This window comes from Plasmodium brasilianum, chromosome 8 (genome assembly GCF_023973825.1).
Source record: "Plasmodium brasilianum strain Bolivian I chromosome 8, whole genome shotgun sequence".
In the NCBI taxonomy this organism is placed as follows: Eukaryota; Apicomplexa; class Aconoidasida; order Haemosporida; family Plasmodiidae; genus Plasmodium; species Plasmodium brasilianum.
Genome location: NC_090121.1, coordinates 2,325,663 through 2,388,870, shown reverse-complemented (window position 1 = coordinate 2,388,870; position 63,208 = coordinate 2,325,663). Strand labels below are relative to the sequence as shown.

The following is a 63,208-nucleotide window of genomic DNA, read 5'->3' as shown; positions in this document are numbered from 1 at the left end:
ATTACTTTTTATAAGCAACTCATCCATATTATATGTATAAATGGAAATCTAAGAGAAAAGACGAATTAATAATTATAAAATATGAACGTTAATAATAGCTGTAACACACTTACAGATTAATCATTAAATTAACTAACTTTTCTTAATAATAAATATAACTTGTCCTTTTATATATAATTGAACTTAAGTAATAACATTTGTACTTATTTAATTAAATAGTGTGAATGTAATAAATTATTGAACACCAATTTTAAATTATCTTTGTTAAAATCATAGAATTTTATATTAAATGAATTGAAAATATTGCAATTATATGTAAATCAAAAGGAGTAAACATATTATTTAAAACATAATTATATTATCAAATATTTTACATTAAGAAAACAAAGACAAATAAAATTTATATCATATTTGTTGAAATCATATATATATGAGTTACTTTTATAGAGTGTTTCGATTCTATATTTATATCTACAACTAAAATAACGTATGTAAAATTAAAATATATCATAAAATAAATTATTTCATATACATTATTTTTAAGGATGTATTCATTATTAGAGGGTATTAATTATTATATATATGTATGTCATATAATATGAACTATAAATTTTAATACGTAAATTCTATTTATAGTAACATATATCACAGTTACTGCGTTGTTCTTTTATACATAATTAATAAGAAAAAAATATGTTGTATTATTTAAAGTTACTAAAAAATGTAACATTGTATTAGCTGTATATATATTTCATCTTCATCCTCTACTTCGTCATATATATCCATTGATATTCTGTTAGTATAATTTATGTGAAAAATTTACCTATCATTATATATATTTTATTGTTAAATATTTTTTAAATAAATAATATATTCGTGGCATTATGAAGGAATATTTAATAACTAATATGAATATTTATTAATTTTTGCATTACTTTGAATAAAATCTAAAGGGTGAACTACATTAATATATAATAAATTTGTTCATATATTACAACAAAATAACGAGAAATATATTTTAAAAAAAAATTTCTATATATATATTTATAAAACAATAAAAAAACAAAATATACATATATTTATTAGATTATAAAAAATAAAATAAAGAAGAAAAAAAAAATATATTGTTATATAAATATTTAAAGCAATTAACCTGAATTTCTTCCAGTAGGTTTTCATATATTTAAGAAAATAATATATTGTTTTATGTGACCTTATATACATCTAATATCATATGTTATTTATGTAGTATGCGTATCACACATATAATATATTCAAACATAAAGATTTAAAAATATAATTTCTAGAAAAAAAATAAAATATTTTTACGTATATTCCCACATGTAGGCTTATTAATCAAAATATATTTAAAATAAATGAGATATAAAGTAAGGAAATAAAACAAAAAAATATATAAAACAAAAAATTTGTATAAATATAAATTCGGAAATTAGAAATGAATAAAATCTATTATCCTTTAATGTAATAGACTCATTAAACATTAACATAATAACTTAATTTTGTATGGGAAGTAATTATTTACAAAAATTTATAATTAATATGCATTTATTTATTAACGTACTCACTATTCTATAACTCTTGTGTACTAGTTTCAAAAGAAAAATTAAAATTAGTAACTGTATTTTTAAATTATGGTTCATTAACCTATGATATTCTCAATACATTTAAAATTTTATGTAATTCCATATAGTGACTCATATATTAAAATGTATTATAAAATAATATATTAACTTTTTCATTTTTTATGGTAAAACATATTTGTCATTGTTGTTTAAATGATATTCTCATATAGTTATGCAAAATAAAAACAAAAAATAAAGGTTATTTTTTTGATATATTCATTAGAATATATCTCTAAATAATTGCAAAAACAAAATTAGGGGGTTCAATATTTTTTATATAATTTAATATAGTATAATAATTCATTTACATGGAAATATAATATTATTATTATTATTCATTAAAAAATTATAATATAATTTACTACTTTTTTAAATGTATAGAATAATTAATTTTGTTAAAAAAATATCCAGAAAATTATACTTATTTCGAATAAATAGATGACTTTTCTTTCATTATTTAATATATCTAAATATTCATTTTATTAATTAAAATATTGCCAATATGAATTCATTCATAAATAAAAGAAGTAATACGCATGTACAGAATATATATATATGAAATATATTACTCTATTTTAAAATTTCTTAATGGAATTATATATATACCTCAAATAGTTCAATTTTAGATAAGTGATATATATATATATATATTAGGTGTCAGTTACAATTTAATTATGTGGTTTCTAGTATCATAGCGAAAATTTAGTATAATTTATATATTATCAATTCTCATCTTTAGATACATAGTAAATACGTAAAAGCATTAACAAAATAATTATGGAAAAATTATAACTAATATTAAAAATAAATAACAAAAATAATATAATAAAAAAAAAACATACTAACAGTATTAATAATTATTTGTTTTTTAGATTATATATTTTCGGACAAACATAATAATACGGTGTATTATTTGTATTAATACATACAATTTTATTTATATTTTTTGGTCTTCATTAAAAAAAAAGGAAAAAATACAGTATATTAATACTGTTTTCTTTGATAATAAATTATATATTACATGATGCATCTTATATGTAGGTTTATATTGTTAGCAACTTGACTTTCTCTTCATATAGAAAACATGAAATTGTTCATAAAAATATTTACTTAACATTTATTAAATATTAAAATAAGTTTAGGTATATATCTAGTTTTTATATATTTAAGGTTAATGAATATATGTAGATTATAAAAAAAAATAGTAATGCATTCATTATTAAATATATCATATAAAAAGTCTTATGTAGATGATAATTTTATAATTTCTTTTAGTTAAGAAATATTAATTTAAATTACGTTATTGAAAAACAAAAAGACATAAATTTTTTATTTTTCTTTCAGATTGTTATTTGCAACCCACAATAATATTATAGTCATGGAAAAATGTTTTAACTCGGTAATATTCATTATTTTTTAAGATGCATAATTTTAATTATAAATTGCATATATATTATAAAATTATAACATATCTACTATAAAAAATAATTCCTATATAATTCATAATGATTCTAAATATAGTACCCAGTTGTTCAGGGTTTTACAGCAATAAATTTGTATTTACAACAAGAATTTAAACAAGTTGGTGCTAATATTATATCTCAAGTCTCTTCTTTAAAAAGTGAAAATAAAAAAGAAAAATTTAGAGAAAAATGCAAGAATCTGGCTGATTATTTAATTAATTCGAAAGATCCATATAGGCATTATCAAGAATATATTTGGAAAGGAGCATTAAGAACATGGTATAGTAAGTACTTTACAGGGATAACACAACATGGTGGATGTTTTATGATCTTTAACAATGAAGAAAAAGAACTTTTAGAATTATTCTATGATGCAGATGATTTCTGCGAAAAAAAAGAAGAATATATGGAAATACTAAATAATTATAAAACAAATAATAGTAATATATATAATTGCAATGGTGATGCGAATTGTATAAATGAATTTACGGAATATAATGTGTGGATTAAAGGCAGGGAGGATCATTTTAATAATAAGAAGGGTCTCTTACATTCCAAATGCAAAAACAAAATAGCTTTATCCCAATATCCAACAAACAATTGTGGCATAATGAATTCTCAAACATTTAAAACAATTAATAACTTCATATATTCTGATATGAATATACCTGAAGAAAAAGTTAAAGCTCCAGAAAAATCACAAAGAGATAATAAAGATCCAGAAAATTCTATACCTCAAAATCAAACTTTATCACCAGTGGAAAATTTTCCAAGTGTGCAACATTCACCTACAGAGATACCCCCTCAACAAGGAGCATCTGAGCAATCAGTTAACCAAGATAAAACGAAAGAAAATGTAGTAGCAGCATCTTCAGAATTTGAATCATCAGAGCAAACTACAGATTCTAAATCTCTCCATACACAACAAGAAGACTCTATATTGCCACCGTCAATTCCTAATGATTCTGGAGCATTTTCTAATCCTGAAATTATTTCTCCATCTACTGATTCATTAAGTTTTACCTCACTTTCTCCAGCTCCTTCTACTCATCCTATATCTTCAGGTACCACTAATGCTATTTATTTTTCTAATTTCAAAATAAATACATGTATTAATATATATATATTTAAAAATATATTACAGATAAAGTGGTAAAGAAGCCTAACAATTATATATCATCTATTTTAATAAGTATTCTTACTATCGTTTTATTTTCTTTTTTTATTAAAGTAAAATAAAAATATAAACTAAATATATAATAAACATTTGATTACCATAATAATTTATTATATAAATCTTTTTTTTTTTTTTTTTCTTTGTAGTTCTTATTAATGGTGATGTTTAAAAAAAAAAAAAAGATAAAAAGAAAACAAATAAAATTCCTGAAATTGCTAGTACCTTCATTTTCTAACAAAAAAAATAAGCTTGTAAAAGATGAGCATTTAGGATACTCAATAGATGAAGATAAAGAAATCATAAAAAAAATAAAAATAAATGAACTTACAAATAATGTAAACGTGTCAAAGCGAAAAAAAGACAGATCAAAAACCATAATAGAAGTACATATCGAAGTACTAGAAAAATGTATAAATGAAGATTTGGAAAACAACAAAGAAGAATTATTAGAAATATGTATAGATGCGTTAGTAAAAAAGGATTATAGAACCTGTGCTAATTTAACGGATGATCATCTAATAACAGAAAATATTCTAAATAACAACGATATAAAAAACCTCAATATTCTATGGAATAAATGGATAGAAAAACATAGAAATGCTTCTGAAATATTAAAAAAAGAGCATTGGTTTCATAATTTGAAGAATGAATGGAAGCAAGAACTAGCTTATATACATGAAATGGAAGAAATAAAAAAGAAATCTGGAGAAAAACCCAAAGTTCCATTTTTTGAAATAGAAAAAAATCTATGGAAACAGTGGATATCAAAAAATGGTACTATTATAGAACAGTATTTGGAACAGGATTGGTTTAAGGGATTAGCAGAGCAGTTGCAGAATATGTCAGAAGAATGTGAAAACGAAGATAATAAAAATTATTTATCACCACTAAATATAGAAGAATTTTAGCAAAAAGGAAATTATGAAGAATTATATAAATATATAAAAAAAAAATTATTAACAAATTTGTGTGTTCTCGCGCTTATGACGGTATTAGAAGAATGTAAAAAAGAGGTGTACTTTGAAAATAGGGAATCATTTTTGGATATATCCATAAATGAATGGAAGACACAAAAATATTCAGGTAACAAACAAGAAATTACAGAAAATACAATTGAATATATCAACAGTGATATAGAAAATAAAAGAAATAAGGAATTCCATACTCATATAGGGAAGGACAGTTTCAGAAATGAGATAGAAGATTGGATAGGAGAAGATGACTTATATGCAAGTTCTATAGTAAATGATGGGACAGTGGAAGAATCTATTGATATAGCAGAAAAACACATTTCATAAATTCATACGAATACAACCAAAATTTATTTAAGATGAAATACTGCTAAAAACAAAGGTTATATGAATTTTGTAATGTCTGTAAGAAATAAAGAAGAAGAATATAAAGTAACAAGTAATAAAGAAGAAAAAAGCAAGCATGAAATATGATGTTTGAAATTCAGATACTTAAAATATATTACTATTACATATGAAATTTTTTACTTTTAAAAAAATATCCATTATAACATTATATTAATGCTCTTTTCAATAGAATTAGTAAGATTATATTATATATATTAAAAAAAAATAAAAATTGATATTAACTTTTTCCAAAATATTAAACATGGAAAAAAATAATATTTTGAATAATAAAAAAGAGAGAAATAAATAAATTTTAACACTATTTTTGAATTAATATAACATTATTACATAAATTTATATAATTATATTTTATTCTATTAAAAATAACTGTACAATATTCTTCACTTTTCAAAAGAAAATTATTCTGTAACCTATAAGTATTCGCATTATTTGAAAATTAATGTTTTAATTGATATAATAAATCTTTTCATTAAAGAAAAATGATGTTAAAATATATGAAAAGTTAATTATATTCCACATATAATTTATCTTATAAAAAAGTAAACCATATATTCCATAAAAAAATGTTAATCTCTATGCCCTAATAAATGTTCACATATTAATAGTTCTTATTTATCATAAATTTATAATACTTTAACCGTTATATATATAATAATTTTTTTCTTGAGTTATTTATATATACGCAAAATGAAAAAATCATATATAAAAATTCATTCTCTTAATAAAGAATTTAATTTTTTTTCTAAACAATATTGTGACTTTAATAAAAAATGTTCATACATATTTATGTACCTTAATATTGTTAAAGTATTTATTTTTTTGTTTATATAAGTTTTATTAAAATAAATTTTAAATATCAATGAAATTATTAAAATGACAAGAATGTGATAATAATGAAATTATTCAGGATACATAATTTTTTATATTAACCTTATTATTCACTTTTAAAAAAAGATATAAACCAATAATTAAAAATGATTCTTATGGTTTTATTGTTCTTTTTTTTTACACATTATAATTTATAAACATTTTTATAATATCAAAGATATAAAATATAATTATATAAAAGTATATAAGTAAAACTGTACTAAATTCATAAGTTTCAACACTTTTTTAAAATGAAGTACGAACGGAACAGAATAAAATTATTTCACAGGAATTTCAAAAAATATCATATATTTTTATTTTTTTTCTTTCAATTAAATACCTATTTTTATTATATTAATAAAAAAATTTGGACACTACCTTTTTGAGTTTTGAAAAGAATATATATATTCTAACATTCAATGTTTTTCTCTTTTGATTTTTGTAATTATAAAATAATATTTTACTTTTTAATATTTAGTTAATAATATTTTTTTTTATTATTTTATAAATTATATATATATTTATTTATTTATAACATAAAACAATAGTAGATCTATTTGTTAAAATGTTTAATCCATTTTGATAAATAATAATTTTTTACTTTTATCATATTCCATAGAAAATAAGTAAATTATAAATTTTTATTTACTAGTTTGTATTGAGTAAAAGCTATAACAACAGCATTCTGCTTATTTTTTAAACATTATAATTAATGCAGTAATAATATTAATAAAAAAAAATATGTTTCTGAATGAATTATAAGCATGACGATCAAATAACACAATCCTAACTGAAATATAAATACTTAATTGTAATATAATATCCTCATATTACATAAAACATATATGTTATAGTATATCAATAATATTTTGTTTAGAAAACATTGTTTTTACTTATTAATAATATTAACGTTATCCATATTTAAAAAAAAATATTTAATAAATTTAAATGAACTTAAATATTCTTATTTTATATTACAAATAATGAATATATAGTTCTTTTAAAGTATATTATTTTAATATATATAAGTTTCCTTTCAAAAAATACTTTTATGTTTTATAATGTAATATATATATCACTTATATATTTCATTAATATTGTGTATAAATTACAAGAATGTTAATAAGTATGTTTTCTTATATTTCTTATATTTGATATGTGAACTTAATAAATTATTTAATTTAACTATAATCATATAAACGTATTGCAAGTACATTAAAAATATATTAAATATTATAAAAAAATGTTAACATACATGGACTTACGAACATAGTTCTGATTTAATATAAAAGTCGAATAACAAAAGCTTAATGTTTTGAAATATATAAGGCGCCTTGATAAATATTATACTTTATTAAGTTAAACGCTGATGTAAAAATTAAAAAAACAAATTTTAATATTATAAATAAAAAAATGATATAAGAGCAAAAGAATATCCACTACAACATAACGTTAACTAATATTTATTTTAACAATTATAAAGCTTATTATACTATTTAAAATTCTACATAGCTTATGAAGAAAAAGACAAATCATTACATATATGAAATAATAACAAAAACATATTTTTCTTTTATTTCATTTCTTAGTTTTTTTTTAAATATATTTGATTATATGTTAAATATATTAATTCAATTAAAATATAACTTATATATCATACTAAACATATATAATCGTAAGATAATTTAGAACAATAAAATATATATAAAAAAAAAATAAAATAACAATAATTTAATATTATTTTCTAAATACATTGAATTAAATGTTATAATATGTTAGAACTCATATGAAATATAATACCATAAATAAAGTAGAAGTAACATATACTTAATTGAAAAATATTATGATATTAACCTTCGCAACTGTTTTATTATATATTAAAATATAAACACATACCATCAACAACATTACTAATAAGTTGTATGCTCTATAGATTATTATGATAAATATTGATTGAGATATTAATCTATATTTTTGTTATGCTACATGTACAAATGATTTCAATAATAAAATTTACTAAAGCAATTAAGATAAATATTATATTATTTTTCTTTTTATTTTTAATATATAATAATAATTATTCTATAGTATAAACTTATTTACTTTTTCTGAATACATTTATATATCGAATATAAATATATATATTATCCCGTTATGAAGGTTCTAAAGAAGTAAGAAAAACTTTAACTTCTGTATATAATACAATGAAGAGAATTAGCAGATTATTTTAAAATTATACGATATAGTGCATTTATAGAATATTATATTTATAATTAGAATACATTTTTTGAGGATGTATATTTTTCATTTAACAAATAAATGCATATTTTCATATACTATACTTCTTTTTAGCTAAATGTCTTCTTTTATTTAGTTAAATTTAATTTTTAGTAATATTCGTGAAGTTCAGTTTCTTAACCAATACATATATTATTAAAACTTATTACAAATATTAATTTAATTAATATGAAAGGTATTAACTTAACAATAAAAAAAATAATAATAAAATAAATGAGAAAATACTATATCTTATAAATAGTTAATATTTAACTATTTATAATATTTTAAAGTCAAAAAAGGATTTCTGAAAAAGTATTCAATTATAATAGGAAATTTATTTGAGAATATACTAAAATTAATTTAATTTTTTGTATAATATATCAGTACAAATATATAAGTCTCTTATGAATAAAAAAATAGAAAAGCGAATTTTTCTCTATATTTTTTTTTATTTACAATAAAATAACCCTGTTTTTACAATTATTATTTTATCAATTAAAAGCGTTTATCTTATATTTTACTAACTATTCTACTTATTGTAATGTTAATAAAAAGTAAAGAGGAAATTTTTCCTAAGTAATTTTTGTTTTTAAAATCTATATATGAAAAAAAGGAAAATACTACATATTAACATATTATATATATTTTTTCATTTATATAAATATTAAAATGATACTAATTTAATTTTTGTTCCTTAATTCACGTATACCTATGTACAATGGCAACTCACATTACAGAAGAAAACGTAAAATTTATTTTTGTTTTTTAATTATTATATATATTATTTTATCCAAGGTTTTGTTGTTCTAGAAATGATAGATAAATCTATATAATGAAAAATTTGTTTTGTGCATTTATATATATTTTTATTTTATATTTTCTATTTTTAGAATACCGTGACGTTATATGTTAAATATAAAAATGAATTTGAAACAGCTATCAAAGATATTCAGAATATTATAGGAGGTGGAGAAAATCCTGGAAGGAGATGTGGTCGAATGTTTGAACAATATTCTGATTTTACTGAACCATGCCAAGATGTTGGTAGATATTTAATTGAAATAAAGGAAAAGTATAAATCCGATAGCTTGAAACGTTGTAAATACTTAAATTATAGGATAAATTCAGATGCTAGTTATAATAAGAATCCTGAATGGTTTCAGAGGTATAGAGATTTTTCGTCCGAAACAGAAAATATATGCACAGACGAAATAAAAACTATTCCGAAGGAATCTTTAGATAAACTTAAAAAACTATATAGCTATTATGATAATTTCAGCACATTTAATGGTAATGAGAATGACTCCGATGGTAATATTTGTAAAAGTGTTAGAGAATGTTATAGCATTTATAGCGATAATTACAAAAAATGTCAAAAAAATAGCAATGACCCTTTCTGTGAGGAGTTAATCAATTTCAAGAAAGCATATGATTATAAAATGAGTAAATTATCTCCATGCAATGATTTACCACGAACGTTACCACAAATAGAACAAACTTCAACACAAATAATACCATCTACAGAAGAAGTAGATTACTTATTTGTTCCCATTTTAACAACATCTATCGTATTACTAATGTCTTTCACTATATTTTTTTTATATAAGGTTAATAAAAATTATACTTAAAATTAATAATAATTTATCACATATAGAATAATTTATTTTCACAAAAATTATAAGCATATAAAAATTATATTTTTAAATAAATATACATATATTTTGATGTAGTTCACTCCATTGAAATCTTGGATATATAATCGTTTACGAAAAAAAAAAATTATTGAACTTAACAAATTTCAAGAAGAATCGAGAGAATCCTTACAAAACCTTCATAAAGAAGTAAATAGAAATTATGAAGGAAGCTCTCATAATATATCCTATCAACCTCAAGGACACACTTGATGCAAAATTAACAGTTTATATTATTTTCAATAGAAAATAAAATACTTAGTGATATATATGTTACACTTATGTACAAATTCATTAAAAAGCTATATAAACGATAAATAAAGAAATTAATATATGTCTATAAAAATTATTCAAAAAAAAAGATAAATACATACGATGATATTTTTAAAATTAGTAGTATAATATTCCCTTTAAACGAGATTCCCCTTAGAATGAAATATAAATAATTTTAAAACTTAAGCTTATAATACAAGATGCTAAAGAAAAAGTGGATATACTTATATAACAATATGAGGTAGCGTTTATTTTCTTAGTATTACAGAAGAAAAAACAACATTAGAAACAACACCAATAATAATATTATATAAATAAAAAATGTAAAATCTTGGAATAAAAACATTAATCAAAATATAAAGTATATATCTACTTTTTCTTTATAACTTTATTCAAAATTTTTATTATTTGTCCACTTTCAATTTAATATAACTAAAAATGTTACACATTATGTAACAGTTTTAACGTTTTTTTTCTTCTATTTATATATATTATATGTGATATTGTTGATAGGGTATTTATGATTGGCCCTAAGGTAGATGAATTCTAATTTTAATTGAATTCAAATGGGAAAAATCCTAACCATTATTTTATAATTCATAAATATGTTCTGCTTTAACATTATTCTTATTGTTTTTTTACTGCATTAATACCTTATTCTATACATAACATACATATGATTAAAAAAATTGGTATATGATAAATAATAAAAATAGTATTACTACATTATAAATTTTTTGATAAAGTAAATTTTAATAATAACAAATAGTATTTAAATGCCTGTGTTTAGTTTTTATTTTCTCCATATAAAAAGAAAAATACAACAAATATTCCCATAAATATAATAGAAGTAACATGTTTATGTTTATGTTTATAGAATCTGAGAAATAGAAATGTAATTCTTATTTTATTGAGTTTCCAGTTAGAATCCATTTCTATATTATCTACACAATTTATTATTTATACATTCAAATAAGAATAATAATTTAGAAAAAGAAAATTTCATTTCTCATCATACGAAATTTTTAGGCACCATGATAATTTGTTAATTCTAAATTTCATGTACGCACTCATTTTTTTATTGTACATAGTTACATATGTATTTGTATTTTACGCTAAATTCGAATTCTAGTTATTAACAATATATAACATATTTTGCACTATACTTAATATTGAGTTCAAAATAATAAACAAAAAGATATGTAATATTGAAATTATAGAAAATTATTCAAACACTGAAATATTCATATAGAAAGGATAAATGAAATAATTTTAATAATAAAGAGGTACCAAATTTTATTTTAAATTATCATTTCTTTACAGTAACCATAGATTTAGTAAAAACAAAGTTTGGAAAACATCATTTATACATCTAATTAAAATAAAAGCAAAATTTAGTCTGTTATAATTGTTAATTATTGTTTTTATTTTAACCGTAATTATTTATTAAAATATATATTTACATACATTGTCAACCGCGTACTGTGACACATAACAAAAATAAAATATAAAAGTAATAAAGTAATGTTATCTTACAACTTCATTTATTTAATATTGACTTAATATATTTTAACCAGAATTAATCTATAAAAATTATTTACTTAGTTCAAAAAATTTGATATGTACTTAATTTAATTTTTATAAAGAAATAATTTTAGTGCTGCAAAGGTTGCTTTCATTTATATATTAAATATATAAGATTTAAACAAGAAAACATTAACAGAGAGCTCTCTATATGCTTACATAAGCGTTAAGTCATGAATAATACGATTTTTTGAAAATACACCAGCATTCATGTAAAAGTATCCGCAATGTTTTTCATTTAACTACATGAAATGATCATCCGAAGATAAATATGTTATAAGTTATATATTGTTTTTATGTGATCTACGCACACATTAGCTTATCTACAAGAGTATTCTTTTTATGGGGACACTAACATAAAAAAAAATTTATACATATATGCATAAAATTTAATTGTAATAAGAAATTGCTGAAATGATATCGTAAGGCGCAAAAAATAAAGCGCGCCACATGAAATGCATTTTATTTGGCTTATTTGTTCTAATTTTATTATGTTCTCTCTTTCTAGGGGTACTAACTTTCATATACATTATTAAAAATATTATCAAATAATTTAAAGTATTTTCATATATAGTAAAATAAATATGCATTTTATGAAATTTATGAAGGTATATATATGGAAACATATGAATGGACACCTAATATTATCCACTGCATGCATATATATACACATATATATGTGAACATATTTATACATGAGGTAGCATTATATGTGACACATAAATATATTTTTAATAAAATCTATTTTTTATAATCCCAAACCACAGAGGACTATATAATTAAAAATTTATTTTTTCAGTTATTGGCCTTCGCAAACGAACTAAGTGCACATAATATAAAATAAAAAAATGTTGTAAACAGTTAACCCTCCTGTTATTTTTATGTTTTTTTTTCTTGTTTCTTTTACATTATACATTTATATTTATATCCACTTTCCTTTTTTACAACAACAAATTTTTAATTGGCTAATCATGGAAAACAAAGTAAACAAAAAAATAATATTTTAAAATGTATTTTACACTCATATATTTTCTAACATCCTTAATTATACAATATGTTATTATTTTTTCTTTTTTCATGTTTCCTGATATCATTTGTTATGGTTTTGCTTTCGTATGATATCTCAGCTATCGTTTTCCTATTTCTCCATTTACTCTTTTTCAGATTAACTTTCTTTTACATAGATTAAGGTCACTCAAACAGAAATATGTTGCCAAAAAAAAGGAACTGCACTATTCATTATAAGCATATTACCACTCTTTCCATGCAATATTTTAATTCTTTCCATTCCTCTTTTTATATTTTACTAAAACTTTTTCATGCAGTCTACCAATTAATGTTACAACGACTAATATAACAAAAACATAAAACTACTTCATGTTCAGAATTATATTTACATATATTACAACAATTCTTATAGCAGCTCAACACGCTTTTTACGGTTCTATGATTTTTCATGTAAAAATGGGAATTATAATATTTCATGTTTTTTTAAATTTATATGCAAGTTAATTTATATAAAATTTAATTTTATTCTTTTTAATTATAATTTTTTGAACGTTAACTTCAAGAAAAAATAAAGGGAAAAAGGTGCATAAATGGGAAAAGTATAAAGGTAAGTTAAAAGATGGAAGTATATAAATTAAGTAAAAGGAAGAAATATAAAAGTAAACTTCTTAGAAATACATGTACATAAGTAGTATATATTAATTACTCACATATACGCGTAAATATTTATAAAAAGTTAAGAAAAAAATTAAAAAAAATATACAAGTGTAAATATAGAATGGAAACATACAAACACAAAAAAAAAAAATAATTATTCAATCCACTTAACGAATTAAAGAAATAAATTAAAGAAAACTCAAAAAAGAACTAGGAAAATATAAAAAATAAACAAAAACACATCCAATATTCGTAGAAAATTCTTATTATATAACTGATAAAACTGATAAGGATAAGATATATTTTTTTCCCAACGTATCGTAGTGCCTCCTCTCAAATTTACAGTTATATATAAGAAAAATAATTGATAATTATAAAACTATAACAACTGTAAGAAATATATTTTTATTTTTTATTTTTGTATAGTAGTTTATTATTTTATTAAGTGAATAAATAAAAATTATTTTAATTTATTAATAATTAATTTAAAAGCCATATTACAATATTTCATATATCTATCAACATATCATACCATATAAAACAAATTATTACATACGCATTAAATTGTTTATCCGATAAGAACCAACTAATCATATAATGCTTTATCAACTATACACTTAGTTTTTGCCTATTTATATGTTTATTTCTATAAATTATATATTTTTTCTAATTAAAAACAAGAAAATTTTAATTATTTCAATTTTTTTTTTTTTGTCATAATAAATATATTTTATGATATTTTCTTGATTGTATTTTATTTTTCTTTTTTTAAAGTGAAGTAATATCTTTTAAAATACGTATTATAATATTACATAAATTAAAAAATACTTCAAATGAATTCATAACAATTATATGACATATTAATATATGTTATCCAATGATGCGCTCTAAATATATTTATTAAACTACTTCCTTATTCTTATAATATAAATATAATAATTTTTTAAATTTGTATATAACTTGAAAATAATACATACGTTATAACAATAATAATAATCAAATATAATATAATATCACCAGATTAAGTATTATACACACAATATTATTATTATATTATTTAAAATATTATATATTCATTAATTCAAACAAAATCTATGAAACACTTTTTACAAAAATGACTTCGTATATATTCTCTAAGACACATATATTTTATCATAGAGTAATAATTATTAGTTATTAAAAAAATGAAAAGTTTTAGATCTCCTACATTTCTTTTTAATTATCATATTTACATCTATTTAACATATATGTATTTTTTAAATAACTAAATTTTAACTACATTTATTAAATCGTTATTTTCTAAATTATTCATAATTTATATAAAAAATTTTGAATAGTTATAATATATACTACAAAGATTTTTATAAAAATAAATAGTTTAAAGGAAAAATGAAAAATATATAACTTTTCAATTGTATATTTTACCTCACTAATAATTATATAAATATTAATATCACAATAGTTATAATATAATACATATGAAATCAAAAATCTCAATAACTTTTATATAATTAAAAAGCTTTCCTAATTTCACATAAATACATAAGTAGACAACTTTAATCTTTAGACATTCTATAATTCAACGAATATCAGATGAAATATAATTGATTTTTTTACAGAATAATATTTATATGAATTGTATATGGAAATGCAAAAAAAAAAATAAAAAAATATTATCGTAATATAATTATTTTACATGCATATATACATGTTATATACGTGTAAAGATATGTTTTAATAAAATATAGTAATAAATAATATGAACAACAAAAAAAATATCTTACCATTTTTTGTTAAAATTTTTGATAACAATATTTTCATTATCTACATTTGTCCATATAAACTAGTATCATATTCTCCATGTCCCATATATAATTATACACAGAAGAAAAATGCAAACGTTATTTAATTTATAGAACAATAATTTTTAAAGAGCATGTAACTATAATAACTGAAAAACATAATAATATTATATTATCATTTTCTGTTGAAAATATAATAAAAAAATTTTTTACGTTAAATTTAACTATGAAATATAATAGCAGAACTATGAACATTACACATATTTAACTAAAATTCTTTTCAAAAAATCGAGTATTTTTATAAATAGACCATTTTAAAACTTATATATTCAACAAAAGCTATTCTGAGTATTCATGAATTAACAATAAAAAAAGATTTATTTTTACTCTAGGAAATGAGCCTTACAATTAAGAATTACTGACAATAGAAACAATATTTTTGTTATATTTTTTTGAAACGATATAAAGTATTTATTTTAAATATATTAGGACATGCGAAATAAGAAATATTTGTCTAAATATTACCTACATATTATTATATAATTATAGAAAAAAAAATATTTGTTCATAACCCCTTATCATCATATGTGGTTTTATAGATATATACATATGTAAAATTTTACTATTCTATATAAAGAAATAAAAAACTTATAGAAATATTTATCTATATAAATTTACAATTAAGTCATTAAATTAAACTTTGAATAATATAAAAAATAAATGGTTTATTTATAAAATTTCATTATAATATATATATAATTCAGCTTACCAAATTTTAATTATCTCCAAAAAGTTTTAAATAACAAAATAGTTAATTCTTTTAACTCTTTATTAAATTGTAAATATATAGAATCCATCATTTCTTAATTATTAATTATCAATATAAATATATATTTTTTTTATTATATATTTATAATATCAAAATCTTATCATGCACAAAAATTATAATTATATTAAAATGTTTTTTACAGTAATTATATTTTATAGCATACTTCTTGTAAAACTTATTATATGGTTTCTTTATTAATTTATTTTTTTAATAAAAAAAAAGTTATTAATGCATATATCTGTGTAACAAAACATGTACACTCTCATTTATTGAATACAAAACATGACAAACTTATTGTTAACTTAAAACTAATAATAAATTTTTCTGAATAAAAAAATAAAAAAGAATATTAAACCAAAACATCATAAAAAAAAAAAAGAAAGAAACAATTTTTATACCAAGTATAAATTATCACACTTCATTAAAATTATATGAATTTGCTACAATATATTTATTTTAATGCACTTAGATATATTTATCATGAAAATCTATTAAAATAAAAAATTTTGTATATGATGTTATATATTATAGTCTTGCTATAATAATACTTCATAATTCAAATTCAAAAGTGTTAATACATTCAAACTGTCAAATAAACTAAGAACATATATTTTTCCTGATTTCTATCAAAAAGACCACGTACCTGTACGTAAAATTCTAAAATTTAAGCAATTATGAATATTCTTAATAGGAATATAACAAACGATATTACAGATATTTGTGCACATTGTCGACTTATTTAGAGAAAAGAACATATAACTTACTAATCATTTTACTTTTTCCTTAATTTAATTTTTTGGTATTTCTTAACTTTTTTATGGTAGTAAACAACCTTTATAATAAATGTGAGACCTAATATAATAAAAGGTATAAAATATACTACATAACCAAATAAATTATTTAACGTACACACCTCACTACAAGTATGACTAACACCTCCTGATGCTCCAGAGGAAATCCAGTTCCCACAATCTGTAAAACTTTTTGGTAACTTAGATCTCACTGAAGTTAAAAATGTATACAACCATTCACTTTCATTTTTTGCCAAATTTGCTAAAGGTTCCCACAACCCTAATTCATACCACAATCCCCCATTACTTCCTGGTAACAAACCCAATGCTAGATCTACTATGAACACTGTTAATAAAAACAAAACCAATACTATAGGTATAGCAATTCCTAAACCGTACTTTTTACACATTATTTTTTTGTAAACCTTATTATTAATTGTTCTATTATTTTTAAGATAATCTATATAATCAAGTTCTTTAAATATTTTTTTTTCGAAACAGGAATATTTTTTGGTTTCAAATATACCAGAATTGTTTTTTTTAGATTGTTTATAACGTTTAGTATTCTTTGTTAAACTTACATAAGAATGATTCTTACATCCAGTTCCCCCTTTTTCATTATTAACTATGTCTTTTTCTTCGAGTCTTTCATTACTTGGTATCTCTTCTTTTAACATTATATTACATGTAATTTTATCCTGATTATATTTTGCTAGTGTTCGTTGAGTTGTTCTTTCTAATTTTTTATCAAAATTTTTCTTATAAAACAATTCTCCAAGATAAATCTAATAAAGCGAAAATAAACGTTTATTATTAAAAGGATTTTGTAATTACATAATGAGAAAGAATATTTATAATAATATAGCACAAAAAATATAAATTATAAATATATTTATATATCACATTATCATACCACATCGCTGTAATAATGATATATCCAGCTTAGAACAATAAATGTAAATATCTTAATAAAAAAAGGGAACTTAATTTTTTGTTCCATTATATAGATTATTAATATTGTAATAATACATTAAGGGAAAAATTAAAAATAATATTATATATTTTTAATGATGATTCACATTATATTTATTTTTATTCCTTTTTTTCATAAATGTTCGCAAAGACTTATTAAAATATATATAAGTATAATGTATTATACAACAGAAACAAAAAACAATAAATTTAAAAACATGTCATACAATTTTTATTTTAATTTTGTTTTGAAAATAATAATTTCCATTAAATTAAAATAATTTGAAATAATTCATAATTATTCCAAATATATAATTAAATTGTTTAATATAAAATTTAAATAACTTCTCTATTAATCCTATTAAAAATAAAGAATATAGAATTTTCTGATATATTTAAATACTGATTTTATATAGAATACACAATATATAGGATATAGAAGGTATACCATATAGAATGTATATAATATATGTAATCTACTATCTTTTATATTCAGAAAATAGTAACTAATTTCAACATGTTTTTATATTAGTAACACTAATTTAATAAACATTATGCTTATGTAAAACGGTTTATTATTGATATATAAAATTAATTATTGTAATAATCTAATAATAATAACAGTTGAAAATATTTATGTACTGTAAAGCATTTTGTATTATGGTAATTATAAGTTCATTGTTTAAAAGAACATAAAATATTTAATAAGACTATATTTTATAATAAAACAAAATCTGAGAGAATATATATATTTAAGATAAATAAATTACAGTTTTTTTTTACTTCATAATAAAATCTAAAAATAATTATTCATAATTAAACTTAATTCAATTATTTTCAAATGAAATATTTTCAAATTCTTAACATAATTTCTTTTCTTTAATTAAGGATATATATTTAGAAATGATATTCATTTAATAAAACGAAAAAATTTGTAGTTCTAGCATTAAATATATTGTAGTCATAGCATTATTGTTTCTTATATATATTTTGTGAAATTCATTATAATTTAATTATATATATTTTTTATTAATCAATTTATTTACCAAAAAATTTTAGGAAATTTTTAAAAATAGAATAACATCAACAGTTATTCAATGATAGTAGTTAAACTACAAATAAAGTAAATTCTTATCCATTAACAGCGTAGTAATACGCACAATTAATAATTTTCTACATAGAGCTACTACTAAAACAAAGATTATATCAAAATATCAAAGCAATATATAATGAATAACTTGAACACCAAATTAAAATTTAAATCCTTATTTAAGAATAATATATAAAAAAAAATTTGTATGTTTTCTCATTTATTTTATTTAAAAAAATGAGCATCATAAATATAAAAGAATTACAAATAGTAAGTATAAACTCCATGTATTTTTGTATAATTCTAAAATAAGATGAAAATATTACTTAACACATTTATAGATAACAACAAAATATATCTTAAAGTACATAAATAAATACGAACACACGATGAAACGATTGAATAAAATATATATTTGGTTAAATTTTCCCTAATACCTACTTAAATATTTGCAAAATATATATCACATTTTTAGAAATTCACTATTATATGTAGATGAAAAAAAAGGTTTGTACATATTATCTTTTGATATATTATTAAATTTGATCTATTAATATAATATTTAAAATACGTAAAAAATAAAACCATAAGTATTATATTTATGTATTAAGTTGTAATTAAGTATATATATAATTAATTTTTTCATTATAGAATTAATAAAATATTTAAGCATAATAATAAAATAATAAATGTTTTTAACTTTATATTCAATTCCAATTATTTATAATCTAAATTTATAGAACAATTATGAATAATAAATATTCCAAATTCCTATTTTTTCATTATATAATTATTAATTCAAATTTATACAATGCAAAAAAAACTGTGAATCTGTTATAAATGTTTTTACAATTGTCATTTTCAATAAAATAACTTACATAATACTCATAATACAAAATAAATGTTAATTTTTATCATAAATTAAAATTATATATATATATATCATTATAACTAAATATATCTAATTGCTTTCATAAAATACAAGAGAGATCACTTTTACACCTAACTTGAATATAACAAGGTATTTTCTTAATAATAGGAACAAGTAATAAGTTTAAATGAGAACAAGACATAATATAGAAACATCACTTATTAGTTAAAAAATAAATTATCACAGGAAATCCATAACAATATATACATCGTGATATTATTTATACATTTTATAGCACAAAGATATAATTTTCATGAAAATTCATATATATACACAAATAATATGATGTATCAAATATATTTAATTAAGACTAATTTATGCATTAAATATCATATTGTAAAACATTAAAATATTCTAATTCACTAATAAATTAAGCTAAAATATTCACTATGATACTTCAAAGATTTCAAGTATACGCATGAATATTTATGAAATTATAACAAGAACAGTTACTTTTATGAAGAATATATTACCAAAAATATCAAAGATATAACATCACATTAATAATTTTGTCAATAAAACATATACATTCAATATTATTTGTTTTACTCAGTCATTAACTTAAGTTTGTTATATTTTTCATTATTTCTTAAGATCTTATAAATACCTACTATAAGTATAACCGATAATACGACGATAAGGATGCTATAAAGTACAACATAAAGATCCATTTTTATAAAGTCTGCTAATTTCTGAGCAACATTATGGAAAAATAAACCTACTGCAGTCTTTTTGATCGTTTCCCATTCAACATTTAAAAACGGTAAAGCTGGTGACACGGGTATTCCTACTCCTAACAATACAAAAATTAAAAATAGCGCAAATCCAAAACCGTAATTTTTAAATTTTATTTTTTTTAAAGCTATATCACATAATTTCCTGTTTTTTTCATTAAAATCTTCATAATTCCTTTTTTTAATCCATTTTTTTTCAAAATGGAAATGTTTTCCATCAAACATTCCATTATTATAATCAACAACTTCTGTATAGTATTGTGCCTTATTTAACAAACTTCTATTTGATTGTTTTCTTTTTATTTTGGTCCCCCTTTTATTACTATATATATCATTTTTTTCATTCACTCCATTATTTGGAAAATTTTCTTTTAAACATGCATTATTTAAATTATCTTGCTTATATTTTACTAGTGATCGGTAATTTCTTGTAGCTAATTTTTTAACAAGATAGAAATTTTTATCAAGGGTCTTGCTAAATGTACTCTAAAGGAGAAAAATTAGTATTTATTATTCAGAATAATAAACAATATAATACTAAAATAACAGTATTAACAAAAATAACAGGAACTATAAATGTAATTGAAACAAATGTCATTAAATTAAATAACAGTACCAAATTATTGCTAAAATGACATATCCAAGTTAAAAAGAGAAACATAGAAATTTTAATAATAATATGTAATTTTATTTTTTGTTTCATCATTTAAACTTTTTAAATTATGTTATCAAGTTGCTAAAATTAAAATGATATGCTTATGAAGATAAATGATGTTACATTTAGTTAAAGTTATATTTTTGTTATTACTCCGTAAATACATAGTAAAATGTATAAAACTATTTTTATTTTATCAGATGTAAAATGTAAAATTACTTTCATTAAAATAAAATAATTCTAATTGTTTCATTATTATGTAAAAATTATAATTTCCTTATTTAAACTAAGTTATTAATTAAATGGTTATTTTACTAATAATTTTCAAAATAAACTAAGAAATAAATATGTTATTTTTTACTATATATAAATGTTAAGTTTATCTACAATACAGTTTGTCGAAAATATATATATATATATAGTTCTATACATTAATAAAATTATTACAAATGTTATGATTATTATCATATTAATAATTGTAATTTTGTAAACATTTTACTTTGTTAAAACTAGTAATTTAATAAATAATATTATTATAATATAATAATTATAGTAATAAAAAAATACGTTATGTTAATTATAACAAATATATTATTTCGTCTGTAAGTACATAAATATTTTATTGAATATAATTTTTTAAAAAAAGGCAAATGTACATGGAAATACAAAACATATAAAGAAATACTCATTCTAAAAGCAAATAAAAATTTACATTTTATTCTAGTATCATATTTTTGGAAGCTTATACATTTTAATTAAGTTAAATTCATTCTATTACTTCAGAATAAAATATCAATAGATTTATTTACTTTATTTCTTAATTTTCTTTTTAATTAATTATATGTATTTAAAAAAAATATTAATATATTAATAAAAAGGACGAAGAGATTAAATATAATAATTTTGTAGAAATATTATGTACAATATCACTAATTTAAAAATATATCATATTAAATAAATTCACAAATAATAAGCATAACACAATATATACACAGAGTATTAGAAAGAATAACAATATAATATACAAGAGTAGGTGATTTAATAATTTTTCTATTTATAATACTAGAAACAATATATTATTTTTTATTTATTATCCTAAAAATACTGCAGTTGGAGTAAGTTTCATAGATGAAGTATAATAAATCGACATAATTATATTAATAATATATTATAAAGAATAATTTTAATAACAAATATATATTATACACCAATATTTCTATTTTTAAATTTCATATCTGATAAAATGAAAATTATAAAAATAATATGTGCATACAATTATTGTAATCGTCTTGGATATAACATTGTATTGTTATTCTTAAATAGTTATGACGTCTATGAAAATAGATAAAACTATAAATAAACATTGATAAATCTAATATACTTTATTAAATTACAGACCAAAAAACTATACTTACAAAAAATAACATTATTTCATTTGTATTGTTATAATATATATAAAACATCAGTGACAATATATATGAAGGTACTTATAAAGTATTTTTGGCGTTTTCTCATAATTTGGTCGCCTCACATTTATACATACAGCTAATGTTTCTCTATAAAATATATTTTAAAAGAATTTAAGTATTCATAATAATATACATATAACTTATAAAATAAATTATGTAATATAAGGGTATTTTATATTAGAATGTTACGAAAAATTTACTTATGAATCTTTTATATTTGAACAACATTCATTTTCATTAAACATATATTTAATCTTTTATTCTAAAAAGTATATTTGCATTCGCTAAATTAATTATTTTTTTTAGATCTAAAAATCATATACAAATATATTCACTTTCTTTTTGAACATCTAATAGTCTCCTTAAATATATATTAAACAAGTGAATTGTGTTATTATATATATCAATGAATTTTACATATTTTTTATTTCTAATAAAAAATATTATTAATATTTATTACATTCTCATAAAATTACTTAAATGTAAAATAATATTAAATTTCAAAATATTATTTTATACTTATGTTATCTATATAGTAATATAAGCGCAAAGAATAATGTATTCATATAAATGATAAATTTTTAAAGAATGTAATATATCGTTTATATGGTTATAACTATAATATATTTATATATAACAATATATTTTCCATTTCAAAAAGGAAAATCTGTTTAGAATATTTCCCTTTTTTATATTTTTAATAAAATTTACATGCTCATTATTTCTAAAAAATATTTATTCTTATATTCATATATAAATCAATGTATCTATGTTTAAACATGTTTTTAATTATATTACCATATATAAAAATGTATTATAAAAAAGACAATAATTTTCATGCGCAATTCCAAAACTTTAAAAATAAATATGGCACTAATAAAACTCATATGGCTAATTGAAAAATTACATTGTTTTAAAAATATCCTATTTAGCTAAATTAATCTACTATAAATTTCTGAATTACGTGTATATTATCACAAGAAAAAGCACCCTATAATAACTTAGGACATAAATTTACATCATTATGTTCAATTATTACGTTAACCTTTATTGCAGTGTTTTTCTATTTTATCATTCTTCTAAAATTATAAATTAATCTAACTAAAAAGAGGAAGCACTTCTTTGTCTTTCTAATTTAATTACATAAAATTACCATTGTAGCAGTGTTGAATTTACTTATATGTAATATTTTTAAAGGTAGTTTACTTTATATAGACTTTTCTGTTGTATTCAATAAAAAAAAAGTAAATATTTTGAAATATCATAATAAGAAAAATGAATAAATACCAATAAATTATTCTGAACATGATCTGATATGTTTCTCTGATAGCAGGTATTATATAATGTATAATAATGCACAAAATTTCAATTTGTTAAATTTCATTAATAAATATATTTCTTCATAAATAGTTTTCAATAAGTTAATTCTAGTGTATTTTTAAAATATACAGAAACAAAAAAATGTGAGAATAAATTTTTTAGTTATAATATTACGAACAAAATATTATATATATGACTATGATTCAGAGAGAACTCTAGTGTATTCTTATAAAAAGAAGCTAATAAAAATTTTTAAGTTGATAAAAAAAGACAAAATGAAATTAATGCATAAATATTTTATTGAAATTTACGTATTGTGAAGAAGGGATACAAAAAACGTAAAAGCATATACATATAAAATATGTAGACAATATTAATATTATTATACAAGATTAACCTTGTTAGGATATACAGTATTTATCAGAAATTAATCAATATAATATATGTAAATAAGAACATTTCAACAAATATACACGCATAACTTTATCACTAGATATAATGGAAAAATAAAATTTTCACGGAATCGATAAAAAACTGCTAATAATAATGATATTATTTATATTCATGCAGGAGTAATTCGTGAATTTTTACATTTATAATAGGATAATTAAATTGACATATATATAATAAAACCTCTAATTCAAATTATGTATTGTCATTGTTATACTTATAGAATTTAGTATTAAAAAAATTATACATAGAATTATAATATAAAATAAAATAGGATTAAATAATATTAACTAAAACTCAACAAAAATAACACATAACCTAAATTCAGAAAACCTGGATAAATATAATTCATGATATCTTGAATACTGTAACATATGAGAAAGAGTTCCTTATATAATATGATGCTAATCTATGTTTATTTATAGAAATAAAAGAGTATTCATAAAATTAAATCATATTTATCAAAAAAATATTTTTATTTTATTTTTCACATATATTATAATTTAAGGCTTTTTTCACTATTATAATATATGTTTAATTATGAGCCATAATGTTAAATAATGTGTACTTTAAATTTATATATGTAACTGATTTTTTATAATAAAACGTATAAGAGTTCTTATATTGTGTATCCGTACATATTAAATATGATAAAATTATAATATGTTATATATCGTAATTAAATAAGATTAAATATGATTAATTTTACGTATATTTCAATATCTTGTTGTTCTAATTCATATATATATTGCAATTATATTATTGCATTTAATTTGTAAAAAATTTATATGTGAAATATTATATTTTAAAATTAAATATTATTTTTTTAAATAAAAAAATTATATATTCATAGAACTATGAAAAAATATACAATATATCATGTGGATATTAATTAATTTTTCATTACTTCAAATTATATGTGATAAATAAACTTCAGCAACATACAATATATTTGAATATATATTAAAGCAAAACAATGAAAAATAAAACAATAAAACAAATAAAATATTTTTATATATTTATAAAATACTAAGGAAAATAAAATAAATAAATATTGTTACATGTATATTTTAAAACATATATTTCCCTGTACTTTTAATATGCTTTTATGTATTTAAGAAAATATACTTTTCTTTTATGTTGCCACATATAAACCCACTTTTATATGTTCTTTATGAATTATGTTCTCCATATTTTATACATATTCAAATGCAACAATTTAAATATGAAATATCTTAAAAATAATAATAATATTTTATTGATATACCAATGTATATAGTTATGAATAAAAATATTTTTTAAAACAAATTATATATAATGTAAGAAATTAAAATAAAAAGAAAGTGAACAACAAAAAATTTGGATAATTTCAAATTCAAAATTTTGAAATAAAAGAAACAAATTTCCTTTTTATGCATTGCATTGTTTAATCCTAGCTAAAAGAACTTAATTATTTAGGTGAAGTAATTAGTTACAAAAATGTTTCATTAATATATATTTTTTTTTAATTTAATAACTATTTCGTATCTCTTATGTATTTCTTTCAGAAGAAGAATTAAAATTATCAAAAATAAATTTAAATTATAATAGATTAACCTAATCTGCTATACATACCTTTAAATGGTTCTGTCACTTTCTTTATTGATTTACACGTTATAAACTGTTATAAAATAAAAAATTAATATTTTTATTTTGAATCATAAAATAATAACTACTAATATTGTTAAAGGGTATTTTCATATAGTTATCAAATGCATAAAAAAAAAAAAATAATAAAGAGCATCTTTTAAACTATTCATTACACTCTATCCCTATATATTTTCAAAAAATTATCCTGAGGCTTCAATATTTTTTCTATTATTTAATGTAATATATTATTCTATTTACTTTAAATTATATTATTATTATTTTTTATAATTATGTTTTACTTTATTTAACTTTTCATAGACAATATATTATAATCATACATTTTCTAAGAATATTTCAATAATTTTGAATTTTTTGAATAAGTGAACAAATATTCATATATTAATTAATAGACATAAATATACATTTTAATTAAAATTTACTTCATATTAAATCATTATTACATAAAAGTAGTCATATGATTATATATAAGTATATGCATATATAATTAATTATGCTATTAAAAAGATATTTATTGGTATAATATATACCATAAATAATGATTTTTTACGTAAATTATATGTATAAAATATTAAGAGGAATGATAATATTGTAATGGCATGTAATTTGCACAACTATAACTATAGAGCACAATTTTTATATTATTATATCAATTCTCTAGATACAACATAGTAAATTTAAAAAAATATTAAAAAAATAAATATATCAGTATAATTGCTTATATCTAAAATAAATCAAAATAATTAAACTATAAAAGATATACATATTTTTATTACTACTAATGACAGTTTTTATATATTATGTATGTTATGTAGATAAAGAGTTTAAAATGAGTCCTTTACATTAATACAGGTAATAATATAATTAAATATATATATTTATAATAAAAAAAAAAGAAAAAAAATGTTCTCCATATATTAATCGATGTTTTATACAATAATTCTATTTTGTTAATTAATGTTACTTATATATAATTTTATAATGTTATATATTTAAATTTTACTTTATAAGATGAATGTAGATTTATCATAGTATTATATATTTATCATTTATTTAATAGTAAAATATAAAAAGAGCATATATACTGTTGTGATATATTTACGTAAGACAAAAGAATATAGGAAACATAAAAAATAAATATTAATGTATTAACTTATTTTATAGTCCTTATGTAAATTCCCAAGTTATTGGCTATATTAAAATTCCTGTTAAATAATATATATTAATTTTATAATTATGTTATTCATAAAAGATACAAATTTGTATTTTTATTTCATATTATTATCTATAACGAGATAAAGTAATAACATATATATATCCATTATGGAAAAATGCTTATCCCTGGTAATATTAGTTGTTTTTAATTATGATTATATATATTCATAAATTATTCATTTTTGATAAAAAAAGGGATAACATAACTAATGCAAAAATTAATGATTAAATAATTCTTAATAATTCTTTGCAATCTAGGATTTAAGTGTTAAAGGTTTTGGGGCATTTAATTTCTATATTCAACCAGAATTTACAAGGATTCGATCACATGTACAAAATGTAACTCGTAGTTTATATAATGAGAATAATAAAGAAACGTTCAGGAATACATGCCTAGAATTGGTTAGTTATCTAATTAAGAATAAGACTCCATCCAGATACTATATGAAACAAAAAGAAAGGTGGGAAGGAGCATTAAAGGATTGGGTAAAATCTTTCTATAAGCCGCTATATAACAAATTTGGTGGATGCTTTCCGATTTTAGAAGAGAAGGATAAAAATCTTTTAGAATTAAACTATGAAGCTTTAAATTTCTGCGATGAAATGAAAAAAAAAAAGGCAGGAATACAATGTCTTACACGAAAACATGCAATTTCAGATAGTTGTGATGAGACATGTTCAAGAAAAATTAATGAATATAATGCATGGATTCAAAATGAAAATATGAAGTTTAATAAAAAGAAAATGCTCATTGAAAGTAATTGCAAAAAGATATTACCCAAATTTCCAACAAATAAATGCGATATACATAATCCTAAAACATTTAGTGAACTTCCTACATGCATTGTTAAGCATGCACTTACAACTTCTCAACAGGATTCCCCAGAAAAAAAAACAAGTATCTCGGATGATGGTCAACCAGTAGATAGCATTCCATCTGATTCTAAAGTTACAAAGGAACAAGATTCGAACATTCCACATGGGAAACAAGAACAACATGTTCAACAGGATCTTCAAACTCAAACTGAAGAACTACATTCAACAGAAGTTTCAGGTACTCAAGATGACAGCAAGAAAATTCAGGATCCTCAACCCAGAAAAGAACAAACATTAGCAGCTTCTGAAAACGAAAAAGAAATATCACCAGATGATTCTACATTTCCTTCAAAACAAGAAGCACCGGTAGTTCCCCTTAGTTTTGAAACAACTCCATCTATTCCTGCATCAATTCCTGCCCCACTTTCACGTACTCCTTCTTTACCCCATATATCTTCAGGTAACATTAATGCTATTTATTTTGTTACGTTACAAATAACTACATAAATTAATTTACATATATATACATATATATATATATATATGTATTCAAAAAGATATTGCAGGTCAAGTACTAAAAAAATCTAACAATTATATATCATCTATTTTAATAAGTATTCTTACTATTATTATATTTTCTTTTTTTATTAAAGTAAAATAAAAATATAATCGTAAATATATAATAAGAATTTGATAATTCTAATAATTTATTTTACAAATTATTCGTTCATTTTTTCTTTGTAGTACGTATTAATAGGGATGTTTAAAAAAAAAAAAAAGATAAAAAGAAAACAAATGAAATTCCTTAGAATAAAAGTACCTTCACGATTTGATAGAAAAAGTAAGTTTTTCACAGATGATCATCTAGAACACCCAATATATAATGATGAAGAAATCATAAAAAAAATTAAAATAAATGAACGTAAAAAAAAAGTAAACTTGTCGAAGCAAAAAAAAGACAGATCCAAAACCATAATAGAAGTACATATGGAAGTACTCGAAGAATGCAGAAATGCAGAATGGGAAAAAAATAAAGAAGAATTCTTAAAAATATTAATAGATGAGTTCACAAAAAAGGAATATAATGCCTATCCTAATTTAACAAATGATGATTTAATAACAGAAAATATTAAAAATGGCAATAATATTGCAAAACAAAATATTCTATGGAATAAATGGATAGAAAGACATAGATATATTTCTGAAAAATTGAAAAAGCAGTATTGGTTTAATAATTTAAAAAATGAATGGAAAAAAGAACTAGCCTGCATGCAAGAAATAGAAGAAATAAAAAAGAAATCTTCTAATGAAAAATACGAAATCTCAGTTATAGAAAGGGAAAAAGATCCATGGAAACAGTGGATATCAAAAAAGAGTATTCTTATAGAACAATATTTGGAACAGGACTTTTTTCAACGATTCGAAGAGGATTTTCACAATATATCAGATGAATATGTTAATGAAGATACTAAAAATTATGTAACTCTAATAAATATAGAAGAACTCCAAAAAAAAGAAAATTATGAAGAATTATATAAATATATAAAAAAAAAATTATTAGCAAAGCTGTGTATTTTCGTGCTTTTGACTATATTAGAAGAATGTAAAAAAGAAGTGAACTTTGAAAATAGAGAATCATATTTGGATAGTTGCATTAATGAATGGAAGATAGAAGAAAACGCAGATAAAAAACCAGAAATTACAGAAAACCTAATTAAAGTTAGCGACGATTTCCCAGAAAATAGATTAAGTAATAAAATTCACCATTATACGGAGGAGGACGACTTTAAAAGGCGTATGGAAGAATGGATAAGAGAAGACGATACATACGTAAATTCTATAGGTAAAGATGCAATAATAGATAAATACAATGAAATAGCAGAAAAATATTTTTTATAAATCCATAAGTTTACACTGAAAAAAATGTATTCTGATAATATTCAGTTGAAATTAGTTTATGACTATGAAAAATACTTTTTAAATTGTGTGACCTAGAAATCGAAATAATAAAAACAAGAATGTGAAGTAACTAATAACATAAAGGATAATAAGAGTGTAATATGAGGAATAAAATACATTTATTTAAAAATTTTTCCAAATAGATATGATTATTTTTTCCTGTTAAAAAATCTATAAGAAAGTTATGTTAATAATTGGTTTAATAAAAATAGCCAAAAGTGAAGGCATATATATAAAAAAAAATTAATTTTTATATAATAAATATTAATATAATCAAGAAAATTTAAGGACTTTTTCTTGTTTTATTACTTAATAACTAATTTTGTTCTGTGAAATTATATGAAAAGTTGAATTTATGACTTACATTTTTAAAATATATATTATTACTGTATATATATATTAGATTATTATATAATATAATATTATGCGCTAGCATTTCACAATTGTTAATAATATATCTTGAATTTTTATTCATCATAAAATTATTTTTCATTTTATTTATATATGTATTATTTGTTAATGTTCTTTTTACCTTATTTAAACAATTATTTTGCTTAAACATCTTCTATTTAACATAATATTCAAATGTTATTTTTTTATAAGAATATAATATTGTTCTAAAGACAACTTCATTTTTCTTATGTTAAATAATAACGATTTTAATTCGCCATGGAAAAAAAAAATTTTTACGCTTTTTTATAGTTTATTCTTCTTTCATATTAATATATAAAGTTACATCTTAAGTAGAAAAGCAATTACTAAGTATATCTGGAGAAAATATTAATGAATTAGGTAGTAACATAAAATGCAGTATAACATATATGATATAAATTATTCTTCAATTAATATGTTATATTGGAGTAATAAACATATAATAAATAAATACATATTGAATATATATATAATACTCATAGATAATATCACAGTATTACATCTCTTATTCTAGGAATTTTATATTCATATAAACAAAAAATAAAACATAGTTGTGTCCTCTTTGCAACTCATTATTAGGTTCTGTAACTAATAAATTATATTTTCTAAAACGAAAGAGTAAAATATTTTGGTGTATTTGGAGAACGTAAGCGTTACTGTAATATTAATTTTAACAGACACTTATACAAAATGTTATATATATAATGTGAATAATTATATACTTATAGAATAATATATGTACATATATAAATATATATATAATGATTTAATTAGTCGCAACAGTCGATAAAATAATAGTAGATTATTTATTCTTGCATAATACACTACTATTTATCTGTAGTGTAATATTAAAAGAGGTAAAAAATAAACAATTAGAAAAGAAAAAATAGATATATGGACAATTCTTATTTTATTTTTTATTTTTCTTATAAATTATTATTAAAGCTATGAAATTTATAATTAAATTTTTTCCTTTTCCTTTTCATTATTTTTGTTTTATTCATTTTTTTTTTTTTTTGATACACATTTTATAAATAACTTGAATTCAAAATGTTGAATAATTTTATATGTAATATATTTATAATAAATATAGCCTCTTCATATATAAATGTTACTTATATTAATATGCGATAACTAATATATTCCTTATAAATTAACTAACATTTGTAAAGTTATAACTATATGTCTTACATCTTCATATATTAAATAAAAAATATCTTATAGCCCTTTATAAAAACTTTTGAATATAAAGTGTTCTGATGATATTCATTTCAACACCACTTGAGTAATAATATATAAATATAACGCATTCTTATTATTGTTGCTAATTATTAATTTATTTGACATTTTTTTTTAATAATGATTCATAAAAAATTTTTACCACATTGCAGATACCTTCTATGTTTACTAATTTCTTTTTTTTATATTCAAAATATATAACGAATAGAAATATGAATTAAGATAAAAAATTTTAGTGAATTCAATTTAATATAGTAATTCATATTTTATATATAAAAATCATGAATATGCTAACTTTATTATTCCATGTTTCGTTCACATCAACTATTTATTATATAAGACACCAGTTTATAACCCGTGAATCACAACGTAAGTTTAGGCTCATTATTTAGCATCAGTTCATTGTGCTGTAAACTTCTAACAAATATTGTACAGATATAAAAATATAAATATATTTTAAAAAATTAAAAACTTTACTGTGAGAAAATTTCATTAAAATTTTTTAAGTATCATTCATTTTTAATGTTTTCAAAAAATAAAAAAACTTTATTCATAAATCAAAATGTACTAGTTCTTGTTAAAAAAGTTTCAAAATATTTATAGATTTTTAAATACAAATGTTATAAAGCCTTTATTATTAAATTTTATATATATATATGTGATATTTACATTAAATTTTTTTATGAATGCCATTATATTTTAATGCACAAGAAATTACATTTATTCTAAAGTTAAAATCTTTTATATATTTAATAAATAAAAATAATAAAATAAGGAAATAACTTTATAAATATCAAATTATACAAAATTACACATCCAACTATATAAAAATAAAATTTTTTTTACTATGCAATTTTACATATATATAAAATGAAAAACATAAGCATAGTAATGTATGATTCCCATGGACTCAATAATGATGTATAAGTAAATTTAATTTATTCATAATTGATTCTTTTATATTACAAAAATATTTAATAAATCCGAAATACAATTAAATCGCAATACATGGTATAATCGTCAAAAAGAATTTAAATTTTAATTGTATATTGTAATAATAATGTGTATAATTTTAACATTTATCTTCTTTCTTATATTTAATACTACGACACATTTTTAATTCTTCGTGGTTATAGAATTATTCCAATATATTTTAAAAAACCCCTTTATTATAATGTTATAATTATTTTTTTAATAATTAAATGTAAATAGATAAAAATATATTGTTAAAATATAGTAAAAGTTACAATTATTTGATTATATGTAATTATTTATATCATTTTTAACATATATAAATTTTTAATTTATTATTATTTTTTTTTTTTTAAATTTTATAGTTCATTAAATTTTTTATTTTTGAATTAATTTTCATTTATTTTATTAAATAAAATTTTGAATAAATTTTTAAATAGTGCATCATTTAAATTATTCCATTAATTTTCATACATTATATTTACTAAATTTTTTAATATTGAACGCAAATAATGGCACATTTACATTGGTAAATTTTCTTTAAAATTTACTTAAATAAATGTAACAATTTATTTTATCATAATATAATAATAGGTATCTCAATTAAAAATACAATATATCATATTAATCATAGGTTTGTAAGAATATTTTGGCATAAAATATATAATTATGTTAATATCGTATATGTTAATTGAATATTTTTATCATATTCTACTTTATCATTAAATTATTTTATAGAAAAATATGTTCTTCAAATTATTATATTTACTTAAATTCTTTTAAAAAGTTTTGTACGTTCAAAGAATTTTTAACTATTTTAAAAGTAACAGTAAAATTTGAATTATTTTTTTCAAAATCCAAGTTTCATATATTCTGTATAGTATATTTTTATTGATTTTCATTCTATTTTATATCCAAAAAAACAAAATTATTTAATTATTATGGGTAGAAAATATACATAAAAAAATGTGAATTTCGTTAATTTTTTTACAGAATGAACTATTAAAATTGTTATACAATAATTAAATATTTTTTAATGTTTTCTTGAAACATATTCTTTATAATTATTTTAATTAATAAAATTAACATACAAAAATTATTATAAATTTTTATTTAATCAATTTTTTCCTATTTTACATTTTAATATATATTATATTTATAATTAAAAATATGTGAGTACGAATTTAAAAATTTTTAACTGACATAAATTAATAAGGAAAATTTATAATATCGTTTCTATTTTATATTATCGAAAAAACTGTATTTCTAACATTATATTAAAACAAAGGTTTTAGCATCCATAAGTATATTCAACATGATGGTTCAACCAAATAAATTGTTTTTATTCACAAAAATTTTGTCAATTACCGCTTTAATATGAACTTGCCAGAAATCCTATAAGGTACCATTATTATTTTATTCAATAATTTTTATACATCATGTATAATTTTACATTTTCACTTAAAAAATAATGTTTTATTTATATTGAAATACTTATTTCTTTTTTAAATAATAAATTATTACACAAATTTTTAGATATCTACCTCAGTAAAATCATGCAGTGTGAAAATCATCTTAAATAATACATCAAATGTAAAGGTAGGTAGATTGTTACACGGAGATACAGATGTGTTCTCTCAAAAAAGATACGATGCCTTGAAAGAAAAAGCAATTAAAATTGTAGATGAAAATGATTATGACTTTGAAAATAGATTAAATACATTATCACAAAAAGATGAATTAAAAGAACATTTTAAATATAACGCGTATAATAAAAAAGTTAAAAAGCCATCTAATTCAATAAAATTTAAGGATAATTCTGAATATACTCTTGATTCATTAATATATGATGACTATCATGAAACGGTTCATAAGGGATTAAAAGAATCTCTTCGAATGAAAAAATATAACTCAGAAAATACATATATATTACCAAAAATATATAATTTTTTGAAGAAATTAGATAAAAAATATGAAAGGGAAATAGTAAAATTATCGGATGCTTTATTTAAAAGACCAAACAAATATGGTTATAGAAAAAAGATAAGTTATAAAAATGTCATTAATGTCCTTAGTCCGCTTATAATATCCAGCGTTTTACTTACTCTAATTTTTACATTCTTTAATTATTCATATACTAATCCACCATTTTATTTTATATTTGTTTTAACAATATTTTATGTTAGCTATAAAGTAATAAAAAATGTGAAGATATTTCATATTAACAAATAAAATAATTATAAAATATTTTCTGAACAACGATTTGATAATATTAAAGAATGATCCTTATAATACTTAAAAAAGAATTATTTTATTATGTATACATCAAATATTATGTATTTAAGAATATATATAGTATCCTCTATTATGTGTGTTATATATAAATTATATTTAAACTTTTTTATAAAATGCTTCTATATTATTTCTCATAGTCCCCCTAATATAAGGAGGACATTTATGTTTTTATTTTATATTTTTATAATTAATTTAGTATATCTGATGTAATAAAATGTACATTTTAAAATGACTAATTATTTTAATATATATCTGTATATGTATATTTAGAAAAATCGCTAATAATCTGTGTATTCTTTATTTCTCGAAAGTTAAGATTTCATTATATATTTTTTTCATTTTGTAATTTATTTTATTGATTCTAAAAAATTTCATATCTATTTAAGTGCATTATGTAAATTTTTAAATATATAAAAGCATTAATTCTTATAATGGTACTCTTTAAATGATTATATTTTGTGAACATGTATAATTTCATGCTAAATATGAACTAGAATAATTTTATTGATAAACGTACTATATCAGACAATAAAACGTTTTAATTAAATATGAATACTAAATTCATATTACTTATTACTCAATAGAAACATTAGCTATGTGAAAATTTTAATGTTTTCTGATGTTTTATAAGGAAAAAAGCACAAATAATATAAGAGGGAATTATATCCATTTTATTGTAAACTAGAATAATATTTCACTTTTATATATTAACCATTGTTAGTTGACCTAATTTTTTTTTTCTTTTCCTTTTTTACTTAGTTTATTATTATATTAAAATTGTAATTTTTTATTTTGGTTATTTTGTTAAATCTTAAAATCTATTTTTTTACATTTGCGTGTGTTACCTTTATAATATTAATATATAATAAAATTAATAGCATGACATGCATATTTTTTTTGAGTTTCATACATTACATTTTATTTATAATAATAATAACTTTCTTTTCTTGAATATGTCATTCTAATTATATTGATATTTGTTATTTTTGTCCGTCAAACAACATACGAAAAATCTATAGCATACTACATTACTTAAATAATTATGTTCAAGTTTAAATAATACATAAAAAATAACTTTCACTATTTTCACATATGGTGCATATATTAGCACAACAACAGTCTGCAAAAAAAAAAAATTTTCACAGCAAAAACATAATTTATCATCTATATGAATACCATCTTCAAATTTTATATATAAAAAATGCAAACATAAATTTTCCTAAAGTTCTTTCTAATAGTAAAAGAAAAAAAAAAAAAAATATACATTATAACCAGGTATAATAATAACGTATAAGTAACTATGAATTTAAAATATTATAATAATTAACTATAATTCCTTAAAATATGTGCGTAACATATATTATAACAAAGTTTGCAATTTAAAAGAACAGTTTTACTATAGAAAATCCTTAATTTGCGAAAGACAATTCTAAAAATATAATTTATATAATACAATTAAATTAAATAATAATTTTAACGTTAAAAGGTTACTATAAATGAAATAATTATTTTATTATAATGCATAATAGTGAATTTTTTTGTAAAATATGAAAATTACACATTCTTAATTTAAAATACATTACATTAAAGAAGTCATTAGTATCCTTTGTATAAATATTTAATTAAATATAAAGTAATATAGGATGTTACCTTTATCTTATAAAATTTAATACATGCAAATTATATATGTAATAATTTGTTAATAATATTAACATTATATATTTGTTTTATTATTATGAATTTTTTTTTTTTATAAAATATATAATTTTCTATGTTAGGAAACATAGCTATTTATTTATTTGTTTTTATGTTATTTATTTACTATAATTTTGATGTACTATATAAAGTAAACATTTTTTTTTTATTTTTCATGTAATATGTTTTTTTGAAAATATAAAATATAATATTATCCTAAATTTAAAACGCCTTAAATTAGTATATGATTTTCACAGATCATTTCCATAGATCTAAGTTATTAACAAATGAGTATAATGTGTAAATTATTTTTACTGTATTCTTAATAAAATAATTAAAAAAAGCATTTTACATCTCATATTAATATATTATAATAATTGCATAATCAGTATAATTATAAATAGTATTACATTACATAATTATTATTAGGATGTAAAAAAATATATTAGTGCAATGTACATGTTATAGGTTTCGTAATTTTGCCTCGAATTCATAAAATGTATAAGGAAGAAAATTTCTTTATATAAGAATATTCAGTTAGACCATTTTCATCCGAGGTTTTATGAATAATATTCCTAAATCCTAAATAGAATTTAAATAGTTATTTAATTTCTCTAATAATTTACGTTCATTTATACATATATATGGTACTAAAATATATATTATACAATTTAATATAAGTAACTACCATGTTGCCATGTATAAATATATTATACGTTTAAATTTCTTAAATTTTTATAAATGTATTTAAATATCTTTTATAAAAATAAACATATAAATGACATTAAAATCATATATATTTTTACATATGTACATTTATCTACTATCATATATTGTCCTATTAAAAATGATATACATAGGAACTTTAAACGTTTATCCTATTTTTTGTTAAAAATGTGATAAGTAAATTAGTTCTGTTGCAAACAACAATTTTTATTTATAATATATCTCCATATAAAATACATATATTATATATATAATATTAAAAATCCTAATAGCATACTGTGACATATAATATTAACTAAAAGGAGAAATAATAGTAATTTTATTTTATTTAAAACTTTATTATTATGAACATAAATTTTCCAATTAGTACTTACACACATTTTTTTGTTTCACCTTTTATAGCACATATACCCGTTCATTAATGATTATAAAATATATAAATTATAATACCCAAGAAATTAGACTATAAATATTCATAATTCCCATATCTCCAACAAATTCTATATGTAACGTTTAATTCTATTTGAATTTACAGAGCACAAATATATTGTTATATTACATTCAATCACTTAATGAACTTATATATATATATACACTTTATACAAAATATTATATTTATATCTTTTATAACTGAACAATTTATGGGTATAAACTATATGCTTATACATTTCTATTATAAGATATCAAATTAACAATAGCTAAATGAGATTATATTAAATAAAGCGTACTTTATATCAATTTACATTTATTAATTTTTATTTTATTAAAAAAATTAGCATTATTAGTACCACAATATTGGTAGTTAGTAACTTATATTTTGCATGTTTTAAAATATCTCTAATACACTATAATTTCTATTTTTAGCACAAATATAGAAAAATACTCTTAATAACGCAATCATAAAAATAAATATTTATTTTATTATACAAAATATATATATATATACCTTTGTTCCTCTTATATATAAATTAACATTTACTTATGTATAATTTATTTTCAGATAATTATTGTTATTATAAAATAAAAAGAAGGATATTTATGTAAAGAACAACTATAAACTAGGAATGTTTTTTTATTTGTACAGTCTCTTTTTCAAATAAAAAAAAGTAAATATAAAAGTATAATAAATATTTATTACATCTCATTATAATGTACTCTTAAGTAATTCCTATAAAAATGAATTAAAACCTCATTTTAAGTAACTAAAATATTAAATATATTCATCCATAAATTAATCTCTAATATTTATATACCTCAAATTAATAATAATATATGTTTCATTTGTAAAAAGTATATAATTTTATGACACACTTATAAATTCATTTATAAATCGTTAGAAAACTTGAACAAATATTACAAACGTTTTTGTATCAGATACGTATTATAATGCATTTATCATAATATCATTTAATATAAATGTTAGTTAATTTCTATTTTACAAAAACCAACAAAAAAATACGCACTTATTTTTATATTATGTATAAAAAAGAAGACATTTGAAATTATTATAAAACAAATTGTGCATTTTATCTAATAACATCACGCAATAATAATTTTGAACACACAAAAATTAAAAAATATGATAACAAAATATGTTCTTACATTTAGGAAACTAGAATATACCTACGCATATAACAAAATAATATATACTACACTTTTTTATATTACCTCTATGAAATGTCCATATATTTTACAAATATTCTTAAGTATACATGTGTATATTATGATAAACTATTAAATTACATACAATCATTTCTTTTAAATAAAATTTATAAATTAAAACAGTCATATTTATTAAAGAATAATAATTCATACTTTTATGTTTTGTACAAAATTAGTTAAATGTATGTAAGTGGTATTATGAAAAATAAGTAATTCCATATACTTTTATTATTATTCAATATTTTTAAGGATACGACTTATATTTTTTTTCCAAATTAAAAATTCTTATTTCATAGAAAATTAACTCATTATAACGAATTTTACGGCTATTTTCTTTTACTATTATATATTTAAATATTTTTATAAAAGTATATAAAACATCCGATATAATTAAGACGGCTGAAAGTAGTAAAAATACAGAATTTACTTTAGCAAGCCGTATTAATATCTCTTTATAGGATTCCCATGATGCAATTTTTCCTATTACAGCAAAAAATATTGAACACACTAATCCTATCAATAAAACTAAAAACGGAAGAGCAACTGCTAAACCTATTTTTGTATACATCATTATGTTTGTATTTCTTTTATTAATTACCATGTTATTTCTATTTTTACCAAAGGAATCTAATAAATTAAATATTTTTTTTTCAAAAAATAAATCCACAATATCAAGCAGAGAAAACCCCTCTTTCTTAGCTACTTTATTCCACTTCTTCTTATTAAATGATTTTTATTTTAATATATGTCCTTCTGATGAACTGTCCTTTTTACATTTAGATATATATCTGCTCTCATATAATGAATTATTACCTATACCATTATCTGACTCAACTTTAGTTAATTTTGCAGCCATTGTGTCCTCTCCCAATTGTCGATTATAACTTAGAGATAAATGACGATCCATATTATAATTGTTATTGTGTGATTTACCATAGTTACTCTAACAAGTAAAAACGTAAAATTTATTACATATAAAGATATTCATTTCCTCACTAATAAAATATTTAAAAAAAAAAATAATAATTTAAAAAATATAAGAATATCAAATTGTTCTTATAATGACATATCCAAAAAAAAGCCGTAAATATAAGGGTCTTAATAAAAATGAGGAACTTAAAATGTTACATCATTTTAAATATCTTTAATTCTATTATATATTGACTAATAGAAATATTAAATATATTCTAAGTACTAAAAATGATATACAAAACTATTTATATTATTATTATAGATTTAATGATTTTATATTAAATGCAATAAATTTAATATATGTTGAAATAGATCATATAAAATATAACAAATACGGAGAGACTTAAAAATAGATTTAGAAGAAATCCTATATAGACATATAACAAAAACCATAAAATTAAATGAAAAATAAAAATGAAACCAAATGATAAAACTTTAAACTATTTAATTTAATTATTTAATAGTAAAGGAACGTAAAATTTGTTTTTGTCAATCGTTTTCAAAATATAAAAATGACATAAAGAAAAAATAAAAAATTATAGATAAGATAAAATAAAATTAAATATTAATAAATAGTCCATAAAAATTATTCATTCATTTAAAAGACAGTATAATATATAAAAAATGTGTACAAACACATATACAAGAGCAAATTATGAACTTTATTATTATACTCAAGTAATAATTCTAATTTTATGCACATTTTTTTAAAAAATTATAAGGCATAACCTGATAATATTACTTATAATAACAACACAAATAAAATAAAAAAACATAAAGTCAAGAAAAATATTTTATATTATAAAAAAATATACCACAGTATTGATCTAACAAAATATACATGTTCTTTTGTAAACTATTATACATTAATAAAATAAAATATATATAACTAAAATATCTATGAATTATAGGCATATATTATAAAGCAGTAAAATATTAAGTATTATATTACTTTATAATATTTTTAAAACATTATTATTTATATCTAATACAGAATAAAATTTATAGTAATTTAATAAAAAATTTTAGTAATCCATATATTACATGCTTCTAATTAGCTCCAAAAATGCATATTTTGGGAAAAAACATTAATATAACTAAAAATTGAAAAACAAAAATAAATTAAGTACAAAACCGTTGTATTTAATCCAACAATATTAGAAGTATTTATAGCCATATAATATTACAAATGAAAGATAGAACGGAATATATATATAAAAAATATACAAGGATGATAAAAAAAAATTTTAAAATATGTAAGATTTACTAATTTTTCTTATTAAAAACTTTACAAAATATTCATAATACACTATTTTATAAAAATATAAACTGTTAAAAACGTACAATTAAGATGATATATAAATAGTTATTATTTTCAAATAATATAAAAAATTCTTATAACAAGGAATGTATATTACGTCCTATCGTTTTTACTCTTTATGAATATTTTATATAGGGGACTATTATTGTAAAATTATAGTATTCCAAAATATATTATAACTAATTAAAAAAAAAAAAATTATACCAAATTTATTCCAGTACGTTAATAAATAAATGAAAAAAATTAATAAATTTATAATAAAAAAAAAAAAATATATTATTATTAAAATTAAAATAATTATTTTTGAATTACTGTATGACAATGTAAAAATTGATATATTATATTGTCACTTCATTACATTTTAGGTACATATTATAGCACTATACATGACCCTTCTTTAGTATACTTTAAACACTTTCATCCTTACATCCATACACTTTTTAAAGATTAAACAGAATTTTTTACCTAGAAAAAGGATTATACTTAATATTTCGTAAAAATTCCAAAAAGCAATATTTATTACGAAATAAATAAAAAAAATCATTAAGTTTTATATTATATAATAAAGTCAATATGTTAATTTGATCATATACTCAAACATTTTAGTGAATATTTATATTTCTCAAAATTTTTCTTTTTTTTTTGTATATTTAAAGATTCAATAACAAATAAGTATATATAAAATAATTTATATTTGGGCTTCAGTTAAAGCTATATTTATATTTTTGTAAAAAAACAAAATTTTATAATTTAAGGACGCTGAATTTTATTTTCATATATCATATATACTTTTTCCTGTTGAATTTTTTTTTTTCATACAAATAATTATATTAAATTTTTTAATTAAGAACTCTTTTTAATTCATTGTATTCCTTACAGTTATAACATATTATAATAATAAAATTTTCAATAACATATTTAATATGAATGTTGCGTTATTTGTGTATTTAATAAATGTATTATTTGATACAATGATTGCAATATCCATGAATTTTTTGTTATACTCATAAGCAGCGCTAGAGTTACGAAATTCTGTTTTATTCAAGATATAATATAAAAAAAGAATATACATGTCTTTTTCTTTGTAAATAAAAAAACTTTTTTATAGATGATAATATATTCTTTAATCAATAATTAACATATATAATTTATTATAAAAATAATTATTCTGAATTATAATTTATGATTCAGATAATGATTATCTATTGAGGAATTTATAAGGCTATTAATTTACGCGCTATTTTTCTCGTTATAGATAGATTTAATGGATTCAAAAATTCAGACATATTTTTATGTTAAATAGAAATATAATATATATCTTATATTCAAGGTTTTATAAAAGCATAAAATGTAGTAATTATACAATGTTGTGAGTATAACGGTAATAAATAAAATAGATTGTCCACTATAATTTTAATTCTCATTATATTTTAGAACCCCAAATTATTGGTAATTATCAAACATTTAATTTTCTTCGTATGATGCATATTATTTTTGTACGTTCTAAGTAATACTATTTAAAAAAAAAAAAAAAATTAGTAATATATATTATTAATAATATAATTCTTTTATCACTGTAAATTCGATAATTGATCTATTACTCATGAATTAAATTATTCATTCTATCTAATGTAAATTTTAGTGATATACAAAAATAATAGTACAGATATCATTAAGATATTATTTATAAATGTTCTATTACTTAATCCAAAATAAATGATATTTAGAAAGAAGTCCAACAAATTATCTTTCAGTTTTTCTTAATTTTTTTCCAATAATTTAATCTTTTAATGATATATTAAATAAAATATATAGATTGCTAAAATATAAATTTTCAGTATAATATATATTCAAGTAATTAGTGAAAGATTAAGCACTACCATAAATACAAAAATAATATAACAGTTGGCTTAAAAGTATCATTTAATTGAAATTATTTAGAAAACCCAAGTTTGTACGTAGTTGTTTACAATCCATAAATAAAAGTACATTATTTTATTATATATTTATAATTTCACACTTTGAATATGTAAAAAACTAAATCTGTTAAAAAGCTTTTTACAACCAGTACCTTTTATAAAATATTTCTCATAAAACATATTTTATAAAATAAATATTAACAATATTTTTTGGTTAAAACAAAATTTTTATAGGTACCATTGTCACCTAGTTTATTAATATACAGTCTCTGAAATTAATAATGACTTATTTATCGTTAGTTTAACAATAACAACGCATTTTCTTAGTTACATGAGTAAATAATCATTTAAGAGTAGATCCATATAAAAATTGTAAAACAAAAAATTTTAGTAAAGTAGAAATTAACAGCATCCAATGCAATTATATGAATTATTCCATTATATATTAATTTTAACTCATGTATGTATGTATCTATCTATATATATACATTATGCATAAAATCAACTTTAAGATGCAGATGCATATATGAAGAAAAAATATTTACTTAAATTAAAGTCATTCCTTAAATACAAATTGAAAAATATACAAACAGACAAGAACTCAAATTATCAAAAAAACAGAAAACATATATTTTTACTGTTTTCTATAAAAAAGCCAGTATGCTTAGATGTATTTATAAAATATAAATAGTTATTGTTATAGTTACGTAGTGTATCATTAATGATATATTTATATATGTTAAATTCACCTTTACAGGAGAACACATATTACTTCTTATTTAATCTTTTTCTAAACTTAACATTTTCATATTTTATAACTTTTTTATAGTAGTAAATCATCCCTAATATAAATGTTAAAACAAATATAAGGATAAGTACTCCATAAAAGAAAATAGATAATACACATACTTTATTAATATTGCCCGATGAAACTTTGCCTAACAATGAGGTCAAATGTCCTCCTACTCCCAACACATTATCGCCTCCATTTTCCGTTGGGTATAACAATCTTAATAAACCTAGCAATCCACCAGCTTTAAATTTCTCTAATGAAAGATCTAATATGGGTAGCATAAATATCAAGATAAATAACATATATAAAGCAATTCTTATTCTGCGTTTTTTACATGCTACTTTTTTATATTCTTTATATTCGATAGTCTTGATATTTTTAACATAATCTTCATAATTAAGTTTTTTAAATATATTTTTTTCAAAATCTAAACATTTTTTTGTTTTAGTTAAACCACATTTATTTTTTTCAATATTTTTTCCATATTCCTCAATATACAATGAACTTTTACAAGATTGTTTGTGTTTTCCTTCTGTTCCTTTTTTATTATTAGATATATATATTTTTTCTTTCACTTCATTATTTGGCATTTCTTCTTTAAAATTTACATTACTTGAATCCTTACCCTGTTTACATTTTGCTAATAATCGATCATTTCTATTGTATAATTTTCTACAAATATTGCATTTTTCTTCCAAATTATCATTTAAAGTGCTCTAAAAAAAAAAGAAAAAAGTAAATATTTTATATTTAAATGAAAAAATATTCTCATTTAAAAAAAAGGCTTTAATATAAATAAATAATTATAATATAAACAACACAAATATCTTTGAATAACACCATAATACCAAGTCATTGTAAAAGTGATATATCCAAGGTAAAAGTATAAACGTTGAAATTTTAATAAATAAGAACACAATTTTTTGTTCCATCATAAATTTTTCCAATGTTTATTATATATTCAGAAAAATTATATTTATAATAAGTATTATATATTCAACCTAATATAGTACTATAAATTTTTTTTCAGTTGTTTATTATTTCATCATAGAAAGATAGTAATATTTATATATGTAAAATGCATTTCACAGTAAGTGCAAAAATTAATTTCCTTTATAAATATATAATAAATTTTTAATATTTACGTTATGAACAGAGAAATAGCTTTTAATAAAATTCTATAATTTTAATTTATTCATAAATATTCAAAAGGTATAAGTTAATTATTCAATATAGTATAGTAATTACTACTTTTATTTGTAGAAAATTTTCATTGTAAAAAAAAAATTTATGATATATTAATATTTTTAAATACTCACTTAATTTACAGTATAAGGCGTATATAACATAGATCTATTGCCATATGTTATATATTTGGATAGGAATTCCTAATTTTAAAGATGTTTTCCTATTATTAAATCTAATATCTATGATATTACACTTCGAAAAAATCATATATTTAATTTATAAAATATTAGCTAATATAAAAAATACAATAATTGTAATAATTAATGAAGTAGCTAATAGATTGTAAAACTTTTTTGGTTTTGTGTAATATAACACATTTATTATTTGCCACATAAAAAGGTACTTGAGGTTAATTTTTACAATATATTTAGAAAGTTCAATTTATAAGGTACTACTCATTTTACGAAAAATTATATATACATTAAATGTAAATAACGATTTATTTTTTATATTTTAGTAATATTTTTAAAAATTTTAATCCCTAATAAAATTTAAATTGCACCATTATTTCTAAATGGATATCTTTTGAATTAATCCACCTAATATTTTTATTCCTTATCCACATATGTATATTTGAAGAAATATTAATATATTAGAAAAATAAAACAAAAGGACACAGTGAAATAAGTATTTGAATATTTCATATAATTACCATAATTTTAAAAATTCAAAATAATATAAATTTACTTACAAAATTAATATAAAGGTTATTTAATCTAAATTAGAAATAAGAAAGTATAACAATATGATTTACAAAAATATAATATTCAGTAATTTTTGTATTATCCATTTTAGAGAAAATATATTAGTTTTTGTTTAGACTCTTACAAACTTATTTTGTTAAAAAGATAATTTACATATACGTATTAAAAAAAAAATACAAATAAATAAAAATTATTTTTTTTAATAACATATATAGCAAAAAAAATGATCTCTTCGAATATTTCTGCTCTATTTGTGGTGTAAACCACATAATGACAATTATAAAATCATTATATGCCCAAAAAATTACTGTAAAAATACTAAATAAAATATTATTTTATTTTTCTTCTAAAAAAATATTATTTTTTCTGCGAATAAATTAAGAAATTAACATAGGAGAAAAAAAAATGATATTTCGAATACTATTATATAATTCAAAAAAAAAAAAAATATATATATATATATGTACAATGCATATAGTAGTTTCCTTTCATTATACAAAAAATAAATCACATTAATTGTTAATTTAAGAATAATAATTCATTTTATTTATAACCATAAAAAATAATAATTTTATACTAGAAAATAATAAAAAAAGTAATTCAGCAATATTTATACTTAACATTTAAATTAGTAAATGAATTCAATAAAATAACATTAACTATTCCATTATATATTAATCTTAACGTACAAATATATATTTTTCGTTGAAATTTACATAAATATAGAAATACATATATTAAACCATAATATATAATACAATTCAAGAAATACATTAAATTACAAATGAAAAAACTTCCAAACATACAAATTTACAAAAAAAAAAGAATCCTTTTTTTTTGCATTTATGTATATATATGACTACATATATGCATGTTTATATTTAAAATATATGCAATTATTCATATATTTAATGTTTCATTAAAGATATTACAGGTAGTACATAACATTAAATGCTTCTTTACACAAATAAACATATTCCTTACCATTCATTGAACTCTTCTAAGAATTTAATTTTTTTTTGTTTTATAACATTTTTATAATAATAAAAAATTCCTTGTATAATTATAATACCTAATATTATGATAGGTAAACAATATATGAGAACACCAAATATTTTATATCCTATAAATTTATGTTCATTACATGCAGAGGACATTAAATTGGTAAAAAATCCCCTAGATTCACCACCCCCTTGGGGTTTTGGGGTATTAGATCCTAATAAACCACATAATATACCTAATAAAGTGCCAGCATTTTGAAATTTCCCAAATGATAAATCTACTATAGGTAAAACTAATACCAATATAAACAATAATAAAAGTAAGCAAAGTCGCAAACCGTATTTTTTACGTTTTAATTTTTTGTAATCCTTATCATTAATCAACAACATTTTTTTAAAAAAATCTTTATCACCGAGTCCATTCATTATTTTTTTTTCATAATGATTATATGACTTATGAAACATGGTGTTTTTATTTTTCATAAGTTGCTTAATCAATTTTTCCTTATATAATAAGCTTCTATATAATTTTTCTTTTTTTTCTTTGATCCATTTTTCATTATCAATTATAAGCGATTTTTCGCTCTTTCTTTTTTTGCTATATGGCATCTTTAATTCTAAATATCCAACATACGGATAAATATCCTTTGCATAAATTCCTAGTAATCTATAACTTCGTGTATCTAATTTTCTGCAAAAACCATATTTATTATTCAAAAATTTGTCAAATCTGCTCTAAAAAAAAAAAAAAAAAAGTAAATATTTCATATATGAATGGATAAATATTCCCATTCTAAAAAAAATAAGTAACAAAATTAAATAATAAAAATGTGAATAATATGAATGCTCTCAAGAAGTTTTATCATACCATGACACTGTAAAAATGACACATCCAAAATAAAAGGACATACTTAAAAGTTTTGATAAAAAAGATAAACCTAATTTTTTGTTCCATCTTATAGCCCCTAATATTGTAATATATAAAATAAAGAAAAAAATAACGTCACATTCTACACTTCCTACAATAAAAGAATGCCTCTTTTATTTTTTTTAATACTTCTTCTCAAAAAATTAACATATATAGAATAATTTAATACATAGTAAAAAAATAAAAAAATACTTAAAAAAGGATTCTTTAAAATTTAATAATTAATATTATATATAATAAATTAACTTTAAGTAATATAACACAATTTCAATTCATTTAAATATGTTCACAATATATAATTTAATTACATAATAGAGTGATTAAATAAAGTTTTTTTATTATTTTTAATTAATAAGAAATATTGAATTTATTTACAACATACAATGTATAAAATATAGGTATATGTCATCATTATAGATATTTCTAGAATAATTACTATTTTTAATTTTTGGTACTAATTATTCTAATCTTAAATATATTATATTTAGGGAAATACAAATATTATTCATAAAAAAAATATTAATATTTACAACATTGAAACAAAAAAAATATTAATAAATTCAGAAAATATATGTTTTATGTAAAATTCCGTGTTTTAGTAATTATAACACATGCATTATTTTATAATATAATTAAAAAATTAAATTTATTATATACTACCTAATTTATGAATATACATATATTTTAAAGTAATATAATAAATTATTTTTTATTTTTGTGCAATAATTTTTGAAAATTATTATATTTATTTAATTTTAATTTATGTTATTATTTGTAAATGACATATTTTTAAATGCATTACTTTTTCCTTTTTTTTATTAAACCTATATATTTAGAAAAAATGGGAATATAAGCAAGTGTAATAAATGAATATAATGTGCTATTTCCATAATAATCTTGATTGAGTATTGTATTTATTTAACTCCATCATGAAAAAGAACTCATATTTTTTGTTATAAACTTATAATATGATATATATTTGAATAATATTTATAAAGAAAATTTAAACCAACAATTACATATCTTCTCAAATACTATCACTAATACAGGTATCATTTAATTTAATTTTGGTATACTTATTAATCACAATTAACGATCTCTCACATACATTATTACTAAAAATTAAAATAATTCTAATATATATGATATATCTTACAAATATTCGGAAATACAAACTAAAATTAATTTATAGACACGTGTGCACTTTTTACAGTAAAGAATATAATTATGTACAGTATTATAACATTAAATACTAAGGGAAAAAAAAAATGTATTTAGGAATTTACTGAAATTTTGTTTTATTAAAAATTCTGTCTAATCATTATATTATGTTCTTTTAATTTATAAAATTTTCCAATGATACAAATAGAATTATCCCCCCATTAAATTATTAATTTAATTATTTATGTGAACCGATACTAATACTTTATCCATTATTATCAATTTTATTATTTTTTAAATTAGCAAACATATTTATTAACTGTTTATATTATTTACTATATCTTTTAAAAACCTAAAACTACAATTATGTATTATATATGAAAATTTTTTAATATCTTGTTTATATTTTTTCTAAATCTTCGTCTTACTGTATCAAACACAAATTGAAATTATAAAAATAATATATTTCTCTTCTTTTAATAAATACAATAAAAATGAACTTATACTAAAAATTATACATTTACTTGTTAGCAACTTGTTAATTGTTGTACTACATTACAAAAATAAAATGTGTTATGTCAATGAAATATTAAAAGTTAAAATATCAGGAAATTAATGTATGTATATAATACATTTCTTATTTATAAATATAATATTTGTCACATTATTATGATTTCTCTAATTGTACTATATTAAGTATTTAACATACAAATTTTATTAAAAATTTCCAAAAATTAAATGAAATTTATTTATTATTTAATGAACTATTCAAATGTATTGAATACATTTTATATTGAAGCAAACACATATATCATAATGTGCACTAACGATTAATGTAATTCTTCATTATCATATATTTATTAAAGCCTAATATAAAATTACATTTTACACAAATGATCCATTTTTTATTCATATATTTTTATATAGTTTCATCTCCGTACGAACTAGAGCAATATTTTTATATGTATGTTTATTATACCATATTTTAATTGTATTAATAATGTATTTAATATGCATTTATTTCTAAAAATTCAACACATGTAATACAATTTCAACAAAACATTATATAATACTCAAATAGATGCAAATCGAGTTATAAAGACATAATATTCGTTTGTTCACATGCTCTTAATGTGTGACATATATATAACTTTAAACTATTGATTATATAAAAAATAAAAAAGGATTTATGGTCTTTTTTTAACTTTCGTATATTATAAAATTATTATTTTGAGTAGTAATAAATACCTATTCAATATATTGTTTTATAATTAAATGTAAAAGAAATACAATAACATAATAAGTATTAACCTGTTATCATGCACATAATTCATCACTCACAATATCTCGCAACAAAAAAATAAACAATAAAATGAACCCTAAAAAGAACTATATATATATTTACATTTCTAATTAAAGTTATACAGCTTTAAGTTGAAAAATTCTAAAAACTATATTCACATATGATATTCCAAAAAAATTGTAATAAATTAATTATTAAGCATATATTGTTATATTAAATACCATATATATGATATGAATAATTTATGTACATAATAGGAACATACACGCTTTTTTTCTATTAAATATATATAATAATTAATTATTCTAAGAGCTCCTCTAATTAAACTAAACTATTTGTAGAAATAATTTTCTAAAGCGCACTATGATTTAGCATATTATTAATCTCGCCCATTTTTAGGATTTCTTAAATATTACTTAGGTTAGAAGATAATTATAGATTTTTATAAATGTGAACACAATACATAAACCCATTATATATTGTATCGTTCCAAAAAATGCAGAAAACTCAAATATATATGTTATTGCTAATTAGAATGAAATAATATTAAATAATACAACACAAAAAAATTATCTTTTTCTATGTAAAAATATTTTTAATTTTCCCATTTTAATCTTTCAAACGTCAAAAACTTATTTCACTTTTATGCTTCAACGGGTGATATAATCCTAATTCATTTTGATTATGATTCATCTTTAGAAATATACATTATTGTAAAATATATTTTCTATATTTTCCATAATAAACTTCTATATTTTTCAAACGTACAGTTTTTAATGTGTCACAATTTATTTTTATGTTATTTACGAAAGTTCGTTCTAATAATTTCCTTATAGATATAAAACATTGCTATAATCTTCAATACTATATATTATCATACTATAGTTCTTTGTTCTTATAGCTTCAGTTTTCCAAATAAATTATGTTATTCAATATATTCTTCACCATCCTCTCATTTTCTGGTAAAGATAACGCGTTTCCTTTTAAATATTAATAATATATTTAATTTTTATATTCTACTTTGCTCTATGATCCATCAGATCTCAAAATTAATGCACTGCACATATAATATTTTCCAAGGATTCTTATTTATTATTGGAAGCAGCCTAAAAAAACTAAAATCAAAATTCGTTATTTAGAAAATATATATTCATTTTAATTTTAATAAAATATTTTGTCAATTATAAATTATACAATAAAAAGTACAGACAATGTGATTATATATGTAATAGATGTCCTAAATTTGTATAACAATGCATCGTATATATTAAAAGATATAATTCAAAAATTTTAATAAAAAGAAAACAAAAATAGATATTGTCCTTATGTCACTTGCTTAACATATGAACGAAATTTATAGTAATAAATCTTTCATCTGCATTAAACGTTCACTAACATGTTATTCTGTAATTGTTTACTAATTTTCATTGTATTTATTTATGCAAGACAAAGTGAAATAAAAGGGAAAATCTTCCATTGCTCCTTTTAAATTTTCTAATTTACATGTAAAACTATATTAATCATTATATCTACGTATTATTACTACGGGAAATATGCGTAAAGTAGAACATTAGAAAAAATTCTATTTTACGAGTTTTCATTAAATTTTTAAATTTAACATATATAATTAAAAGTATGAACTAAGACAATTATCCCCTAATTTTTGAAAAAAATACATAGTGTATTTCACATAATATTCCGTTAAAAAACTTACAAGGTTAATGTATAATATAAAAATTGGAGCATAATTCCGTTTCAAGAATACACAACTATAATAAAAATACATTATTTCAAATTTATTTCTGTAAAAAACCAAAAAGTGTGGTTTTTAATATTTATATCGCCGAAACGCGTGAAAAATCAAATAAGAAAAAAATATTTTTTATTATATTACATTTTCTTTTCTTTTTTGGGTTTTTTTTCCATAACTAGAATAACACTTATATACATATTTAGATATATCTAGGTTTATATTAAAAAAATAACATCATTTTATTCCTTATCAATTATATATAAAAATAAAAACTCTAGAAAATTATTCATTCAACGAATGCATAGTGTTTTATAAAAAAATATAACACCATTATTTAGAATATATTTCATATTTATTCCTTCCAAAATTTTCAGTTTTCTCAAAGAAAAATTACATTTATACTACTTAAGACCTAATGATTTTATTATTTATGTTTATTTATTATATAATTTCCATTATTTTTTACTTGTTGTTTACCCCTCAAAGTCTTCAAGTTCATATTCTAAATAAATGTTTATTGAACATATGATCGATATATATTTGCCTCGTATATTATTCATTTCTGTTCTTTAATTCTTATCCTTAATAAAATGTAATATTTACTTTATATTTATATCCTTCTTTGCATAAAAAAGAAACTCAAACTTTACTCAAAAAATTTTTTACAAATGATCTATAGATTTCCAATTATATTTTTCTCATTAATTTTATTATTCAACGTCTAAAATATAGCAATCACATATTCTCTATTTAATTATAAATTTTCAATATAATTTATACATAAATATTTTAAGCAGAATCTAATTAGCATTACAATTCGGAACAGTAATATTATAATAATTGATTTTATCTTTTAATTTAACTCTAACTTTTTAGATCCTCAAGTGAGCAAAGAACAATAATTAGATTATTATTAAAAAAAATATTATTTTTTTATGTATACATAATTTAACCCTTACATGGTAAGATTAAATATAAAACATTTTTAAGTATATTTTTTCATTAAATATCATTTGCTACGTATTTCTAACAAAACATATTTTATAAAATAAATATTAAGATAGTTTTATTGTAAATAAAAAAATAAATATATGTATATACAAATATCATTGCAAAATAATATTCATATATCCCAATACAAAATATGCAATAAAGCAATTTTATTGTTAATATAAACGTAATAATAACTTCTCTTTAATTATATTAACAAGAAATCATTCTATATTAAAACAAGACACAAAGTAGAAGACAACAATTTTTAGTTCATATATATATCATACGTGTCCTGTAACATTATATGCATTATTCTATTATATATACATATTAAAGTACAAAAATGTATAATTCATAGAAACCTACTTATGTACACAAATACGTATATTATATTTTCTTATTTTAACTAAGATTAAATAATGCAATAAAAAAACAAAAACCTTAAAACTATCGAATTCACAAAAACGAACACATATTTTTACTTATTTGTATCAGCAAGACTACTTTTACATATATACGCCTAAAATGTTTTACAAATTATATATACACTTATTAAGTATATTACTAAATTGATTACAGATATTTTTTCATATTAAATACTTCTTTATAGAAAGATATACGTTACTTGTTATTCATTTTAACAAGTCATTGACATCCTATTTTTATATTTTTCATTATTTTATAAGATATTATATATCGCCATCACAAGTATAATGGATAATACAGCATTTAATAAACAAAATAACATTATAGAAGAATAGAGTACTATATTTTTCTGGCTCTTTTTCTATAGTACTGTAACAAAATATCACTATTGGTTATTCTGTTCATTATACATTATTAAGAAACTTTAATCCTTCTAATATAAGTATTTCTATTCGAAGCAAGAAAAAAATAAAAAATATAGCAACTTCAAATATCTAAATCATAAATTTTAAAGTTTTTTATAAATTTAAATATTTTACTAATTTAAAAATATTCTCCCTATTTAGAAGAAAGTACACAGATACTCATAAATTCATAAATATAATTGTTATGAAGTAATTTATAATTGATTTCTAAATATATATGTTATTCCCCTGAAATTTTTAGATATCTATCATCCCATCTTTTCTCAAATTTATTAACCTTAAAAATGTAAATGGCTGTATCCACGAAATTATTATACATTTAATAAATATAAATATAACATAAGAAAAATGATTTAAAAATACCATTTTAAATATTATACATAAATAACTATGTAATTATATAAAAACAAAATTTCCTTTAACACCAGATACTTATATACATTTTCATATATAAACATACATAAGCATAGTAATTTATGATAATTATATGTTTGATATATATAAAAGATGGTAGTATAAATTATTCATTATTAATCCTTTATATAAGAGAAGTTTTTAACAAATAAAAAATATATTTATATTTTTTCAAGTATTATTTTGAATAAAAATATATTAATTATCGTCGAAAAAAATTTAATAAATTTTTAATTTCGTATTGTAAAAACGTTATATATAATTTTAAATATTTTCTTTATTACATATAATGCTTAGTTATTTTTTTTTAATTGGTCCCCAATCTTGATATAACTATCTTAATGTATTTTAGTAAACCTATTTTCTATCTATATTTAAGTACCTTCTTGTTATATAACATAAAACAGGTAATAATACCATGCTAAAGTATCATCAAAGTGTTAATTAATTATGTATATAAAAATAATTCCTTCTAACATTTTTAACGTATACATAATTTTTAATAATTTTTTCATTTATTATTATCTCATAAAAATGTCATAGTATGTATATATGTATTATGTGTTTTACAACAGATATAATGAATAGTAACATTAAATATATAATATAATATTTTTTTATCATAACGTTGTTTATAAAAAACTTTAATTGGTACAATATTATTTAAATATATTTTGAAATATTTAAAATATTTATATTATTTATTTAATGTACGAAAGTAACATTAATAATTTTCTTATTACTCTTTTGAAAATAAATTAAGAAAAAATAATTTATTAATTCATAATATATAGAAGTATTGAATTTATATAGGATATAAGACTTCAAGAATATAAAAAACTCATTCTTCTATATATTTAGAAAATAACTAATTTCAGTGATTTTTTTTTATTAAGAATTTTAATTTTATAAACGCCATATTTTGGAAAAACTGATAATTCTATTAAAATATTAATTATATCAACATTGTTATAATAGTAATAATAAATGAAGGAAACAGCATCATTTACAACTTTCTGTTTTAAATTATTCATAGCACTTGTACTACATTCTATGTAAACATTCGCACTTTTTTATATTATATAATGTATTTAAGAAGTAATAGTAATAATATTGTACCTCATATATGAACAAATGTATATTTAAAAGATAAATAAACAATTATATTTTTCTTGTTTTTTGTATCTTTAATTTTGAAAATTAAATTTTTAATTAAATTTTATTTATTATATTATTTCTAAATGAAATTTTGTAAATTTAACATCATTTTTTCTTTCTTTTAGAATATACATATGAATATCTACAGAATAAAAAATATGAAAAAAAAAAAAAAAAAAAGGAAAAAAGATTTAGAGTAATACTTTTATAGATGCAAAATCTTCACAATAACATTTGTTCAGTAATATCTTTATTTAATTCTATTAAAAATTAAAACACATATACTTTTTCCTTTTCAATATATTTTATCCTAAACATTTAAGTAATTTTCATAAATTATAATTAAATCAACAACTACACTAGTGTAATAAGAAAATAAAAAATTTGTATAATATTTGATTTCCTGGTAAGACATTGTAATGCACAATTTATCATACTCCCACACATTTTCCAACTAAAAATTAAAATTATTCTAACAAATATTTACCGTATCCAACAAATAATAAGAGCTTTATGATAAAACTCTTATATACATATGTATATCATGTACCTTAGCAAATACAATTCCATAACATGTTATAACTTTTAATATTAACAAGAAGAAAAATTAAAAAATATATTAAAATTGTTATGAACAAGATGGTCAATCCTTAATGTATATTACTCCAAAAATTATCCTTAATTTGTTTACCTGTAAGGGTATCTTTGGAAAAAACATAAAATCTTTAGACTATTTCTTAAGATAAGAGGTACATTTTCAAATGTTCCTACCAGGTGATTAATAATTCAAATGTCATTCATAATTTTGCTGCTCAACTTTAATATATATAAGAGTATTAAAATAAATTATAATTTAGTAATTCAAAAAATGTAAATAGAATTATCTCTAAAATCCATTTAATTTAACGTTATATTATTAATCATTTTATACAAAATGTCGTTTAATATATTAACTAAAATATATTAAAGCATAAGACATTCACAAAAGAATCATATCATTTTAATGAACTTATACATATAATATGCATTTTCTCTTACCTTAATATTATTAAATTGGGGATTACAAATAAGAAAAAATTAGAATTGTAGTAACTAACATAAAATTCAAAAATTCTTTCGTATATTTAGGATCCTGCTACAACTAAGATAAATTCACGTGCTATACAAAAACTTAACATACAAAAAACGTAAAAAATATTACTTATATATAATGCTGTTATTGAAAAAAAGGTGTTTATTGTTAAATTTATATACATTATATTTAACGGTTAATTGAATTTCAATGAAAACATATTATTCATTTTTATTAGGAAATTATAGTTTAAGAAAGAATAATATGAATATATCTGTTGCAAGACACTAGCTACTATAAGACCATAAAAAGGCCAAAAAGAATAATCTCTTAATGCTGTCCAAAAAAATACATACAATTATTCTTTATTACGAATATTTAAGTAATTGTTATATAAAATATAATCAGAACCAACAATTACGTAATATAAAAAATAAATTGATCAATGTTATTTAAGCTCTTCATTTTATTAAAAAAAAATTTGGATTCCAAAATTCATGTGCCATTAATAATTTATTTTTAAAGGAAAAATAATAGTAGTATATATTGATAATTCCTTATACTTAGGCTATGAAAAATATAAAAAAATAAACTAAAATTATTTTTTATGAAATTTTTCTTGAAATATATATTTTTCATAATAATTTTTTTAAGCGTTTATCTGTTATGTTCATATTTAATTAAAATAAACATGTAAAAAATAAAATAAAAATATTTTTAAACTTTTATTAAATGAAGAACTACATTTTATATTTAAAATAAAATTAATACATAATCATTTTTTTTAAAAAATTCTCCAGCTATTCACTTAAAATCACAATAAAAACACAAAACAAGAAAATTAAGATAATGTAATCAATATCTTTTCTTTTTATTTTAAGTTGCATAAGAATTAATTCTTTTTATGAAAATTTTCATATGTAAGTTAATTATCTATATTTTTAAATTAAAATACGTTTTCCGTTCTGTACATTCTTATTAATGTGTGATGAATATTATGAATATTCGTGTTCATGTTTAAGCCCATTTTACGCATATATAAACGTATTTATTTATGTCAACTGAGTTCTATCAGTTTATGATGAACTAATAATTTTACATTTATGATTTATAGTTTTACATTTTTTATATTCTTGTTTTCACTTTCTCATTTCTTATGATGAAAGTACCTACTAAAAATGTGGACAAATCTTAAATAAAAACAATCAAAATTTACATACAATTTTGATGTATTATAAAATGAGTCTGCTGCTAAGCTGTTTTTCAGTATAGCTAATTTAATCTAAACAACCTTCTGCACAAGAGTCTTATCATCTATTTTTATTTTCTTCCTTTTCTTTATTAACATCCTTAAGGGAAATAGCAGTTTCGATAAAGATTTTCATGGATTGGTGATATTCTCCTTTATCATTTATCAAAATATTGTCATGTGTCCCATTCTTAGCTATATACATGAACTTATTTTTACTCGGACATATCTACAAGAGAAAATAATGTAGCAAGTTAAGCAGCATAAATTAATTGCTAATATTCAAAATTTGTATACATGTAAGTATATATATCTATGTACGTGCTCACGTTTACGGTTTTTCTATGTAATCACGTTAACATATGTAAAAACATGTATTGCTTAGAAAAAAAACCATAATAAAAGTACCTCATACAAAATTTTTGAATGCTCCGTAGAAACCATTTCGTCCTAAAAAAGGTTAAATGTTAAAAAAACAATATATATATATATATATAAATGTATGTTTCTTTGTCACTCTTTGGTGCGAAATACAGTATTTCCGTTACATTATATATTATGAAATACATGATATTATTCCACTTTATTATTTTCTTTTCCATAAATTTTGATGTTTTTTCTTTTAGATTAAGTAACCTTTTCAGAAACATTAAATAAAATAGGTATGTGTAAATTTTTGATTGTTTTTTCATTGTCCATTCTCGTTCTAATTAGAAGATCATAATTGAAAAGGAAGAAATATAAGAAGGGTTTTTTATCATGTGCCATTCTTTCCATACTTAAAAAGGGATTCTGTAAAATCAGTCCATATACCTGTGGAAGCATCAAGAAATTTATTGTTCGATTTAAATAAATAAATATATATATATATATATATAACATATGAAAAGAGCACATATATAGAAATAAGCCAAATACACAGTTAAAAATATATTTCAATAACTGAAATGAAATTACGTCATTCTGGTATTTGGAAGCCGTCTCTAGAGCTACCGCTGCACCCATGGAACTAAATGAAAAAAAAAAAAATAAACACATATATGGATAAAACTATGTTATACGCATAAATAAGTGTTCAGTCACAAATAATACTACCATATAAACAAACAAAGACATGTGCACAGTTATTTCCTCAAATTATTTCATTTATTTATGAATATAGGATTACCTTCCGAAGATAAATATCTTATTCCTTTTACTTTGTTTTAAATGGTTTAAGTAAATATATGCATCTTTATAAAAGTATTCTTCTGATGGCGTTTCTTCATTCGTACCGCATCTTCCCGGGGCATTAATAAAAAAAAAATTTATATATATATGTATGAAGCTCATTCTTAACTGGAAATTGTTGAACACCATCATAACATTAAATAACTGAAGCATAACATAAAAAATATTTTATTTCATTTATCTACTGTTATTTCTTTTATGTACCCTCTATTTGGGCAAGAGAATATGTTTGCATCAACCCTATTAGTAATATAGTCAAATGTTCTAACATATTTTTCCAGGTCTAAAAATAAATATTCGTTATACAAAAAATAGAAAGGTTCATGTTGAGTAATAAGTAAATGGAAATTGCACAATATGGTAAATACTTATATAAATTCACATACACTCACATATATAAATATATATATATATATATACACGGTATTGACGCATAAATGACACTTAAAAAATCTTCGAAACAGAACAATTTTAAATTCTTACATTCTCCATTCCCCGGAAAATAAAGAATTACAGGTTTATTTTTGTGGTTTCTAGCCTTTACATACCAACTAATGGAACAGAAAATAAGATAAAAAAAATGATTATAACATTCTTTCTTTTTTTTTTTTAATATCTCTTTTTCTTTAACCATTTATGGGTGTATCCGTCCTCCGTTTTCACAAGAACTTCTTCGTAATTACTGCCTGAACAGAGAAAACCGAAAAAAAAAATTTATGAAAAATGGTAATTATAAAAAAAACACTTCTAACAACACTTTTACGAAAATGCATTTGGTATATTGCCTGGTTTTTGTGCCACGGTAGGGTCTAATTCTAAGAGAGGAAAATAAAAAAAAAATAAATATAATAAAAAAATAGTTTTCTGGCGTACATTACACTTATTTATTGTCATCCTTAATGACATTTTTTATTTTAATTTTTTTTTATATGTTCAGTTGATTTGGAGTTTCTTTCTATGGTACAATCCTTTCTCCCAAAACTATTTATTTCTTTCATTTTTTCTTTTTTCATCTTACTTTGTCTGTCAAAGATTAAGTCATCCTGATACAGATACACGTAAACTAAAAAAACAAAGTGCATAGTGCATGAAATTTATATTGATGATACTTGATGAAACACTCATTTTTTGTATTTTTTTGGTTTATTATATATTCTTAATTTTAATGTTCATTTACTGTTTATGAGTACACCAAAAAAAAATACACCCATTATAAAATACAAAATAAGTTTTACAGGCGTCATTGCACATACTACATTAATCATTATAACAGATCAACGATGTATGTAGGAATAAGAGACTCTGTTACATTGGAAATATTGAAATTGTACTTTTTTTATTTACTTAAAAATATTTACACAAGTTAATTTCTTTAAAAGTTAATTATTCTTTTTTTTTTTATTTTAACATTTCATATATATACCTAAAATAATTATAAATAAAAAAAACAACAAGTAAAAATAACAAAAAAAATGTAAAGCTTACATACTCAAATACATACAATTATATATATATTACAAATGCATTTACATTATTTTTTTTTTTATTTAAATAAAAACACTTCCTTTTCTTAAGAAAAAAACTAAAATAAAAAAATAATGTAAAAAAATAGCAGTAAAAAAATAAAATAAAAAATAATAAAAAAAATAGTAAAAAAATGCAATAAAAAATAATAAAAAAAATAGCAAAAAAATAAAGTAAAAAAGAGAAATAAAAAAGGAAGCAAAAAAAAGTAGTAAATGATACAAGTAAAAAAAGTTTTAATTATACAAATGTTAATAATATAATACATACTCAAAAATTACCCAATAAATATACATATTCATAAATTCTTCAAAAAATTAAAAAAAAAAAAATAATAAAGCATAAATGCTACAGTATAATATACACTAATATGAGAATATTCTTGATTCAATAATCATTTACCGAAATATTTTAAGTAAACAAATGGGTATCCTTTTTCTGTTGGAAATTTATTTTATTGTATTTATATTATATAACTTTTATATAAAAGAATTAAATCAAAAATTAACTATAACAATAAAATAATATATCAAGGCATCTTTTTATATAAGGTAAGCTACAATAAAACTGAAAATTAATAATCTGTTACAATGCGTAATAAAAATTAAAAATTTATACTAAAGCATGCTAACCCCTTTTCATCAATAATCTAATACATTAATCCCTAATGTATAACGCATTTTTTTTTTTTATTTGTAAAATATTAACTTAATTTTTATATATATTATACATTTAAATTAATCAATTTTAAAATACAAAATATTATTTTTTAGGGTTTCAAAAAAAATATAATTGTCGAATACAAAATAAGTAAAAGAAAAGAAAAAAAAAAGATTAGAAAATTTTTTTTTAAAAATACTTCAGAGATGAAAAAAAAAATTTCTTAAGTGTCATTGTTGTATCATATTATTTTATTTATGAAATGTCCAAATTATAAAGATAAACGTGTATTTAAAAAAAAAAAAATAAATCTGCGCCTTTATCTCTTATAATATTTTTTCAATATTATATTCTCAGTAACTATATCATTAACTATAAGCTTAAAATTTCAATGATTACAGCGTTTTTGAAGTTATTATTATTTCATTATTTACTTCTATTTGTTTAAATGCAGTAACTAGGATATACATGTAAATAGCTAAAGAAAACTAAAGTATAGAAAAAAAAAACATCAAAAATATTTTGATACATATTACATATTAATTATTAACGGAAAACAAACCCTAATTAAACTAAATTAATTACAATTCATTTATTCATACACGAAATATATAAAATTATCGTATAATAAATGAGTATATACAACTTTTTGTAATTTATTTTTTCACATAAATAAAGGAAAAATATATATATCCGCATAACTAGAAAATACACATGTTCAATTTGTGCATATTTTTTCCATGTTTCACAATTGTTACTGGAATCTTTTTAAAAAACATTAAATAAAAGCTAAAAAAAATTTATAGTATTTGTAAAATATAAAAAACATTGATAAATTATTTTAAAATGAAAACTATAAAAATAAAACAACTTAATGTTCCGTATTCAGATTATTACGGATAGAATTATGAACACATTTTTTTATTTATGCATAAAAGTACTTATGATATATCCCGAATATTTATTCATTTCTAAAGTGAAGCTTATTATTATTTTATAATATAATTATACAAAAAAACTTACATACATAACATTTGTAGAAGAAAAAAATAATTATATTTAAGTTTTTTATTATATTTCATATGTATATTTTTGGGTATTATGAGTATAACTTTATTGTATATATATATTTCCTTTATTTAGTTTATATACTGAAAATTATGGTATGAAATAAAGATAAAACTATTTTAGTGTAAATTAGTATCCACATTACAACGAATATTTCAGGGAA

At 19.3% G+C, this 63,208-nt stretch overlaps 11 protein-coding genes across 11 annotated transcripts; 5 read left to right on the top strand and 6 right to left on the bottom strand.

Annotated features, from left to right (window-relative positions):
• Positions 1-3,021: 3,021 nt before the first annotated feature.
• MKS88_002631 (uncharacterized protein) lies at positions 3,022-5,191 on the top strand (the record flags this gene model as incomplete). The annotated part of the gene is made up of 4 exons (XM_067215656.1): positions 3,022-3,042; positions 3,165-4,170; positions 4,251-4,336; positions 4,430-5,191. 4 exons carry the CDS (start codon positions 3,022-3,024, stop codon positions 5,189-5,191), a joined length of 1,875 nt encoding a protein of 624 aa, XP_067074061.1.
• A 75-nt stretch (positions 5,192-5,266) lies between these two features.
• On the top strand, positions 5,267-5,581 carry MKS88_002630 (uncharacterized protein; the record flags this gene model as incomplete). Its single annotated transcript, XM_067215655.1, has 1 exon — positions 5,267-5,581. The coding sequence occupies one exon, from the start codon at positions 5,267-5,269 to the stop codon at positions 5,579-5,581; it is 315 nt and encodes a 104-aa protein (XP_067074060.1).
• Positions 5,582-9,527: 3,946 nt separating this feature from the next.
• On the top strand, positions 9,528-10,713 carry MKS88_002629 (uncharacterized protein; the record flags this gene model as incomplete). Its single annotated transcript, XM_067215654.1, has 3 exons — positions 9,528-9,554; positions 9,700-10,416; positions 10,540-10,713. 3 exons carry the CDS (start codon positions 9,528-9,530, stop codon positions 10,711-10,713), a joined length of 918 nt encoding a protein of 305 aa, XP_067074059.1.
• A 6,712-nt stretch (positions 10,714-17,425) lies between these two features.
• On the bottom strand, positions 17,426-18,444 carry MKS88_002628 (uncharacterized protein; the record flags this gene model as incomplete). Its single annotated transcript, XM_067215653.1, has 2 exons — positions 17,426-18,229; positions 18,358-18,444. The coding sequence occupies 2 exons, from the start codon at positions 18,442-18,444 to the stop codon at positions 17,426-17,428; spliced, it is 891 nt and encodes a 296-aa protein (XP_067074058.1).
• Positions 18,445-20,982: 2,538 nt separating this feature from the next.
• MKS88_002627 (uncharacterized protein) lies at positions 20,983-21,877 on the bottom strand (the record flags this gene model as incomplete). Its single annotated transcript, XM_067215652.1, has 2 exons — positions 20,983-21,657; positions 21,788-21,877. The coding sequence occupies 2 exons, from the start codon at positions 21,875-21,877 to the stop codon at positions 20,983-20,985; spliced, it is 765 nt and encodes a 254-aa protein (XP_067074057.1).
• A 6,158-nt stretch (positions 21,878-28,035) lies between these two features.
• On the top strand, positions 28,036-30,642 carry MKS88_002626 (uncharacterized protein; the record flags this gene model as incomplete). Its single annotated transcript, XM_067215650.1, has 3 exons — positions 28,036-28,056; positions 28,186-29,203; positions 29,501-30,642. The coding sequence occupies 3 exons, from the start codon at positions 28,036-28,038 to the stop codon at positions 30,640-30,642; spliced, it is 2,181 nt and encodes a 726-aa protein (XP_067074056.1).
• Positions 30,643-34,660: 4,018 nt separating this feature from the next.
• Positions 34,661-35,577, top strand: MKS88_002625 (uncharacterized protein; the record flags this gene model as incomplete). The annotated part of the gene is made up of 2 exons (XM_067215649.1): positions 34,661-34,666; positions 34,882-35,577. 2 exons carry the CDS (start codon positions 34,661-34,663, stop codon positions 35,575-35,577), a joined length of 702 nt encoding a protein of 233 aa, XP_067074055.1.
• Positions 35,578-39,967: 4,390 nt separating this feature from the next.
• Positions 39,968-40,630, bottom strand: MKS88_002624 (uncharacterized protein; the record flags this gene model as incomplete). The annotated part of the gene is made up of 2 exons (XM_067215648.1): positions 39,968-40,350; positions 40,537-40,630. 2 exons carry the CDS (start codon positions 40,628-40,630, stop codon positions 39,968-39,970), a joined length of 477 nt encoding a protein of 158 aa, XP_067074054.1.
• Positions 40,631-44,703: 4,073 nt separating this feature from the next.
• On the bottom strand, positions 44,704-45,663 carry MKS88_002623 (uncharacterized protein; the record flags this gene model as incomplete). Its single annotated transcript, XM_067215647.1, has 2 exons — positions 44,704-45,444; positions 45,577-45,663. The coding sequence occupies 2 exons, from the start codon at positions 45,661-45,663 to the stop codon at positions 44,704-44,706; spliced, it is 828 nt and encodes a 275-aa protein (XP_067074053.1).
• Positions 45,664-47,660: 1,997 nt separating this feature from the next.
• Positions 47,661-48,636, bottom strand: MKS88_002622 (uncharacterized protein; the record flags this gene model as incomplete). The annotated part of the gene is made up of 2 exons (XM_067215646.1): positions 47,661-48,416; positions 48,550-48,636. The coding sequence occupies 2 exons, from the start codon at positions 48,634-48,636 to the stop codon at positions 47,661-47,663; spliced, it is 843 nt and encodes a 280-aa protein (XP_067074052.1).
• Positions 48,637-58,624: 9,988 nt separating this feature from the next.
• On the bottom strand, positions 58,625-60,918 carry MKS88_002621 (uncharacterized protein; the record flags this gene model as incomplete). The annotated part of the gene is made up of 10 exons (XM_067215645.1): positions 58,625-58,792; positions 58,972-59,013; positions 59,200-59,376; positions 59,521-59,572; positions 59,732-59,842; positions 59,998-60,076; positions 60,277-60,344; positions 60,425-60,479; positions 60,758-60,856; positions 60,903-60,918. The coding sequence occupies 10 exons, from the start codon at positions 60,916-60,918 to the stop codon at positions 58,625-58,627; spliced, it is 867 nt and encodes a 288-aa protein (XP_067074051.1).
• Between the last annotated feature and the right edge of the window lie 2,290 nt (positions 60,919-63,208).